We start from the raw sequence: 65,333 nt of genomic DNA, 5'->3' as shown, positions 1-65,333 counted from the left end.
CCTCCCAGCAAGCCACATTCAGTTCTGAAGACACTGGATAAGCGAAAGCAATTATATGGCGATGGGCTTCATAGAACTTACACCTATCCAGTTCCTAGGGATCTGAAAACACCAGTGTCACGAACAAGGTTACCCTTCCTTAGGTTACCCTTCCTTAGGTTACCCTTCCTTAGGTTACCCTTCCTTAGGTTACCCTTCCTTAGGTTACCCTTCCTTAGGTTACCCTTCCTTAGGTTACCCTTCCTTAGGTTACCCTTCCTTAGGTTACCCTTCCTTAGGTTACCCTTCCTTAGGTTACCCTTCCTTAGGTTACCCTTCCTTAGGTTACCCTTCCTTAGGTTACCCTTCCTTAGGTTACCCTCTTGTCTATGTTGTAAAACTCTAGGTTTGTTCATAAACAATGTACAATATAGACATGTATGTTAGTACAAAGCATTGTTTAATTGCAGGCTTGAGGTACGTTTTAAACGCACTGGCATGAAGAAAGAAAACGGTGCTTGATATGTTGGTGTTCAGACACTAGATGGCAGCAAAGATTAGATAGACAGCCAGAGATGGACATTTCAAGCCAACTCCACAGCATGTTCAGGGTTGTCGGCGGCCGAGCAAATGACTGTCTACACAGACTGACCACTGCAACATATAATTGAGGGAAGTTACTGTTGTTTGTTGTCGAGTGCGTTCCTTGCTTGTGACCGTAAAACAGGTCTATGAAGGATGAGTAAAGGATTAAATCAGCTGATTCTTATCTTAATAACCTTCAGAAGATTCCCCTGTCCCTCTGAAATTCTGTAAAGTTTCAATTCTCACCAAGTTATCCCAGAGAGTAAATTGTAGGTAGTTTACTGTAGGTTATTGTAGTAGATTAAATTGGGATTTTTTTTTTTATAGCGGAACAGTCCTTCATACAGAGATATGATTAATTTCCACCATATACTGTCTGGAAATACATTGTACTTGATTTTTAATAGATATGTTCAATTAAGCCTCTGTTCAATCCTACAAAGTAATAGCCTGATAGCACTGTTAATGTTTGATAGACGGTCACCTCCAAAATGGTTGGCACCCTTGATAAAGATGAGCAAAAAAGACTATAAATAAATAACACAAATACTGAGCTATTTTTTATGCTGAATTTTATTTTACACTAATACAATTGATAGGTGTAAAAAGTATTGGCACCCCTGTTTTCAATACTCTAGCATCCTCCCCTTTCAAGGATAAAGGCAATGAACCTTTTTCTAAACGTTTTTTTTTTCTAGATTGGAGAGGGATCTTAGTCAAGTCGTTGGTACAGAAGCTTCCCAGATCCTTGATATCCTTCAGTCTGCGTTCATGAACTGCTCTCTTCAATTCAAACCACTGGTTTTCATCGTGTTACTGTTGTTTGTGAGATAGCGTTGCAAAATGTTGATTTTGTGGTCAATGAACCATTTATTTGTGGATTTTGATGTGTGTTTGGGGTTATTGTCTTGCTGAAAGAGCCACTTGGGCCAAGTTCAGCCTCTTTTAGTTTCAGGAAATATTATAAACGTGTGCAAAGCAGCTTTTGTGCTACCATTCCATGAGGGTGGGGATAGTAGTGATCTTGATCATTATTGACGCATTTCCAGGCTCCCTTGTCTTAATACTATAATCATTGGTAAACAAACAGCTACGTTATTTTCTATGTGTAAATTGTAGGTTTACTGTTAATCCATCCGGATTCAGACTTTAACATAGTACGGCTACGGTGCTTGTTGTAAATCACCCGTCAAACTCATTCCACTGAGGGTCGAGTGGGCGGGTTTTCGCTTAATTTACTAATTAAGGTCACTAATAGTAAGGAACTACCCTCACCTGGTCATCTAGGTCTTAATTGAAAGGAAAAACTAAAACCAGCAGACACTAGGCCCTCCATGGAATGAGTTTGACACGTGCCTTAGACGATTGAAATAATTATGCTGCCATGTTTATAGACTTGTCAAACGCTTCTGAAACTGTACACCATGTTATTCTGCTGAATAAACTGTCCTCGACAGGGTTGGGTACTGTTGCTTGCCAATGGTTTCATAATTATGGCAATGACAGAAATCAGGCCGTCAAGGTAGCTGTGGTCAAATCTGAGGTCATTGAGTTACATAAAGGGCTGTCCCAAGGTTCGATACTTGGCCAACTACTGTTTGCAATCTATATAAATAACATTGGTAATGCTGTAAAAAAATATCTATATTCATTTGTATGCAGATGATGCAGTGTTGTAGTCCATTGCGCCATCGTTAATCTGATCCCAGATCAGTGGTTGGCTGGGCACACCTTCTCCCTCGGTCCAGGTCAAACCTTACCCGTCACGATCTCCTGTACCGCACAGCTGAGGGAATGAACGGCAAACACTCCTCACAAACGTTATTAGGAAAGAACCGACCACGGGTACTTCCAGTGTCATGGGGAGGAGTGTTTCAGTAGCTGGTGTATTGGATATTGAAACTCGTGTAGATACCAACATTCAGACAGGTTTTACATGAGCACACAAAGGACCACATGTGAGCTAGTGCTGATTCCCTCATGTAAAACACGTTCATGTATAAATAAATACAATTATACAATTATTTGACCCAACATTGGGTCAGCAAAGAGGAAATGTTCAACTATCTCATTTGTTAATCATTTACCCTTACAGACCACCCAATTTATTTATTTGCTTATTTGGATCCCCGTTAGCTTTTGCAGAAGCAGCAGCTACTCTTCCTGGGTTCCACAAAACAAAACAAAAAACATGACAAGTAAAAAAAACACTGAAAGACAAGGACAGTCACACAAAATTAAGTAGAGACGGGTCCAAATAGTCGGCCCCTAAAGACTTCTTGGTCTCAATAGCTAATAAGGCAGCAAGAGCTTCTGTTTCTGTGAATTGCCAAAAATAAAAACCCTGACTACCATTTCCCCTGTCACGTGAGGTTACTGGAGGCTGTGTGTGGGAAGAACAGTCAACTGAATGGCCAAGACCAGTATGACCACCACTTCTTTCAAATAGGAAACGAGGCAGATTTAAAGCATCACAAACCTTAACTGATCAGGGTGACCTATGTTGTATCGAATGCAAATGTAATCGTGACGTCATCTTGAGTCTTACTCCTGCCACAGAATTTGACTGTACAATGAAGCTTCAGCATCACAGAGATTCATAACATATCCTAGAGGCTGTGTGTGGGTTGCTCTACCAATTTGGTGCCTTTTCAGAAGTGTAACTTGGTAAAAAATAAAAAATAAAACGTTTGATGTCATCTAATTTAAACCATCTGTCATAAAGAGCACATGGTCAACTTCATAAAAAACTAGTTTTCCCATTTCAAGAGGTTACCTTTAAAAAATGACTTGAATAAGTGCCAATTAAGTGCCAAATAAAGTAACAGGTTGCCCATAACAGGGTTGCAATTTCAAATTAGCCATGAGTCCTCTTGTGACAGAGGAAATGGAAGCGTCTTGTGTGCAACAAGGAGGGGCATTTGAATGCAGCTTCAATTGTTTTTATTTTATTGTTAAAGGTCCAGTGCAGTCAACACTTTATTTCCACAATATGAGGTTGGAATAATACTGTGAAATTGTAAAATGCTGCTAATGCCCTTTTAAGTCCATGGTGACATCACAATGCGGTAAAATAGTTAATAGACCAATAAGAAATAGAGTTCCAAACCCATAGAGACCCAATACAATTATGTCTAAACCTCTCTGCCAATAACAGCAAATCTTCATTTTTTTTTTTTGCTTACCTAGACCTCTCCCTGACAGTCCTAGCAAAATTCTTGCTTGAGAAATTGTCCTTTGCTAAGAAGCTAAAAAAAATGTTTTTTTTTAACGATTTTAATTGAAAACGCACACAGAAAAGTATTTAATGGTTACCCAGAAGTGATTTGATATTGACCTTGTGAAGATACCATTGGACCTTTACAGCATTTCTAGCCTGTCTATCTATGGGTAAGAGGGTTGACTTGTTATGCTGGACCCGGTCGGTTTTCTACCACAAAACAACAGAAAATAGCCCAACAAAAAAAAAGTAGAATGAGCTCACCTGCTTTTACACCAGTTGACTATTAGATTTTCAATGTTCGTTTTGAAAAGAATATTTAAAAATGAATAGTTTCACCATATTAAAATGAGAGTTCAGTTTGCGTAACTGGGTTGACTTTAAAATGAGGGACAGACATAAATGAAACACTAATCACAAATAATACTCTTCAGAAATGACTTTGTCAAAGCAACAAAATAACTCGAGCTTTACAATGATGTTGAAAATGTAAAACATTTGGGGGTTAAGTGGGTTAAAATCTTCCTAGACGTCACAGATGGAGCACGGAGAGACATGTCTAAATGCTGAATTTTGGCACTTTAGCAAGTCTTTATTCATATTGAAAATCAGATTTATTGAATTCTCCATGTGGTCTATATTAATATAACAGATTTCAAAAATGCAGTATTGGTGCACAATTTCTACTTAAAATATCAAAGGGACGCAAAAGGCAGTCATTTCGTGGAACTACCCAGTTACATTGACGGACATATCCTCTGCACTTTTACATTAAATGTTGGCAAATGTTATCTTTCTGGGTTGTTGTATGTGTACAAGCAAAACAGACTTCCCTTACAGGGACAATAACATTGTATATTATTGTCTTGTTGTATGATTACTGTGAAATGAAGAGATCTATAATGTATGAGGTTGTGCAAGTCATGAGAAGTACATTGCATTTGGTGGATGTTTTCTGGTGTGTTATTATTTTCTAGCTATGACCGAACTCTGTTTATACTGTCAACCATCTGTGGGAAGTAGAACAAATACACTTGCCTAACCCTTTTTTCTCTCTCTCTCTGTGTTGCCATGGATACAAATGGTTTTCACTAGCACTTAAAGAACCTATTAATCTTGGTGCCACTGATAGCTACAGTGCCTGATCTAACAGCATGCACACATAAACATAGAGGACACTGTGAGAGAAATTACATTTTATTATGCAAATGTCTATATCTTATTTACACATTGTCAGGACAGCTCTAGGTGGCCCGCAACCGACCAATGATTGGTGTCTTTGAGTCGACTAACTCTCAGATCATCCTTCACTGACTGGGCCCTGTTTACGCCTCCAAGGTGCTCCCTCACACAGGAATACACACTCAGAGCCTACGTAACAGAGGCTTTTCTTAAAAACTCCACTTTGCGTGTTTCACTCAACTCTTTCTTTGAAAAAGAAAAACTAAGTTTGAGATGTGGCATCCACTCGCCTCTCAGAACATGGGTGGGTCCATCTGCTCCGTTCCCAAAGTGTGGTCTCCCTGTGATCCCAAGTTTGAAGGATCCTTCGTCTACAATTTACCCAGGTCATCAGGAGCGTTCACCAAGTGAAGATTCACATCAAATTAAATCAACCTTTATTTGCCACATGCACCGAATACAACAAGTCTAGACTTTACCTTGAAATGCTGACTTACAAGCCCTTAACCAACAGTGCAGTTCAAGAAGAAGAAACTATTTACCAACTAGGCTAAAATAAAAAAGTTATAATAAAAAGTAACACAATAAGAATAACGAGGCTATATACAGGGGGCACCGGTACCGATATCCCCGTCGCCAAATGTGGTGATTCATTTCTTTATTATCAAATGAGGAGAGACAAACTTATCACACAAGTCAGTTATACTTAAACTAAATATTTATTCACTTGTTAATAAGGGAGCAGGTCAATACAACACATCAAGTGAATCGATTGAGCTCTCTACGTTAATGATGGCTGGTCGACGAATTGAGAGGCCCAAGACAAAAGTACAAAGGTCTTTTATAGCCAAGATGCACCCCCTTCAGGCTACATGACAAACAACAGATGTATGGAGTGGGTCACAAGGTTAAGATTAGTATGAAAGATACTGTCTGCTGTGAATGATAAGTATCTCATTGTGTAGAGACCAGGGTCTGGCCCTGGGGTCATCTCTCCCTGGTACCTTATAGAAAATAAACATTAACTCATGCTCTGGAATGCGGTATCACCCAAAGACATCGTAAATCTTCCAGAGGCCCATCCTCAGTAGAACACACACAGATGAGCGTTTTAACAACCCCTTATTCCGTTGCATAAAACAACCATTTGATGCAATAACAGCATTGTAACATCATCTTGTAATTTCTCTCACAACACTGGCGTAGGTAGCTCGTTGCAGCTGCAACATTTTCTCTCAGCCTCATGGCAAAATGTGTAGTTAGATAAGCAGGAAATGAGCTCTAAAACAGCAACATTTTCTCTCAGATGAATGGCAAAATAGGTTTCGCCTTGCGAAACTGCTACGCCACTGATAGAGAACAGAACATTCAATGTTGACCAGAGTGAGGGCAGGGCCCTATGGGCAAAGAGCAGGTAGGGCCAGTTATTCCAGTAAGTATCTTGGTGGGGAGACTTGTAAGGCATGTCATAGAAAACAGACACACCAGTGGCCTATCCGGTTCCACTAGCCGGGACCGGGATGTAGATACAGCCATATATAGTACATCCTACTCCAGAACACTTACGTATTACTCAGGAATCACAACCTCTGATGGAATGTGTGAGCCGGATCAGGTGCATTAATTGTTCTATGACACAAGCAATGCACTCAAACCTGTTATTGGTACTCTGACAGCTCACTGAAATAAGTTGAGGACCATTAAGGACAGGAATGCATTCTTGTACTCCCACAGACACAGTAGTAAAATGGTCTGTGGCTAACAAGTGGCATAGTTACTGGGTGAACGAAAATGGGGTAGTAACTTCATGAATTCAACAAGTCGTGTATTTCAGTATCCTCATAAGTGCAGCATGACATAATGATCATAATTATAATCACCAATAGTGTGAATGAATGGCAGTGGAAGTGCTAGATTCATCTGTAGCTCATTTTGTCTGAGGAGCTGAAAAAATTCACCGTTTACCCACTGCCTTTATTTACAAGTGTCTACCTGCACAATGTCTACCTACTATTTTGAAAACATGAAGCCTCGACTTCCTGCTCTGAGAAGCAAACAGCAAGTTCAACCTAGACTGGTTCTGTCGCTGCCGTCACCATCCTGTGACTGTTACACCTCAACCTCGTCATGGGTAGAAAGAAGACCGGGGTAACCTTTAACCTGTCGGTGTTTGACTGCATCACACACCGGCATGAAAAAGGCCAATATTTGGGTCAAACAATAATTCTATTGGGTCACCTGACCAGGAAAAGCTCTAAAAACTCCTATTAACAACAACACTAATGCAGTTATGTGAACAAATATAGAAACACACCATGCAACAATTCCAAAGATGTTCAAAGATCCTAATCTATGGATTTCACATGACTGGGAATACAGATATACATACATCTGTTGGTCACAGATACTTAAAAAAAAAGGTAGGGGCTTGGATCAGAAAACCAGTCCGTATCTGGTGTGACCACCATTTGCCTTATGCTGCAGGACACACCTCCTTCGCATAAAGTTGATCAGACTGTTGACTGTGGCCTGTGGAATGTTGTCCCGCTCCTCAACGGCTGCGAAGCTGCTGGATGTTGGCGGAAACTGGACCACGCTGTCGAGCACACCGATTCAGAGCATCCCAAACATTTTCAAATGGGTGACAGGCCATGGAAGAATGAGGACATTTTCAGCTTCCTGGAATTGTGTACAGGTCCTTGCGACATGGGGCCGTGCATTATCATTCTGAAACATGAGGTGATGGCGGTAGATGATTGGCACGACAATGGGCCTCAGGATTTCGTCATAGTTTCATCAGCTGTCCGATTGGCTGGTCTCAGACCATCCCGCAGGTGATCAAGCCAGATGTGGAGGTCCTGAGTGGTTACATGTGGTCTGCGGTTGCGAGGCCGGGTGGATGTACTGCCAAATTCTCTAAAACTACTTATGGTAGAGAAATTAACATGGCAACAGCTCTGGTGGATATTCCTGCAGTCAGCATGCCAATTGCATGCTCTATCAAAATGTGAGATATCTGTGGCATCTATGTTGTGTGACAAAACTGCACATTTTAGAGTGACCATTTACTGTTCCCAGCACAAGGTGCACCTGTGTAATGATCATGCTGTTTAAAATCAGCTTCTTGATATGCCACACCTGTCAAGTGGATGCATTATCTTGGCAAGGAGAAATGCTCACTGACAGGGATGTAAACATATTTGTGCACATTTTAGAGCAATGAGGAGATTTTTGTGCATATGGAACATTTCTGGGATCTTTTATTTCAGCTCATGGAACCAACACTTTACATGTTGTGTTTATATTTCTGTTCAGTGTAGTTTATACCACAGTCCCAATTATCATTCGCATATGCTTTATTTAAAACATTTTATTCCACTTTATCATTATACAAACTCAATCATACATAGTGTCGACCTTTGCTATACATTCCTTTAACCCTGGGTCCTAGTAACCTGCGGAGCGCATTGAAGTTCTAACTCCTACACATGTCATGTAATCCTGTTGGGGGATTAGGGGCTTGAACTAAGAGGGGCTTTTATACATGAGACCAGTTCATGAGGTGACCCTAATAAGCTGTACACGTTCACCCCCCAAAAAATTATATCAAATTTCTAAAAACAAACAATGCAGAGTAGAGTTTCAGTAATAGTTTCACAAAGCTAAACTATGGGACGTACAGTGGTTGTGTGACTCATACAAACAAGACAGCATGAGCATGGCCATATCGCATTTCAATTCTCATCCAGTCAGGCCTCGCTTTCAACTCTTTATGGTCAGGGGGGACAGTGAGGTACTGTTTACCACACACACACAGAGCAGAATTACTGGGGTTTGAGCTGGGGCTGCGGGGGCCTGTGGTCTGGTCTCCTGCGACCCAGTTGCACAAAGGCAGCATTGTAAACCAGCAGCAGCAGAGCGACCAGCCCAGCAGATGGATCAGCAGGACGGAGTGGTGTGTTATGGGTTGGGAAGACTGGACTCAGTAAGGCCCATAGAAACAAACCCAGCCTGAGCTAGCTGCCCCTCCTCTAGATCCACCTCTCTGGTTCGGTCAGGTCTGTCCATGACAAATCAAAAAAGGCCTAGCATGTCATCTTTTGTGACGGGTTGGTTTGACAGAGGAAGTAAAAGGTTGTTGCATATTAATTCCTTGACATGTGTACTGTAGCATTTGTCTTACTCTCTACCACTCCCTGAACACTGGCTAGTTGCATCATCCACCCAAGTGGCCTTTTTTGACGTCATTCAAACACTGACAGATAAAAAAAAATCTAATAAGGCATGAAGACATTAGGGTATAAATATTTAACAAAAAAACCCCATAGCTAAATATAGCACAGTCTTGTCGACTGGAAGAAAAAAAAGCAAGCATACAAAGTCGTAAGTGAAAGGCTTATGTAAAACACTTCTGTTTCAAAGGCAGATTCTGCCATAGTGGCTGTGAGTGCATCTTGCATCCAATCTCAAAAAGAATCCCTTTGGAAATTGCATAACATCTAAATGATACCACTGATGAATCCTTCAAAAACTATACGTTTCACCAGTAATGGCTTTGGCTTTTAATCCAGCTGGTAACACCAGGTTCGACAGTGTCTTCCGACAGTGTCCCTTGATTGTCTTAGTTCATTTACCCTGAACCTTTGTAGCCGGGTGTTGTTTGACGGTTTCCAGACTGGGTGGAAGTTGCCAGTTCACTTCCTTCGGCAGCGCAGGCAGCAGGCCCGAGAGCGACCCACCTCCTCTTCCTTGTCTTCCTGCACTGTGTAGGAGGACTGGCCGTTGTAGCGCGAGGGGTTTGAGGCGTCACCATCCCCATCCTTGGTAACGTCTGAGGGGGCTTGCGACTCCCCATTGGGTTTGAAGGCACCGTACGGGTTGAGGGAAGAGTTGCGGTTGCTATAGGTACTTTCCAGGGCCATGGGGTTGATGATGATCGCGCTGTCCTCTGCAGAACGTAGCTTGGCCCGAGGGATGGTCACTTCTCCATAAGAGCTGCCCAGAGACAGATTCATGATGGCTGGTTAAAGGCGGCTGAGAGGACGTAACACAGGTAGATAGGGTCTGTGACTGTCAATGTCAGATCTCAGACACGGTATTGAGGCTCTTTTCTGAACATTAAGCTTTGCTGTCACCATTTGTTCTGGTTTCCTCTGGTGACTTGAACTGGCTTTCCAAGAATAGTCCTGTAAAAGACAGATTGAAAAAACTGTACAGTTATAAAGAGAATTCTGAAACTACAAAAGCTCTGGTTTTGTTCTGCTTGACATTTGAGAAATTTGGGGATGAGGAGTATCACAGAATAAAATTAAAATAATTTTCATAATGTTCCTGCATATTCCTGATCCAAACAAAGCTCACTGTAGGATCTTTCTCACGTGAGGGTTTATCCATTAACTCATCTTACTGCTAGAATTGTTCTCGCATTCCCTTTCCAAATCATTTTAATGATCCTATGTCACGTTGACACTGAAACGTCTTTTATACGGAACTTTTAAAACCACTAAACACTTCACCAGTAACAAGCACCGATTGTTCACGCTTACCTCTTCAACTTGTGTAGTTCTGCAGCAGTCAAGTGTTGTATGACTTCCAATGTCAATTCCCCAGGTCTTTAGATGGGTCATACAATCCAGTGAGCACTTAAAGGTTTAATGGTTGTCTCTTGAAGACCCTTCTAGGTGCACTTCCTCTGTGTCTCTTTACAGGAAAAGGGAGCCACACCTGTAGCGGTGTGTGTCAGAGTAAAGACTGAAATGGCCCACACACATGCTCCGGTGAGGTAGAGTGCTGTTGGTGTACCTGGGAACCGCCTGACCCCACCCCTATGAGAACAGAGCAGACGCCCGAAACCCTGAGAGGGTGTGGTGACGACTGGCAAGCCTCAGTCCTGGAATGTCATTCCTCTCGCTGCTCAACACAGGTGCATTTGTCACGGTGACCAGGTCACTCCGCTCCCTTTGTCTCTCACAGTATCTGTAGCCTGCTGCTAAGTTACACCACCCATTGAAATATAATGTAAATGGTAAATGATGTGTGACCACTCAAAGCTATAATCACGCAGGTACAGTGTGTCATATTGACATGACTGTCTTGTTTGTTGTATTTGATACTTTTTGAGTTGCAGAGAGTGGTCTACAGAGACCACTCAAGTTTAAACCATGATACTACAGGATTACTGACATAGCTACCGTACCTGTATGGGTTTAGTTGAATTTAGGTTCAGTCCAGTGTTACATTTACCTGGTTCCATATGAAACACAATTCAAGTGGCTATTTATTCTGCTTTCACCCAGAAACTTTACATTTGTATGCTCAGCATGTTTGTGAAATGAGTCAAAGTGAACAAGCGCATGCAGACAAATGGACACCACAAATGCAAACAAACACATGCACGCACGCACACAGTCTTGTATAACTAACCTTGTGGGGACACACAATTCAGTCCCATTCAAAATCCTATTTTCCCCTAACCCTAGCTCCTGACCCTAATTTGAACCTTAACCATAAATCCCCTAGAAATAGTATTTGACCTTGTGGGGACTGACAAAATGTACCCAGTTGGTCAAAAAAATGTTTTTCATTTACTAGTTGTGGGGACTTATGGTTCTCACAAGTATAGTTAAACACAACCGCAGTCATTCTCTCACACACATACGTACAAGCATGCACACACACGTCATGATTTTGTAAGATAACAATTCTATGGCCCTTTGTTTCCCTCAAGTGGTTTTACTGGTCAATGCGTTTCACTTTACAGCAACTAAGGTTTGTTACTTTTTTTTGTGCATTTATGCTATTGAGTATATTAGTCTACATACAGTTGAAGTCAGAAGTTTCCATACACTTAGGTTGGAGTCATTAAAACTCGTTTTTCAACCACGCCACAAATGTATTGTTAACAAACTATAGTTTTGGCAAGTCAGTTAGGACATCTACTTTGTGCATGACAAGTCATTTTTCCAACAATTGTTTACAGACAAGATTGTTCCAGTAGGTCAGAAGTTTACATACACTGAATTGACTGTGCTTTTAAACAACTTGGAAAATTCCAGAACATGATGTCACGGCTTTAGAAGCTTCTGATAGGCTAATAGACATAATTTGAGTCAATTGGAGGTGCACCTGTGGATGTCTTTCAAGGCCTACCTTCAAATTCAGTGCCTCTTTGCTTGACATCATGGGAAAATCTAAAGAAATCAGCCAAGACCTCAGAAAAAACATTGCAGACCTCAACAAGTCTGGTTCATCCTTGGGAGCAATTTCCAAACACTTGAAGGTACCACGTTCATCTGTACAATAGTACGCAAGTATAAACACCATGGGACCACGCAGCCGTCATACCACTCAGGAAGGAGACGTGTTCTGTCTCCTAGAAATGAACGTACTTTGGTGCGAAAAGTGTAAATCAATCCCAGAACAGCAAAGGGCCTTGGGAAGATGCTGGAGGAAACAGGTACAAAAGTATCTATATCCACAGTAAAACGAGTCCTACATTGTCATAACCTGAAAGGCCGATCAGCAAGGAAGAAGCCACTGCTCCAAAACCACCATAAAAAAAGCCAGACTTCGGTTTGTAACTGCACATGGGGACAAAGATCGTACTTTTTGGAGAAATGTCCTCTGGTCTGATGAAACAAAAATAGAACTGTTTGGCCATAATGACCATCGTTATGTTTGGAGGAAAAAGGGGGAGGCTTGCAAGCCGAAGAACACCATCCGTGAAGCATGGGGGTGGCAGCATCATGTCGTGGGGGTGCTTTGCTGCAGGAGGGACTGGTGCATTTCACAAAATAGATGGCATCATGAGGGAGGAAAATTGTGGATATATTGCAGCAATATCTCAAGACATCAGACAGGAAGCTAAAGCTTGGTCGCAAATGGGTCTTCAAAATGCACAATGACCCCTAGCATACTTCCGAAGTTGTTGCAAAATGGCTTAAGGACAACAGTCAAGGTATTGGAGTGGCCACCACAAAGCCCAGATCTCAATCCTATAGAACATTTGTGGGCAGAACTGAAAAATTGTGTGTGAGGGTCTACAAACCTGACTCAGTTACACCAGCTCTGTCTGGAGGAATGGGCCAAAATTCACCCAACTTATTGTGGGAAGCTTGTGGAAGGCTACCCGTTTGACCCAAGTTGAACCATTTAAAGGCAATGCTACCAAATACTAATTGAGTGCATGTAAACTTCTGACCCACTGGGAATGTGATGAAAGATATCAAATCTGAAATAAATCTCTACTATTATTCTGACATTTCACATTCTTAAAATAAAGTGGTGATCCTAACTGACCTAAGACAGGGAATTTTTACTAGGATTAACTGTCAGGAATTGTGAAAAACTGAGTTGAAATGTATTTGGTTAAGGTGTATGTAAACTTCTGACTTCAACTCTATATTCCAGTTTTTCACTTTCAGAATTAGCCTCAATTCTGGGAGTTACACTACAAGTATGTGGACACCTGCTCGTTGAACATCTCATTCCAAAATCATGGGCATTAATATGGAGTTGGTCCCCCCCTTTGCTGCTATAACAGTCTCCAATTTTCTGGGACGGCTTTCCAGTAGATGTTGGAACATGGCTGCGGGGACTTGCTTCCATTCAGCCACAAGAGCATTAGTGAGGTTGGGCACTGATGTTGGGCGATTAGGCTTGGCTCGCAGTAGGCGTTCCAATTCATCCAAAAGGTGTGCAATGGGGTTGAGGTCAGGGATCTGTGCAGGCCAGTCAAGTTCTTCCACACCAATCTTGACAAACCATTTCTGTAAGGACCTCGCTTTGTGCACAGGAGCAAAGTCATGCTGAAACAGGAAATGGCGTTCCCCAAACTGTTTCCACAAAGTTGGAAGCACAGAATCGTATAGAATGTAATTGTATGCTGTAGCATTAAGATTTCCCTTCACTGGAACTAAGGGGCCTAACCCGAAAGATGAAAAACCTACCCCAGACCATTATTCCTCCTCCAACAAACTTTACAGTTGGCCCTATGAATTTGTGCAGGTAGCGTTCTCCTGGAATCCGCCAAACCCAGATTCGTCTGTCGGACTGCCAGATGGTGAAGCGTGATTGATCACTCCAGAGAACGCGTTTCCAATGCTCCAGCGGTGGCGAGCTTTACACCACTCTAGCCGACACTTGATCTTAGGCTTATGCTCGGCCATAGAAACCCATTTCATGAAGATCCTGACAAACAGTTTCTCTACAGACAACACAAAGATTCCTTGATGTCCTTCCAGACTCCCTCTGTCTACCCAAGGACGCCAGAGGACAAAAATCAGTTAACCACCTAACTGAGGAAATCGATTTAACCTTGCGCAATACCCTAGATGCAGTTGCACCCCTAAAAACGAAAAACGTTTCTCATAAGAAACTAGCTCCCTGGTATACAGAAAATACCAGAGCTCTGAAAATTCCAGAAAATTGGAACGGAAATGGCGCCACACCAAACTGGAAGTCTTTCCGACTAGCTTGGAAAGACAGTACCGTGCAGTATCGAAGACCCCTTACTGCTGCTCGATCATCCTATTTTTCCAACTTAATTGAGGAAAATAATAACAATCCGAAATTCCTTTTTGATACTGTCGCAAACCTAACTAAAAAGCAGCATTCCCCAAGAGAGGTTGGCTTTCACTTCAGCAGTAATAAATTCATGAACTTCTTTGAGGAAAAGATCATGATTATTAGAAAGCAAATTACAGACTCCTCTTTAAATCTGCGTATTCCTTCAAAGCTCAGTTGTCCTGAGTCTGCACAACTCTGCCAGGACCTAGGATCAAGAGAGACACTCAAGTGTTTTAGTACTATATCTCTTGACACAATGATGAAAATAATCATGGCCTCTAAACCTTCAAGCTGCATACTATTCCAACTAAACTACTAAAAGAGCTGCTTCCTGTGCTTGGCCCTCCTATGTTGAACATAATAAACAGCTCTCTATCCACCAGATGTGTACCAAACTCACTAAAAGTGGCAGTAATAAAGCCTCTCTTGAAAAAGCCAAACCTTGACCCAGAAAATATATTTTTTTTAAATTTAAAAATCGATATCGAATCTTCCATTCCTCTCAAAATTTTTAGAAAAGGCTGTTGCGCAGCAACTCACTGCCTTCCTGAAGACAAACAATGTATACGAAATGCTTCAGTCTGGTTTTAGACCCCATCATAGCATTGAGACTGCACTTGTGAAGGTGGTAAATGACCTTTTAATGGCATCAGACCGAGGCTGTGCATCTGTCCTCGTGCTCCTAGACCTTAGTGCTGCTTTTGATAACATCGATCACCACATTCTTTTGGAGAGATTGGAAACCCAAATTGGTCTACACGGACAAGTTCTGGCCTGGTTTAGATCTTATCTGTTGGAAAGATATCAGTTTGTCTCTGTGAATGGTTTGTCCTCTGACAAATCTACTGTAAATTTTGGTTTTCCTCAAGGTTCCATTTTAGGACCACTATTGTTTTCACTATATATTTTACCTCTTGGGGATGTCATTCGAAAGCATAATGTTAACTTTCACTGCTATGCGGATGACACACAGCTGTACATTTCAATTAAACATGGTGAAGCCCCAAAATTGCCCTCGCTAGAAGCATGTGTTTCAGACATAAGGAAGTGGATGGCTGCAAACTTTCTACTTTTAAACAGAGATGCTTGTTCTAGGTCTCAAGAAACAAAGAGATCTTCTGTTGAATCTAACAATTAATCTTAATGGTTGTACAGTCGTCACAAATAAAACTGTGAAGGACCTCGGCGTTACTCTGGACCCTGATCTCTCTTTTGAAGAACATATCAAGACTGTTTCAAGGACAGCTTTTTTCCATCTACGTAACACTGCAAAAATCAGAAACTTTCTGTCCAAAAATGATGCAGAAAAATTAATCCATGCTTTTGTCACTTCTAGGTTAGACTACTGCAATGCTCTACTTTCCGGCTACCCGGATAAAGCACTAAATAAACCTCAGTTAGTGCTAAATACGGCTGCTAGAATCCTGACTAGAACCAAACAATTTAATCATATTACTCCAGTGCTAGCCTCCCTACACTGGCTTCCTGTCAAGGCAAGGGCTGATTTCAAGGTTTTACTGCTAACCTACAAAGCATTACATGGGCTTGCTCCTACCTATCTCTGATTTGGTCCTGCCGTACATACCTACACGTACACTACGGTCACAAGACGCAGGCCTCCTAATTGTCCCTAGAATTTCTAAGCAAACAGCTGGAGGCAGGGCTTTCTCCTATAGAGCTCAATTTTTATGGAATGGTCTGCCTACCCATGTGAGTGACGGAAACTCAGTCTCAACCTTTAAGTCTTTACTGAAGACTCATCTCTTCAGCGGGTCATATGATTGAGTGTAGTCTGGCCCAGGAGTGTGAAGGTGAACGGAAAGGCTCTGGAGCAACGAACCGGCCCTTGCTGTCTCTGCCTGGCCGGTTCCCCTTTCGACTGGGATTCTCTGCCTCTAACCCTATTACAGGGGCTGAGTCACTGGCTTACTGGGGCTCTTTCATACCGTCCCTAGAAGGGGTGCGTCACTTGAGTGGGTTGAGTCACTGATGTGATCTTCCTGTCTGGGTTGGCGCCCCCCCTTGGGTTGTGCCGTGGCGGAGATCTTTGTGGGCTATACTCGGCCTTGTCTCAGGACGGTAAGTTGGTGGTTGAAGATATCCCTCTAGTGGTGTGGGGGCTGTGCTTTGGCAAAGTGGGTGGGGTTATATCCTTCCTGTTTTGGCCCTGTCCGGGGGTGTCAAAGGATGGGGCCACAGTGTCTCCTGACCCCTCCTGTCTCAGCCTCCAGTATTTATGCTGCAGTAGTTTACATGTCGGGGGGCTACGGTCAGTTTGTTATATCTGGAGTACTTCTCCTGTCCTATCCGGTGTCCTGTGTGAATTTAAGTATGCTCTCTCTAATTCTCTCTTTCTTTCTCTCTCTCTCTCGGAGGACCTGAGCCCTAGGACCATGCCTCAGGACTACCTGACATAATGACTCCTTGCTGTCCTCAGTCCACCTGGCCGTGCTGCTGCTCCAGTTTCAACTGTTCTGCCTGTGATTATTATTATTTGACCATGCTGGTCATTTATGAACATCTTGGCCATGTTCTGTTATAATCTCCACCCGGCACAGCCAGAAGAGGACTGGCCACCCCACATAGCCTGGTTCCTCTCTAGGTTTCTTCCTAGGTTTTGGCCTTTCTAGGGAGTTTTTCCTAGCCACCGTGCTTCTACACCTGCATTGCTTGCTGTTTGGGGTTTTAGGCTGGGTTTCTGTACAGCACTTTGAGATATCAGCTGATGTACGAAGGGCTATATAAATACCTTTGATTTGATTTACGTGCTACAGCACTTTGTGTTCCCGTTCTGTGAGCGTGTGTGGCCTACCACTTCACAGCTGAGCCGTTGTTGCTCCTAGATGTTTCCACTTCACAATAACAGCCCTTGCAGTTGACCGGGGCAGTTCTAGCAGGGCAGAAATTTGAAGAACAGACTTGTTGGAAAGGTGCGATCCTATGACGGTGCAATGTTGAAAGTCACTGGAGCTATTCAGTAAGGCCATTCTACTGCCAATGTTTGTCTATGGAAATTGCATGGCTGTGTGCTCGACTATGTGTGGCTGAAAATAGATGAAGCCACTCATTTGAAGGACTTGAACCGGGTGTTTTTACACTTGGTTACTTTTAGCACGTTTGTGAACTTTTTTTGTGCAGTGTGTGTGACCACTCCAAAGGAACTCGGACCCCTTCAAAAGAGCACCCGAAGGGAATCGAAATGAGACCATCTTGAGGTGATCGGAATTCTGGTTCCCTTTATTAGCGCAATGTGAACAAAGCGCCCAATGTTCTCGTCATTATTCCCGCACCATACACTAGACTACTGCAACACCGTTTCCCCTGACATAACCCTCACATTGGTGCCACAAGAGAGAAGATATGCAGGATCGCGGAAAAAACGTGTGCCGTTTTGGGATATGGATTAGTAATTGACGCACAGAAATTAAAGTGGTTTTAATTCAGATGATTTGTTTGCAATATGTGATCTATAGGCTAAGAGTGTCCTAGACAGTTTATTCAATTGTGGGGTTTGAATAGTGTGAGAAGAAAACATTGGGTAAGAATCATATCGTAGCGCTAGAATTGACTTTGTAGCCTTAACGGGGAAGTAGCCTACACTGGGGTGTACAACTTTCAATTAAATCACTTAATCTGCAGTTACTCTGCTATTTATTATTTTACCAATATTATTTACATGTTAACAGTATCTTATTTCAATTATTATGTGTCTCACATTTTAGGTAAATGCAATCAATTAGCTTCCAAACTGTCCAATAACGCAATCTGATGGAATGGCTCATCTTGCACTTTGTAAAAACCCAGAGTGCATTGAGTGAATATTGGAAAAATATCCATCAATATTAGGATAGGAGAATTTGATCCTAAATCTGTGGTTTAGGGTAACTTCTATTTCAAGCTAATTTACATAGCAGACCATTGCTCCCATGAACCAATATGTCCTTTGGGACATTTTCCCTTGTGCTCCAATCAAATCACTCCTCTAACATTAAAATTGAGCAGGGGTTAGCTCCAGAGATCAACACCAATCCTATAATGTGTGAAGTACATCTTTTCTTGTCACACAAATGTTTGTTTTTTTAAAGAATACGGCAAAATTTATTAGACATGTTTTCCTGGATCTAAAAAAAACCAATGTGAGATTAAAGTCTATGCAGTGTTGAATGAGTCACATGATTCAAGTATATTACAATGTACATATGAAAACGTGTGCAGCAGGCAGTGACCTTGGCGTTTGGTTTCTGTATGCGACACTATTTGTGGAACGATGACGTAGCCAAGGGGTTTGTCACCGGCATCTCCCCGGTCCATCACGTCTGTGACCACCGCTCGGCGTACGCTAGATGTCAGAATTCCTTGACCGAAGGGTCAGAGTCAGAAGAGACCGCGACCCCCCTCAAAACAGAGTAATAGTTCAGCAGCAGAAACACAAAAGCACCAGGAAGTCTACATTTGTTCAAAGCATTTTTTGTGTGTGTGTGTGAATACATCAAAAACAACCCCCAAAAAACACTCAGTATTTTTGGCACTACTAGAAAATCTAAAACAAACAGGAAAAAGATAGCTTTAAATAGCTCAGCCCTGGGTATCTGAAGGGTGTCACAATCGTTAGTATCGACATCAGCATAAGTTTTAGTCTTAAAAAAAGGTTTAGCCCAACTTATTTGAATATTATCACTGGCAGATAACTTCCAGTTTAACAACTTATTCCAATTGAACTGAACAGAAGACAAAAAGTAATAGTTACCAGTACCAGCTTGCACATTCTCTCCCATGATCCTACCACCAGTGCTGCACTTCGGCATGGGTTTGTTTTGTAATGATGGTCAGAAGGCTGTATATCAGCATAGAATTAAAATGGCTCCATTCAGAGGAATACATCAGGATTTAGTCCATTGATGAATTGGGTTAGATTAACACACGTCATCGTAAATCATCTTCACAGAAATCACTGAAGTCATCATCACATGTTAATGTCTACTCTAAAATGTGACATGCCCCTTTTAGCAGTCATTTACGGTTAGGGTTACAGGAGAAATAATTGGCAGCAGGCAGCGCTACTAGCTACCTCTAATGATGATGAATAATGCATGGCTGTGATGGCAGAGATCGTACACCATGGGCTTAATACAACAGGGAAGTTTTCATTAGGGCACACCATAGCAAACATTTTTTTCTCTTCATCACACTGAAAATAAGAGGTTCCTATTGGACCAAGTCCAGGTACTCCTGGCTGGTTTCAGACAGTTTACTTCCTGCAGGTGCCTAATTAATACAACCCAGACACATTTGACTGGGAGGAATCGTGCCAGTCTTTACCTACATGACAGGAAGGGGATGAGTCCACATATTCACCCCAACACAAGCACCTTCTCTGGGGATGACAGAAGAGGGAGAGCCAGCAGCGCGGACGGAGAGTGTATGAGAGACAGAAGGAGAGGAGGAAGGCGTTCAGTATCAGAGTGAAGGAGGGAGGGAAAGAGAAGGAGGGTAGCTCTGTATATAGTCTCTGGTACATTCCTTCTTCGTGGTGTGTTTACTGTAGGTGTGTCTACTATATAGAGAAGCCTGCCCACATGATAGTGGCTTAGTGTGACAGGGGTTACCTGTGTGTGTGTGGATGTGTCTCGCTGCTCGCTAGCCTAGTCCCAGATCTGTTTGTGACGTATGGCCAACAGACAAAGGGAGTTGGGCTACACGGCACTAAGCAGATGTTTAAAATCAGGCTAGTGCTGCTCGTGTCTGAAACCTCAGAGGAACTCCCCATTGACGAGGAGACCCCTGACAAAAGGCAATATGGGTCAAATGTATCAAAATAAAATAAAAGATGCTAATAAAATGTAAAAGCTATGTTATTCTTATGGAAGTAAAAAGTAACTAATTGCTGTAAACTATCTTGCTTTTGCTGGTCGTAATCAATTGTCAAAATAAGTAAATAGTTATTTGAACCTAGTCGATGGAATAGACCCCTTGTTAGTAAAGCAAGAGTGGTGGCTTGTGAGTCAGTCAGTGCATCGTATGGTAGCTGAACACCTCTCAATTTCAATGTACAGTACATGTACTGAATGTCAGTGTATGAATGAGTGTGTGCGCACGCAAGTCCACTTGGATCTGTACAAGCACGTTAGCGTGTCCACCAGTTTCTTATAGTTTAGTCCGTTTCCCCCAGAAAGCGTCTCTCGGGTCAGCCATCTTGGCTCACATAGTCCCCAGGGGTTCTCCGTAGCGGATCTTCTGGCCGGCCTTCAGGTTGAAGGTGAAGTCGTGCGGAGCCTCGAAGAGCAGGACGATGGTGGAGCCCAGGTTGAACTCTCCCAGGTGCTCCCCTTTCCTCATGCTCACTCCCTCCTGGTTGTTGTTCGACAAGTAGCTGAAGTCGTTGTATGAGCCTTTGCTGTAGCGCGGGCTGTTGGTCCGAAGCTCCTGGGGGGGAAAAGTGGGGCCAGTTTAGTAAATATATTGGTTATAGAGCATAGCTTTATACCCCCCCATAAACTCAGTATCCATCCATGTGATATGGACAAAAAACAAAAAAATGGGGAATTGGAGGACAATAGCCGAATTGGACTAATTCCCATTAGACGATAAGCAGCACAGCTGAATGAGGTCATATCCTCCTGTTGTGTTGACTACGCCCAGGTGGAAACAGCTTGTATCACTGGCCCCCTCACTCATCTCCCCATAGTCTTTCTCACCTCCTTTATCCTCCCTTCCCACCTGTTGAATTGACAAGGAAAACTGTAGGGGCTAATCTCATGACAACTGAATCTGGAATCCTATGACTGGGACCCAAAAACAAAGGAGTTTTTCATGGTCAGGTCACAATGTCACATGGTGAGGAGAAACTCCTGTATCCATCTACTTCAGATGAAAACAGGAGACAGCAAGCTGCGCCAGCGAGCAGAACGTCCCCTTATTGGTCTGCTCTCTGTTGACTGACCCAGGGAGGCTGCCCAGTGGCGAGCGTTGATCCAGAGGACCAAACGCATTAGCCTGTCTGCCCCCGAAGCCGAGATCCTATTGACCTACAGTAAGGAAGTGAGAGATGGTGGGCTTTTAAAACGTCCACGTCATCCTAAGCCTCTGCTCTAATCAATGGGAGATCAGTCAGTTTGAACACAGTGAGTGTGGAGATTAAATAGGCCTACCAGTGTGTGTGTGTGTGTGTCAGCAGCTTAGGGAAATGGCCTGACGTTCAGGTAAGTGAGACAGGAAGCAGAGGGAGCTTAATGGAGTGATAATAAGTGTAACATGGCTCAGAGAGACAAGGGGTCAGAAACCCTGAGTCAGGCTGGTCCACTCTCAGCTTCGTCACACTGACTTTGTACTGCATGTACTGTTATGTCCTAATAGGTTAAGCAGGTGACCCTTATCTGTCCTCACAATATCAGAGAAAGAGATCGCCATCAGTAACACATCGAACGCCAGTTCAAATGTGTACGTACACTATAATTGAACAGCTTGTCAACAGTATAGAATTGCGGTGTAAATACATGTTTAAGGAACAATAGTGGGAACACTAACTTTGATCCTCCCATTCAGAACCTCCTCCATGTATGGACAATGCCACGGTCTCTAAATACTTTGACGTGGAGAGACATTGATGCTGCACTATGCACCAGCCAGAACAAAATGGATGAATGAGTGGTTATATACTATGACAGCACCAGAACAGGTTCAGACTGGTGAAACATCCAACCTTGTCAAAGTAGATGCGTATGGAGCCCACATTGGTGGCCCCTACAGCGGTGAGGGAGAAGAAGCCGTGTGTCCACTCTCCACTCAGCACCACTCTCTCGTTATGGCAGAACAGTTCTTTGATCCAGCGAGCCACGCCAGGGTTCACTGACATCAGAGAGCCTGGGAGGGACACAAAGGGAGCAGGAAGTAAATACACAGGTACACCGACAGAAACAAAACCTAATACAAACACTGCAAGCAGCACTATACACCAGTTTATTAGGTACACCCTGTTTACGAAAATGGTTCGCGCCTACAGGCCGTGAGTCACGTGGCTGTGGCTTGCTATATAAAGCAGGCAGTCAGGCATCCAGTTACTGTTCGATTGAACATTATAAAACTGGCAAAATTAGTGACCTAAGCGACTCAGGTCGGTATGGTTGTTGGTGTCAGCCGGTTCCAGTGTCTCGGAAATGGCCAGCCTCCTGGGCTTTTCACGCAACACAGTGTCTAGGGTTTACCGAGAATGGTGAGACAAACAAAACATCCTGTCAGCGGCAGTCCTGTGGGCGAAAACGGCTCGTTGATGAGAGGTCGAAGGAGGAGGCCAAGAATCGTGCCAGCTAACAGATGGGCCACAAAGAGGCAAATAACGGCGCAGTACAACAGTTGTTTGCAGAATGGCATCTCTTATTCCAGTAGATGACCACACCGGGTTCCACTCCTATCAGCTAAAAACAAAAAGAAGCGCCTCCAGTGGGCACGCCATCACAAACACTGGAGGACTGGAAAAACACTGCCTGGTCTTGTGAGGCGTCCTAGAACAAAACAACTCATGAGTCGCATCTTTCCACAGGGGGCAAACCATTTGGATGCTACAGAAGTTTTTCGAGAAGACCGATTTTCAGGATGCCTCATGATCTGACAAAACACCACTCTAGCTCGCATCTGCAGAAGGGCGCTATTGGCGGATTGAGACACAGCCCATGCAAAACCTCTACAGGATCAGGGTCCCCCCCCCCACCACCCCACGGGACGGTTGAGCTAACGTAGGCTAATGCATGAGGTTGTAAGAAACAAAAAATATAATTCCCCAGGACAGAAAGATTAACAAGAATTTAACCTAACTACACTGTCCAATTTACAGTAGCTATTACAGTGAAATAATACATTGCTATTGTTTGAGGATAGTGCACAATTATGAACTTGAAAATGTATGAATAAACCAATTATGCACATTTGGGCAGTCTTGATAGAACATTTTGAACGGATACGCAACGGTTCATTGGATCAGTCTTACACTTTGCACATACAAAGCTGTCATCTAGTGGCCAAAGTCTAATTGCACCTGGGCTGGAATAATACATTATGGCCTCTCCTGCATTTCAAAGATGGTACAAAAACATTACAAAAATCTTTTACCAGATCTAATGTGTTATATTCTCCAACATTCATTTCACATTTCCACAAACTTCAAAGTGTTTCCTTTCAAATGGTATCAGAATATGCATATTCTTGCTTCAGGTCCTGAGCTACAGGCAGTTAGATTTGGGTAATTTTAGGCAAAAATCGAAAAAAAAAGGGGCAGATCCTTAGAGGTTTTAAATAGACGGATTCTTATGTTTTTTTTATTATTATGTTAGATTTATGCGTGGCCACGGAAATTGTAGGAGAAGAGTTTAAAAAATAACCACCAGTCAGAAGGATACAGACCGCTCAAGAGGTATGATTAGATATGCAGAAAAACCTACATATATATTTTTTTAAACATAGAATGAAGCATAATGATTATTGCTCTAGATTGCAGGAAGCCGTTTCGGGTTTTTGAAAAATAAAAAAAATAATCCAATTAACCAGCCCCAGCCATCCTCACATACTTTGTGCCTCCACAAGTTTTGGGGTGTATGACGCCCCTGATTATGATGTGTGTGTGTCCTGAACGTCCTGGGATTGTCCTAGCATAGCGGAGTAATTCTGGTGTTTATATAGGGGAATTTCAATGTCAAATGTATGAGCAGGACAGTCCTAACAGCGCACTGACCAGGGAAGTGTCTTCTGTGGGCCACCCTCCAGTCTGTGGGGGAGTGGAAGCAGTGGTAGTCTCCTGGAGCCAGGTACACCACACAGTGGAACAGCTCATTCCCCTCTTTAGTCACCAGCAGGTCCTGGAATGAGCTGGGGTCCTCTTCATCTGGGGAACCCACACATAATTATGGTCAGCAGACAGGGTGGTAAGGTGCGTCATACAAACCAATCCTAAATCCCTAGCCTCTAAACAAAACAGGATTAGATATATCTAATTCTGATAGGATGTATAACAATTATTAGTGGGTATATCAAGTCTACAACTTCAGTTATACTGTATTTACCCGCCCAACCCTTTGAGATCAACAAGTCTCAAGGGGATGAAGGTTTAAATTAGGATTAGATCCCATTAGACCGGGGTGGGGTGAAGGGAAGAGGTACTCACTTGATGGCTTGATGGTGCAGTTGATGGCCTCAGCCCAGGTGTGGGGTCCCAGGAAGGTCTCCAAAGAGTAGGTGACACCTTTGACTTGCTCCACCTCACAGTTCCGCACACGCCCAAAGTGCAGGATCTTCCCGTCTGCTGGGCTGATCTGAATTTTTTATATTTTTTAAAGACCGACATTTACGGCTTAAGCCAGGGATCTACTCCTCTATGTCTAGAATATACAGTACCTTCCTCTGTCTAGAATATACAGTACCTTCAGAAAGTACTCATATCCCTGGACTTATTTCACATTTTGTTGAGTAACCGCTTGAATTCAAAATGGATTAAATATCGCTTCTCACTCATCTACACACACACACACACACCCCCCCACCCATAATGACAAAGTGGAAACATGTTTTGAGAAATGTTCGCAAATGTATTGAAAATGAAATACAGATCTCATTTACATAAGTATTCACACCCTGGCGTCAATACATATTAGAATCACCTTTGGCAGCAATTAATTAAAGCTGTGCATATTTCTGGGTAAGTCTCTAAAAACATTGCACAAATGGAGTGTACAATATTAGCACATTTTAAATTCTTCAACCTCTGCCAAGTTGGTCGTTGATTATTGCGAGACAGCCATTTAAGTCTTGGCATAGATTCTCAAGCCGATTTAAGTCAAAACTGTAACTAGGCCACTCAGGAACATTCAACGTCATCTTGATAGCTCGTCAGCTGTATATTTGGCCTTGTGTTTTAGGTTATAATCCTGCTGAAAAGGTGAATGGGTCTACCAGTGTGTTGGAAAACAGACAACCAGGTTTTCCTCTAGGATTGTGCCTGAGCTTAGCTCTATTCCACTTATTTTTATAAAAATACAAACAGCTTTGTCCTTGCCAATGACAAGCATACCTATAACATGATGCAGACACCACCATACTTGAAAATATGAAGAGCGGTACTCAGTGATGATGTGTTGGATTTGCCCCAAACATAAAGCTTTGTATTCAGGACATGAAGTACATTTCTTTACTACATTGTTTGCAGTTTTACTTTAGTACCTTATTGCAAAAAGGAGGGATGTTTACACTCGGTCATTTAGGTTAGTATTGTGGAGTAACCACAATGTTGTTGAGCCATCAGTTTTCTATCATAGCCATTAAACTAACTGTTTTAAAACCACCATTGGCCTCATGGTGAAATCCCTAAACAGTTTCCTTCCTCTCCGGCAACTGCGTTAGGAAGGACGCCTGTATCTTTGTAGTGACTGGTTGTATTGATACACTATCCAAAGTGTAATGAATAACTTCACCATACTCAAAGGGATATTGAATGTCTGTTGATTTTTTTTACCCATCTACAAAATAGGTGTCCTCCTTCATTGGAAAAACTCCCTGTAAAACTCCATGTAGACAAATCTGTGTTTGAAATGTACTGCTCAACTGAGGGACCTTACAGATGACCTAATCTCTGTACCCCACATATCGGTTAAAAAAATGATACTTATTGCACATACGGAGTCCATGCAACTTGTGACTTAAGCACATTTTTTTACTCCTGAACTTAGACTTTCCATAACAAAGGAGTTGAATATTACTGACAAGACCATTCAGCTTTTAATTTGTTAACATTTCTAAAAACCTAATTCCACTTTCACATTATGGGGTATTGTGTGTAGGCCAGTAACACAAAATAAAAATTTAATCCATTTTAAATTCAGGCTGTAATACAATTTTTTGGGGAGAAAGCCAGGGGGTGTGAATACGGCACCTTTACGCCACCTTTCACACCAAGACGTTTGTCAGTCAACTTTACCAACGCCACCAAATGTTTCTGCATTTTCTTTATATATCTGCCGGTAACACCGCCTGTACTTTGACTTCCACCAACCGACCTAGTCACGATTCTTTATATCTCTGCCGGTAACAACGGTAACAACGCCTGTACTTTGACTTCCACCAACCGACCTAGTCACGATTCTTTATATCTCTGCCGGTAACAACGCCTGTACTTTGACTTCCACCAACCGACCTAGTCACGATTCTTTATATCTCTGCCGGTAACAACGGTAACAACGCCTGTACTTTGACTTCCACCAACCGACCTAGTCACGATTCTTTATATCTCTGCCGGTAACAACGCCTGTACTTTGACTTCCACCAACCGACCTAGTCACGATTGCAGTAGTGTATTTAAAAGTCCTGTTGGGAGTTGGAAAAAGAAAGTGCGAGAATGTGTGATCACGTCCAACGTGGATCAATAAAGAAACTCTGATGTCATCGTACAGAGGTTCATCCAGGGCAGAACATTTTCTAACCTGGATAGAGCAGATAATGCTTCTATAGCAAACAACAAATGTGAAATAAAATGTTATGACAGCGGTTCCACACATTCTAAATATGTTATTCTGTTATATTCCATTATATTAAGTCTTACTATAAAATATAGGCCCTGTGTGTTGACTGATCAGGGCAGGGGAAAGTAGGAAAAGTGTGTCTCTTGTCTGTTTAATTAACAAAATAAGAACTATTGATTTAATTTGCCTTGCACAGCTATGGGTTGAACAGACCAGTAGCCTAACATTACACTCAAAATATGCTGTTCTATTGAAAATAAAATGTTATTAGTCTCGTCTTAGGACCTGCATAAACACATTTCTAGATTTGTCTATCCACCTCATAATTACCAGAACATCTGACAATGTTGTGAGTAGCCAACTTTTTATTCACCGTAAAAATAAATTACAAATCATTATTTACAACTATAAACTGGGTGGTTATATCAGACCGTATACCACAGGTTTGACGAAACGTATTTTTACTGCTCTAATTACATTGGTAACCAGTTTATAACAGCAATAAAGCACCTCGGGGTTTGTGGTATATGGCCAATACACCACGGCTAAGGGTTGTATATAAACACTCATTTTGTACAGCGTCACATCCATAACGGTCAATTTTCCTCTAAAGTACAACCATTTTTATATTTTCATCATTGTTGTTTTTGTGTGTAGCCATGCCTTACTATCAAAGTGGCTATTAATATTTAACCCTAAGACTGAGATTCAGACTTCCGAAAAATGCCTGTCCAAGTCTATACGATGTGTTTACAATACTGCGTCGCTAATAAGACATTATTTGTTCCACCGAATGGGAGCATTTGCAATAAGATCAAGCTCAAACGAGAAGGATAAACATTTTTTTTATATCTTTGATACAGATGTTACTAGCAACTTCTGGGGTAGCTAGCTTTAGCTTGGTACCTAGCTAGCACCAATGCAACCAGCCTGAAAACAATGATAGAAATATAGAAATTCATTCATTATCAATGATTTAGAAATCCATGTAAGTATTTAGCTAGGTAGCCACTTGTTCTCTAATTGAAATCCAACTTCAGTTCATAGAAATAAAGCTAGATAACAAACCCCAGGCTAACCTTATAAGCAGCTAGATAGCTTCATCTGGCTAGTGTGGCTTGACCGGACCGGGTTATGTGTTGTGGAGCCACAATAAGAATTAGCCACAATAGTGGAATCCGCAAAAAAGTGCCTCTATGAAAGTGATGCAAATGGTTACAATTAGAGAAATCATGCCATATTTAGACTAGATAATGTTAAACAACGTTGGAGTGTAGAGCAATGAAATTAGGTATCAGTCTACTTGGTGACACCCACAGAACATAACTGAAGAGTCACACAAATATTAGCATCTTAGCTCCTATTGCGGGAGTTTGACTGTGGGAAATGAAATGGGGTATCAGTCTGCTCAGTACCCAAGTCCTCCACGGAGTTATCAGACTCCAAAACATCCACGTTGTGTTGTTTTTGCTCTGGAATAGTGTTTAAACCAAATAGCAGGTTGACTGGTATAATAAACGTTGCTTATTTCAGAGTCACGCAATAAAGAGCTACAATGCTAATGCTCTGTGGATGTCACGGAGTACACTGATACCCCGTGCCATTGATCCACAACCCATTGGCTGTACAGTGAAATAAGTACGCGCCCCCAATGCAATTCTCAAGTCTAACACATGATTTTGGTCAAATTAACAAAGTCTCTGATGAATTTCCATAACATTCAAACATCGTTTAGCCTGATCTATTACATGATGGCATGATTACACTAATTGTATCACTTTCAATTAGAGACATATTTTGAAGGTCAACCGCAAATTCCACTATTGTGTCTATTCCTTATTGTGGCCAGCTTCACTTAGGTGGGTCTAAAACCTACACTGGAGTTGCTTACCAAGAAGACAGTGAACGTTCCTGAGTGGCTGAGTTACAGTTTTGACTTAAATCTACTTGAAAATCAAATGGCAAGACCTGAAAATGGTTGTCTAGCAATGATCAACAACGACGACATAGCTTGAAGAATTCTGAAATGAACACACGTGCAAATGTTGCACAATCCAGGTGTAGTAAAACTCTTAGAGACTTACCCAGAAAGACGTGCAGCTGTAGTCGCTGCCAAAGGTGCTTCTACAAAGTACTTACTCAGGGGTTGAATACTTATGTAAATTAGACATCTCTGCATTTAATTTTCAATACATTTGCTAACATGTTTTCACACTGTCATTATGGGGTAGTGTGTATAGATGAGTGAGAGAAAAAATATTGAATCCATTTTGAATTCAGGCTGTAACACAAAATGTGGAATAAGTCAAGAGGTATGAATACTTTGAAGGCACAGTACACACACGCATATACACACACTCACCACGCAGTGCGAGTTGCACACGGGCCGGACAGCCGGTTTGAGTTTCCGTCTAAAGAACTCTCCCAGGTTCCTGTACTGAATTAGGTCTTCCACAGCCGCCTCCTGCATGTTGACGCCAAACGTCCAGATATACAGACTGTAGACTGGCTTTCTCAGCCAGGTGGGTAGTTCCACCTGGTTCAGGCGACCCCAGGCCCGAGACAGCAGCCGTGTTGGGATGGTCTTGTACAGAGCAACCTGGGCCAGGGAGGGAGAGATTGGGTTAGCCGACACATGGTTAAACAGCATGTTCTCACATTGGCTGCATCCTGGCTTATCCCAGATCGGTTTGTGCTGTCTGGCCAATTCCCTATGCTCATTGTTACACCAAACAACCATAGGAGTTGGCAAGACTACACAAACAGATGAGACAGGGCTACTACTTCTCTACTGGGTGAACTGTAACAGGAGAAGCTAGAACCATGGCAGAAGAGGCTATAAAGTTGACTAGATCACTAAGCTTAAGGCAAGGCGCCATCTCAACTCTGAAAAGAGCATTTAAAGTCAACTGCATCAAGGCCATATATGCAGGATAGGTAGCAAGCGAGAGTTGACCGTGTTTTAACGTGCCTGAATAGATTTACATTTTGCACTCCTGAAGTACGGTCTTCGTTTACAGGTGCATTGTAGAAGCCAGACGTGAACCATCAGAACTCGCAGAGATCATGTACATTTCCTGATTAAACTTAAACTTTAAGAAGAATACTTTAAGGACAGCTTTTTCCCATCTTCATAACATTGCAAAAATCAGAAACTTTATGTCCAAAAATGATACATTTTTCTGCATCTATGCTTTTGTCACTTCTAGATTAGACTACTGCAATGCTCTACTTTCCGGCTAAAGCACTAAATTAACTTCAGTTAGTGCTAAACACAGTTCGTAGAATCTTGACAAGAACCAACAAAAATGTGATCATATTACTCCAGTGCTAGTCTCGCCACACTGGCTTCCTGTAAAGGCTAGAGCTGATTTCAAGGTTTTACTGCGAACCTACAAAGCATTACATGGGCTTGCTCCTACCCATCTTTCCGATTGGGTCCTGTAGTACGTACCTACACGTACGCGACGGTCACAAGATGCAGGCCTCCTTACTGTCCCTAGAATTTCTAAGCAAACAGCTGGAGGCAGGGCTTTCTCCTATAGAGCAAATTTTTTATGGAATGGTCTGCCTACCCATGTAAGAGACGTAGACTCGGTCTCAACCTTTAAGTCTTTATTGAAGACTCATCTCTTCAGTGGGTCATATGATTGAGTGTAGTCTGGCCCAGGAGTGTGAAGGTGAACGGAAAGGCACCGGAGCGACGAACCGCCCTTGCTGTCTCTGCCTGGCCGGTTCCCCTCACCACTGTGATTCTCTGCCTCTAACCCTATTAAGGGGGCTGAGTCACTGGCTTACTGGTGCCCTCCCATGCCGTCCCTAGGAGTGGTGCGTCACTTGAGTGGGTTGAGTCACTGATGTGATCTTCCTGTCCGGGTTGGCCCCCCCCCCTTGAGTTCGTGCCGCGGGGGAGGTCTTCGTGGGCTTACTCAGCCTTTCTCTCAGGGTATTAGGTTGGTGGTTGAAGATATCCCTCTGGTGGTGTGGGGGCTGTGCCTTGGCAAAGTGGGTGGGGTTATATCCTGCCTCTTTGGCCCTGTCCAGGGGTATCGTCGGACAGGGACACAGTGTCTCCCGACCCCTCCTGTCTCAGCCTATTTATGCTGCAATAGTTTGTGTGTCGGGGGCTATAGTCAGTCTGTTATATCTGGAGTATTTCTCATGATTTATCCTGTGACCTTTGTGAATTTAAGTATGCTCCCTCTCACTCTCTTTCCTCCCTCTCAGAGGACCTGAGCCCTAGGACCATGCCTCAGGACTAACTCTACAACCACTGTGATTACCATTATTATCTGACCCTGATGGTCATCTATGAAGTTTTGAACATCTTGGCCATGTTCTGTTATAATCTCCACCCGGCACAGCCAGAAGAGGACTGGCCACAGCTCATAGCCTGGTTCCTCTCTAGGTTTCTTCCTAGGTTTTAGCCTTTCTAGTGAGTTTTTCCTAGCCACCGTGCTTCTACACCTGCATTGCTTGCTGTTTGGGGTTTTAGGCTGGGTTTCTGTACAGCACTTTGAGATATCAGCTGATGTAAAAAGGGCTTCATAAATAAATTATTGAATTCTAATTGGTTAACTGTGCACTTTAGGGATCAGCTGCCTGGGGATCTTCCCCACCCCTTATCCCTGCCGAACAGCTGAAGCCCTTAATGATATGCCATCTCAAATCCAACGCGGCTACGAATGGACCGCCGGCACAGTAAAAAAAATACATTGAAATAGCCATTTCTTTACGTAGTCTCAGATGTGAGGTCAGGGTAATACACGTAGAAATCAGATTTAAAATAGACCTGCAATAGAATAGGAGTTTAACAGGTAGGTAGGAGGGTCTCAAAAAGCCATGTGACCCCAGGATTAAAAACCTTAAAGCTGATCAGAGTTCAGACTGTAAAACAGAAATACAGTGGAGAAATACTGGAGCTTATTTTGGTGCTTAACATTGCCAATAGAAATATAATGTATAGATCAAACTGACAAACCGATTCAATGTGCACAATAGAGAGAAGCATGTCTGTCTACAACATTTCAATGCAAATTCTCTGGAACTTTGCGCACCCTCCTGAATTTAAGCCAAACCGGTGCTGCATGCGGAGTCTGGACCCGCCCACATAACTCACTAGGCAGTAAGGTCCTGTAGCTCCAGAGATGATCACAGATCTTGTCCAAACTGCAGGAAATAGATCAGCTGAGGATATGGGTGGCAGATAAGTTCTCTCCCCATGATTAAGTATCCACTTTGATTAATAGGTCAAGGGAGGCGGAATAGATCAACATTTCATGAATAACATTAAATGCTTATTGGCTGATGGTAAGGTGGGAAACAGCATCCATTGAAACTTAGGCCACTCACTCGCCCCTTTGCCGCGACAGTGTGAGCGAGCACAGCAGGAGAAGAAAACAAAGCATTCCTCACGTTATTGTGTGGATCACACAAAGGGCCTTTGATAGGCGTTACGATAGAGCCTGGGCCGGGATCAGAGCTCTGCAGGTCCATATGGGTCCGGCCATCTGTGACGGGGGGTGGCGCACCTCACACATCAGTGGCTCTCTAACAGAGCACTTCTAGCCAAGAAAACCTGGTGCCATGACGCAGGGGAAACAAACTGTTTGGTAGGAACTGTAATGAACATAGAGGTTTATTAAAGTGGATTTAAAGTGCTTTTTCAAGTGTTCCAGCTGCCATTTACTTTGTTTGGGAGGAACTGGTGTCCTAACTCAACTAGTATTATAGGACTTGGTACCTCTGGATGCTGAGATTGACATTCAGTCATTCATTCTCTCTCACACCCACAAGAAAAACGCTGTAGTAGCGCGTTAGTAGGGAAGTACTCACCCTGCTTGTTGGTCTCCAGCCAACCTTGGCCAGGGGCTTGAGTGCGCCGAAGGTCAGGAAGTAGTAGAGGAAGCTGAGCGGCCATGAGCGCAGCCGCAAGACGGGCCGGGACATGCAGCTCAACTGGCCAAGACGACGCCGCAAGGCCAACTGAGGGAACTGCAACCTGCGCAACCATACAAAGCCCTGGGTTGGCACAGGTATGGCAGTGTACACACAAACAGAGTCTCCGACTCACAAAACACAGGCAGGGCAGAGACTCACATTCACAGACACCCACAAAGTCTCTCACCCACGCACACCCACAAAGCACATGAAAAATGACAGAATGCACACGCGTGTCCACGCAAAGACGTGGGTAAATACACGTATAACGGAAACTAAAACGACAACAAAGCACAAACAGAAATAGTTGACAGATGATGCCCTCTTACGTTACACTGTTCAAACACAGCACATTCCTATCGGGAAATAGGCTACTGAGCAGTCACACGTTCTGACTGCACAACCTACCCCAAAATCTCCTCAACCACGCAGATGATAGTCTTCCACAGTATCTCATCTAAACCCCCACGTGGTAAGTTTCCTAAAAATTAATATTTCATACAGAATCCACTCTACTCTTCAGGCTGCTTTTAGTCAAGTCAAACATCTCTCCTTAAAAGATCCTCATTCTAACTCCCATCCATCCAGATCTCTCAATATGCCATGTAAAAATATGCATCACTTTATTCGCTTAGCCTTAGGCGATAAACGCGGAGAGGGATTTTAAATGACAAACTCTGTGCTCTCGAAGTGTGTGGGTGGTAAACACACAGCTAAAAATGCATAGAAAACAGCATATCCACCCAACAGTCAAATCCATAATCTGTCCATGACTATGCCTGGCCGCACTGCATACGTCTATTAAAATAGGCTTCAGTGGTGCTCGTGTTGTCCTGACTCTGTACAATAGGAACAACTAGGGCAGCAGTGATGCAGCGGTGGACTGGACTCTAAGGGGGAGACCAATGCTCTCAACAAGGGACATCCAACACACACAAAATGTACAACACCAAAGGCTTTTAGATGGGATATTGGGGGGGGGGTATAGCTAGTTCTCAGCCAAGTGACACATGGAGGTGCTGCAGCCTTAGCTCTGCAAAATCCAGACTTGTGAAAAGAAAGTGAGCGAGTGAGAGAGTCCAGACTTGAGAGAAGAGGTGGTATAACACAGGCTAGCTGTATAGCCTCAGTGGGGCTATCTATAGGCCTAAAGAGGACCTGTCTCCACTAATCAGGATAAAGGCAAAGCGTGAGGCCATGCCATGCATGGTTTAGCCACTGACACCCTAATGGACAGCCGTCAGTCAGCAGCACCTTAACGCCACAATCACTGGCATACAGTAGGTTGCATTGGTCATCTCCTGTGGCGTCTATATTAATCCCTGTGTTATTATAGACCCGTTTGGCCTCTGCGTTGAATCGGATCAATTGAATGGTGCTTCACAGGCTGGTGTTGATGCCCCCTTTGTGAAACTGCTGCCAGTAATGAGTGATCGTCTCCCAGCACAGCCGTTCAGACACAACACTGCCCATATTGTTCCACTATCTGAATACACATGTATCGGAGGATGGCCTATAGATCCGGAGCAGCATGTGGAGCTGTGAGGTTCAGTGGGTCCGCACAGAGAGCCGCACACCCCACCACATTTTACTGTGTAATTTCTCAAGGGTTTGATGACCACAGCACGGCAGTCATGATGATGATCCAATGATCCACAGCGATTTAAGATCGCCCCATTCTGGAAAACTGGAATGAAATTCCTGATTCATCAGGGAAAATCTCATCTCTGATTACTTTGGCTCCATGGTAGCTGGGTACGGGATTACTTCCATTGAGGCACACTGCTGTATAGTGCCTAGTGTACTGGAGATAGGGACTGCTCTCCTCATAGTCACCGCTGGCTGGCCTAGTTTGGACTGCAGAGCGTTAGACTGGGCCACTCATCCTCTCTAAGCTCTAAAAACAGGAAAGCAAGGTTTACTACAGAGCCTGGCCCAGTACACAGCCTATAATTAGATTCCAGCTAATGGCGCTAATATAGATTTAGGGCAATTCCACGATAACGGAATTGCACTGAGACTCAGATTTCTCGCTTTTAAAAAAATGTATGCCAAACAAATACCATTGATTTACAAAAAGCTTCACAAAACCATACAACTCTATGCACAAGGACTACTTTTAACAATTTATACAACATTTTACAAAAACATTTAAAAAAAACTAAAAACAGAATAACTCTGCAGATGCAAAGTTGGATAAAAAAATATATATGTCCATGGTTTCCAATAACTGCTCCAAATTAACATTCAAAAGATAAAATGACAAAAGAATGGGGTGTGAGCTATGACATGACACATTGAATTTAATGAACTACAGTTTATTTTACCTTTATTTAACTAGGCATGTCAGTTAAGAACAAATTCTTATTTTGAACTACAGTAAGTGAAGTGGATTTACCCCCCCCCCCAGACACCAACCTACATGTTTCACAAGTTAAACATCAAAGTACATCAGAGTATAGTTCAGTACAACTCGTGTGCTCTACTGAACTTTTAAATACAGTATTGTACTCTACGCTGCTTTTCTTTACTGTATTGTACTGTCCAAACTTGTGAACCAAACTGTGGTGTGACTATGATTTTCCATTGTAGCCAATTCAATTGCAGAATTTAGAGTTCACTTAATTCATCAACAAAATTGATAAGTAAAAACACCAAGTAATTGACAGAACTTCCTTCACTTGTTACTTCTGTATACTTCTGTAAACGTTCATTATCCTCCCACATGAGGAAGAGAAATTAGAAAATATCTTAAAAGACACACTACACACACACACAAACGTATGTGGACACCCCTTAAAATTTCTGGCTTCAGCTACACCAGTTGCTGCCAGGTGTATAAAAATTGAGCACACCGCCATGCAATCTCCATAAACAAACATTGTCAGTAGAACAGCCTTACTGAAAAGCTCACTGACATTAAAGCGTGGCACTGTAACAGTTCTGCCCCGGTCAACTGTAACTGTTGTTATTGTGAAGTGGAAATGTCTAGGAGTAACAACGGCTCAGCAACGAGGTGGTAGGCCACACAAGTTCACAGAACGGGGCTGCCGAATGCTGAAGCGTATAGAAAAAGTCTGTCCTCGGTTGCAAGAAACTACCGAATTCCAAACTGCCTCTGAAAGCACTGTTCGTCGGGAGCTTCATGAAATGGGTTTCCATGGCCGAGCAGCCGAACAAAAGCCTAAGATCCCCTAAGATCCCAATGCCAAGCGTCGGCTGGGGTGGTGTAAAACTCGCCACCATTGAACTCTCGAACAGTGGAAACACGTTCTCTAGAGTTATGAATCACGCTTCACCATCTGGCTGTCAGACGGACAAATCTGGGTTTGGCGAATGCCAGGTGAACGCTACCTGCCCGAATGCACAGTGCCAACTGTAAAGTTTGGTGGAGGAGGAATAATGGTCTGGGGCTGTTTTTCCACAGTTAGGGTTAGGGCCCTTAGTTCCAGTGAAGGGAAATCTTAATGCTACAGCATACAATGACATTCTGGACAATTTTGTGCTTCCAACTTTGTGGCAACAGTTTGGGGAAGGCCTTTTCTGTTTCAGCATGACAATGCCCCTGTGAACAAAGCGAGGACAAAAATATAAATGGTTTGATGAAATCAGTGTGGAAGAACTAGACTGGCCTGCACAAAGCCCTTACCTCAATCCCATTGAACACCTTTGGGATGAATTGGAACGCCGACTGCGAACCAGGCCTAATCACCTAACATCAGTGCCTCACTAATGCTCGTGGCTGAATGGAAGCAAGTCCCTGCAACAGTGCTCCAACATCTAGTGGACAACCTTCCCAGAAGAGTGGAGGCTGTTCTAGGAGCAAAGGGGGGACCGACTCCATATTAATGCCCATGATTTTGGAATGAGATGTTCGACAAGCAGGTGTCCACATACTTTCGGTCATGTAGTGTGTGTGGGTTTTTGGTAATGGAATTTCAAGGCACTATGAAATGTTTCTTAAAACTTACCGAAGGGAGAAAGATTACTCCTAAACTAAATGTGTTGATATTAATTGGCAGGGGCCTTTACTTCAAAATGATGTATTTCTAATAACATCTACTAAAAAGTAAGGTTTCTACAGACACTTTTCCATCTGTTTGACCAGAAATCAAAGCCTTTACTTAATCCGAATATTTATGGTGGAAAATAGTTAAAAAAATAAATAATAATAATAATAATTTAAAAAAATCTTACATCTGACACCTAATCTGACATGCTCCTATGAACTTTAAATTGGTACTCGTGGGTCCTTTTACATGGAAATCTTACATCTGACACCTAATCTGACATGCTCCTATGAACTTTAAATTGGTACTCTTGGGTCCTTTTACATGGAAATCTTACATCTGACACCTAATCTGACATGCTCCTATGAACTTTAAATTGGTACTTGGGTCCTTTTACATGGAAATCTTACATCTGACACCTAATCTGACATGCTCCTATGAACTTTAAATTGGTACTCGTGGGTCCTTTTACATGGAAATCTTACATCTGACACCTAATCTGACATGCTCCTATGAACTTTAAATTGGTACTCTTGGGTCCTTTTACATGGAAATCTTACATCTGACACCTAATCTGACATGCTCCTATGAACTTTAAATTGGTACTCTTGGGTCCTTTTACATGGAAATCTTACATCTGACACCTAATCTGACATGCTCCTATGAACTTTAAATTGGTACTCGTGGGTCCTTTTCATGGAAATCTTACATCTGACACCTAATCTGACATGCTCCTATGAACTTTAAATTGGTACTCTTGGGTCCTTTTACATGGAAATCTTACATCTGACACCTAATCTGACATGCTCCTATGAACTTTAAATTGGTACTCGTGGGTCCTTTTTCATGGAAATCTTACATCTGACACCTAATCTGACATGCTCCTATGAACTTTAAATTGGTACTGTGGGTCCTTTTACATGGAAATCTTACATCTGACACCTAATCTGACATGCTCCTATGAACTTTAAATTGGTACTCTTGGGTCCTTTTACATGGAAATCTTACATCTGACACCTAATCTGACATGCTCCTATGAACTTTAAATTGGTACTCGTGGGTCCTTTTTCATGGAAATCTTACATCTGACACCTAATCTGACATGCTCCTATGAACTTTAAATTGGTACTCGTGGGTCCTTTTACATGGAAATCTTACATCTGACACCTAATCTGACATGCTCCTATGAACTTTAAATTGGTACTCGTGGGTCCTTTTACATGGAAATCTTACATCTGACACCTAATCTGACATGCTCCTATGAACTTTAAATTGGTACTCGTGGGTCCTTTTACATGGAAATCTTACATCTGACACCTAATCTGACATGCTCCTATGAACTTTAAATTGGTACTCGTGGGTCCTTTTACATGGAAATCTTACATCTGACACCTAATCTGACATGCTCCTATGAACTTTAAATTGGTACTCGTGGGTCCTTTTACATGGAAATCTTACATCTGACACCTAATCTGACATGCTCCTATGAACTTTAAATTGGTACTGTGGGTCCTTTTTCATGGAAATCTTACATCTGACACCTAATCTGACATGCTCCTATGAACTTTAAATTGGTACTCGTGGGTCCTTTTTCATGGAAATCTTACATCTGACACCTAATCTGACATGCTCCTATGAACTTTAAATTGGTACTCGTGGGTCCTTTTTCATGGAAATCTCCCTGAAAGTTGTTCATTTGATGTAATTGAATCTCAATTCTCATACAAGTCAACCAGTGCAGTATCATTTAATTATTATTTACCGTAGCCTGTCACGCACCTTGGTTTCAGCAATCACAAAGTATAGCTTAAATATTCCAGCCAACCACATAAACGTAAAGAATACACTTCTGTAATTGTTTTATTTCCCGGCTATCCAGTCTCCCTCCACCACACAAAACGCAGGCTCCAACAGCACCCCCCCCTCTTCAATGCAGGCACATATTAGCCAATCACTGGCTGCATAGCATTCTCTCTCTCCTGCTTCGCTCTATCTACATCAACAGAGTCTCTCAGCCGCCACACAGATCTCTAAAACTCCATCTATCCGTCACTTCTTTCAGACCCACTTCAGAGGTTGGCTGGGTAAGGCTTGCCTTGGCCTGGCCCAGATACATTGTTCCTCCTTAGACTGGCCTGCCTGGATGGGGCTTAAGGGCATTACGCTGCAATTAGGCCAAACAGAGGCTTTGTGCTGCCTGGAACAGAGAGAGAGAGAGAGAGAGAGAGAGAGCGAGAGAAAGATCGAGAAAGACGGGGCTTTGGGAGAGCGGACCGACTGTGGCCACTCAATATTCAGGCCCTCGGCTCATGGTCGTCGCTCTTCTCATGTAGCAGCTCAACACGAAGTGCACACAACCCCCCACTCACAAACCATAACTGCTAGAGCTTCAATCTCACAGCAGAACATTACATTAATCATCCCCTCTATGCTCGCTCTGGTCATCCCTCTCACTCGCCTTTAATCCATCTCTCACATACTGTAAACAATCACTTTATAGGCTGAAAACCATTCGCTCCTGTCTGTCATGTTATGTCTAACAAGCATGTTATACACATGCTAAGGCATCCTGTGGTCATTCATCTCTTGTTCTCGCTCTCATTCTCTCCCGCTCTCAGCATACCTGAATCGGTTCCTGTGGCTGAGTGCTTGGGCCCCGTGGCCTGAGACGTTGCCGTCGTTGCCTCCCCCCTGCTCCCCGGCAGCTCCTGTGGAGCTGATCGTCCGGAGCCGGCGCACATCAACCCTAACTCTGTGGAGATTGTAGCAAGACGGAGGGCTATGCAAAGACCTGCAGCATCTCACCATTTCCCTGAGCTATGCGCTGCCGCCCGCTGAAGGCTCCTGTTCTGACACATGATCACTGAAGGCGTGGGGGGTGGATTACAGACGCTTCTCTCTCGCGCTCACTGGGGCTGCCGCTCTAGCTCGGTGTGCGCACTTCTGTTCTCTTGCTGGAGCTCGTTCTCTCGCTCTGCTACTCTCTAGCCCAGCCCCCTTCTCTGGTAGGACGGATGTGACGTGGTGGAGGGTAATCCGTTCGCTCCTCTTCTCTCTCAGGGATCCAAGGGCCTCTAGAAGTGATTTTGTACTAGAGAATGGACATCTTCTGGGTGGGCTGACTGTTTCACGGCTGACCTGAGAGGAGCAGACTGGTGACGGTGGGAGACTGGAGGAGGACTGGTCTGCCTGGGGGAGGGGTAGCTTGATGATAGGAGGGAAATGCGACAAGTTTGGTTTGCGATTCCTATGGTTGTTGATGTAAAGAATATTTGCTGGTCCGTGGTGTGTAATGAGGAGCAACCAGACGCTGCACTTGACACATTCATGACATTGCTTATCCCAGTTACTAATAAGCATGCACCCTTTAAGAAAATGACTTGAAACTGTTAAATCCCCAAGGATTGATAAGGAATTGAAAAACTATGGTTGAGAGTAAAGGTCGACCGATTTCAAGTTTTCATAACAAATCGGAAATTCGGTATTTTTGGACACCGATTTGGCCGATAAAAAAAAACATGTATTTTTAAATGTATTTTTTACACCTGTATTTAATCTTTATTTAACTAGGTCATTCAGTTAAGAACATATTCTTATTTTCAATGACGGCCTAGGAACGGTTGGTTAACTGCCTCGTTCAGCGGCAGAAGGACAGACTTTTACATTGTCAGCTCGAGGGATTCAAACTTGCAAACTTTACAGTTAACTAGTGCAAAGCTCTAACCACCTGCCTCTCATTGCACTCCACAAGGAGCCTGCCTGTTACGCAAATGCAGTAAGCCAAGGTAAGTTGCTAGCTAGCATTCAACTTATCTTGTAAAAAACAATCAATCATAATCACTAGTTAACTACACATGGTTGATGATATTACTAGTTTATCTAGCGTGTCCTGCGTTGCATATAATTGATGCGGTGCGTATCGTTGCTCCAATGTGTACATAACCATAGACATCAATGCCTTTCTTAAAATCAATACACAGAAGTATATATTTTTAAACCTGCATATTTAGCTAAAAGAAATCCAGGTTAGCGGGCAATATTAACCAAGTGAAATTGTGTCACTTCTCTTGCGTTCATTGCACGCAGAGTCAGTGTATATGCAACAGTTTGGGCTGCCTAATTTGCCAGAATTTTACATAATTATGACATAACATTGAAGGTTGTGTAGTGTAACAGGAATATTTAGACTTATGGATGCCACCCTTTAGATAAAATACGGCACGGTTCCGTATTTCAATGAAATAATAAACGTCTTGTTTTCGAGATGATAGTTTCCGGATTCTACCATATTAATGACGCAAGGCTCATATTTCTGTGTGTTATCATGTTATAACTAAGTATGATTTGATAGAGCAGTCTGACTGAGCGATGGTAGGCACCAGCAGGCTCGTAAGCATTCATTCAAACAGCACTTTCGTGCATTTGCCAGCAGCTGTTTATAACTTCAAGCCTATCAACTCCCGAGATTAGGCTCGTGTAACCGATGTGAAATGGCTAGCTAGTTAGCGGGGTGTGCGCTAATAGCGTTTCAAACGTCACTCGCTTTGGAGACTTGGAATGGTTGTTTCCCTTTGCTTTGCAAGGGTCGCGGCTTTTGTGGCACGATGGGTAACGCTGCTTCTAGGCAGGCAGTTGTCGTTGTGTTCCTGGTTCGAGCCCAGGTAGGAGCGAGGAGAGGGACGGAAGCTACACTGTTACACTGTCAATACTAAAGTGCCTATAAGAACATTGAATAGTCAAAGGTTAATGAAATACAAATGGTATTGAGATAAATAGTCCTATAATTCCAATAACTACAACCTAAAACTTCTTACCTGGGAATATTGAAGACTCATGTTAAAAGGAACCACCAGTTTTCATATGTTCTCATGTTCTGAGCAAGGAACTGAAACTTTAGCTCTCTTACATGGCACATATTGCACTTTTACTTTCTTCTCCAACACTTTGTTTTTGCGTTATTTAAACCAAATTGAACATGTTTCATTATTTATTTGAGGCTAACTTGATTTTATGGATGTATTATATTAAGTTAAAATAAGTGTTCATTCAGTACTGTTGTAATTGTCATTATTACAAATAAATTAAATCGACCAATTAAATCGTATCAGCTTTTTTTTTTGGCCCTCCAATAAATCGGTATGGAAAAATCATATATCGGTCGACCTCTAGTTGAGAGGAATGTGGCAAAAGAGATGGCAAATAGGTCTGGCTGTACAACCGATTGGCAAACGTACTGCAAATTGAGAAATCATGTGACTAAACTGAAATTTTTAAAAGTAGTTAATACACTATTAAAGACAGATGCATGCATAAGAACAATAGTAAAAATATTTGAAGCACCCCCCAAAAAAACGTTGTCTATCAACAATGACAAGCCACCGGGGTCTAACAACTTGGATGGAAAATTAGTGAGAATATAAGCGGACAATATTGCCACTCCTATTTGCCAAATCTTCAATTTAAGCCTACTGGAAAGTGTGCATCCTCAGGCCTGGAAGGAAGCAAAAGTCATTAACTTACCTAGTAAAGGATAGTAAAGTCCCCTTCACTGGCTCAAATAGCCGACCAATCAGCCTGTTACCAACGCGTAGTAAAGTTTTGGAAAAAAAATAGTGTTTGACCAGATACAATGCTATTTTACAGTAAACAAATTGACAGACTTTCAGAACGCTTATAGGGAAGAACATTCAACAAGCACAGCACTTACACAAATGACTGGCTGAGAGAAATTGATAAAAAGATTGTGGGGGCTGTTTTCTAAGACTTCAGTGTGGCTTTTGACATTATCGATCATAGTCTGCTGCTGGAAAAACTTGTGATATGGCTTTACACCCCCTGCTATATTGTAGATAAAGAGTTACCTGCCTAACAGAACACAGAGGGTGTTCTTTAGTGGAAGACTCTCCAACATAATCCAGGTAGAATCAGGAATTTCCCAGGGAAGCTGTTTAGGTCCTTTACATTTTTTCAATCTTTACCAATGACCTGCCACTGGCTTTGAGTAAAGCCAGAGTGTCTATGTATGCGGATGACTCAACACTATACACGTCAGCTACCACAGCAACTGAAATGACTGCAACACTTAACAAAGAGCTGCAGTTAGTTTCAGAGTGGGTGGCAAGGAATACATTTATCCTAAATATTTCAAAAACACAAAATGTGTATTTGGGACAAATCCTTCACTAAACGCTAAACTACAACTAAATCTTGTAATGAATAAGGTGAAATTGAGCAAGTTGAGGAGACTAAATTGCTTGAAGTAACCCTGGATTGTAAACTGTCATGGTCAACACATTGATTAAACCGTAGCTAGGATGGGGAGAAGTCTGTCCATAAAGTGCTACTCCAACTTCTGAACAACATTATGAACAGGGCAGGTCCTACAGGCTCTAGTTTCAACGCACCTGGACTACTGTTCAGTCGTTTGATCAGGTGCCACAAAGAGGGACTTTGCCATTGGCTCAGAACAGGGCAGCATGGCTGGCCCTTGGATGTACACCGATAGCGAACATTAATATTCATGTCAATCTCTCCTGGCTCAAAGTGGAGGAGAGATTGACTTCATCACTACTTGTATTTGTGTGAGGTATTGACATGTTGAATGCACCGAGCTGTCTGTTTGAACTCCTGGCACACAGACACCCATGCATACCCCACAAGACATGCCACCAGAGGTCTCTTCACAGTCCCCAAGTCCAGAACAGACTATGGAAGGCGCACAGCACCACATAGAGCCATGACTACGTGGAACTCCGTTCCACATCAAGTAAATCACGCAAGCAGTAAAATTAGATTTAAAAAAAATAATTCCACCTTATGGAACAGCGGGGAATGTGAAGCAACACAGCCACATGCATAAAAACACAATAACATGCGTACTATACACACACACACACACACACACACACACACACACTAGTACACATGGATTTTGTGTTGTGAATAAGTGGTAGTAGATTAGGGGCCTGAGGGCACACAGTGTGCTGTGAATAAGTGGTAGTAGATTAGGGGCCTGAGGGCACACAGTGTGTTGTGAATAAGTGGTAGTAGATTATGGGCCTGAGGGCACACAGTGTGTTGCGAATAAGTGGTAGTAGATTATGGGCCTGAGGGCACACAGTGTGTTGTGAATAAGTGGTAGTAGATTATGGGCCTGAGGGCACACTGTGTTGTGAATAAGTGGTAGTAGATTAGGGGCCTGAGGGCACACAGTGTGTTGTGAATAAGTGGTAGTAGATTAGGGGCCTGAGGGCACACAGTGTGTTGTGAATAAGTGGTAGTAGATTAGGGGCCTGAGGGCACACAGTGTGTTGTGAATAAATGGTAGTAGATTAATTTTGCTGGACCACAGCAACAAGCTGTGGCCTTGGCAGCAGCTAATGGGTTCCATAATAAATACAAACAACCCCATCAGCTATAGTGTTCACGGACCCTGTTATAGACTCCTGGCAGCTCCCCTATACTGCTGATCTATATGGTATTTGGCCTGATTTAGGGAGCCTGGAGTCCACTGCTTCCTACCTTATCCTACCATTAGCTCAGCAAAGCTCAGTGTGTGTGGGGGTTAATCAATTCACTATCTTCTGTTTTGTCAGTTAATCATTTCAGAAAGTTAAGAGTCATAATTAGACATTGTTGCCTGACTGGTAATTTTTCAAGTAAAGATTTTAAAAGACTACTCAAGATGCAGTTCCAGTGTTTCCCCTATATTCCCTTAGCCCACCGCTGCTAAATTGTTGCCACTGCTGCAATTACTGCTGTAATTGAAATAAGATTCAGTACCAGTCGAAAGTTGACAGCTACTCATTCAAGGGTTTCTTTATTTACCATTTTCTACATTGTAGAATGAAAGTGAAGACATCAAAACTATGAAATAACACATGGAGTCATGTAGTAACCAAAAAAGTGTTAAATCAAAATCTATTTTACATTCTTCAAAGTAGTCACCCTTTTCCTTGATGACAGCTTTGCACACTCTTGGCATTCTCTCAACCAGCTTCATGAGGTAGTCACCTGGAATGCATTTCAGTTAACAGTATTTCAACATCTGGATGAGAAGCTTGCCCAAAGTAAACAGCCTGTTACTCAGGCCCAGAAGCTAGGATATGCATATCATTGGTAGATTTGGATAGAAAACTAAAGTTTCCAAAACTGTTAAAATAATGTCTGACTATAACAGAACTGATATGAGGAAAATCCATCCAGGAAGTGGGATTCTTTTGATGTGGGTACTTTTCAATTGAATGCCTATAGAGTTTCTAATGGTTTAGGACCCAGATTAGATTGCAGTTCCTATGGAATCCACTAGATGTAAAACTTTAGACATCATTACAGGCTTGTTTTCTGAAAACTGAAGAAGCATGAGACCTTTCTCTCAGTGGACTGAGGAAGAACGCAGAGCTGATTTGCACGCATGACCGATTGCACTCCCTTCGTTGTTTTTCCTTTCTTTTGAATAAGCCATTGTCCGGTTGAAATATTATCGATTATTTAGATAATTGACAACCTGACGGTTAATTATAAACATTGTTTGACCTGTTTCAACAAACTTTGCCGGTACTATTAGGATGAATTCGTCTGCATGTTGAGACAGCCTTTGAGCCTGTGGATTACTGAACAAAACACGCCAACAAGAGTTTTTGGGATATAAAGAGGGGCTTTATCGAACGAAACCAACATTTATTGTGTAGCTGGTACTCTTTGTGACTGCAACCATATGAAGATCTAAGGTAAGTGATTAATTTTATCACTATTTCTGACTTTTATAATTCCTTTACTTGGTTGTAAAATGTTCGTATGCAGGGCGCAGTCCTCAGATAATCGCATGGTATGCTTTCGCCGTAAAGCCTTTTTGAAATCTGACTAAGCGGCTGGATTAACAAGAAGTTCATCTTTAAGTCGATGAAAAACACTGGTATTTTTTTATGAATGTATATGACTATTTCTGTATTTTAAATATCTTTCCTTAATGTGTTTGAGCCAATCAGTTGTGTATACAGAAGATAACAAATATGGCTAAAATACCATATTATGGCAAGAGCAAATCAAATAAGCAGAGAGAATGACAGTCCATCATTACTTTAAGACATGAAGGTCAGTCAATGCTGAACATTTCAAGAACTTTGAAAGTTATTTAAAGTGCAGTCGCAAAAGCCATCAAGCTCTATGGTGAAGCTGGCTCTCATGAGAACCGCCACAGGAAAGGAAGACCGAGAGTTACCTCTGCTGCAGCTCAAATAAATGCTTCAGAGTTCAAGTAACAGACAACTGTTCAGAGAAGACTGGTGAAATAGCAAAGAAACCACTACTAAAGGACACCAATAAGAGACTTGCTTGGGCCAAGAAACACGAGCAATGGACATTAGACCGTTGGAAATCTATCCTTTGGCCTGAGGAGTCCAAATTTGAGATTTTTGGTTGCAACCGCCGTGTCTTTGTGAGACGCAGAGTAGGTAAACGGATGATCTCTGCATGTGAGGTTCCCACCGTGAAGCATGGAGGTGGTGGTGTGATGGTGTGAGGGGGTTGCTGGTGACACTAAGTGATTTATTTAGAATTCAATGCACACTTAACCAGCATAGCTACCATATCATTCTGCAGCGATACACCATGCCATTTGGTTTGCGCTTAGTAGGACTATAATTTGTTTTTCAACAGGACAACGACTCAACATACCTCCAGGCTGTGTAAGGGCTATTTGACCAAGACTGAGAGTAATGGAGTGTTGCATCAGATGACCTGGCCTCCTCAATCACCGGACCTCAACCCAATTGAGATGGTTTGGGATGAGTTGGACTTTTAGCGTGAAGGAAAAGCAGCCAACAAGTGCTCAGCATATGTGGGAACCCCAAGAATGCTGGAAAAGCATTTCTCATGAAGCCGTTTGAGAGAATTTTGTCAAGGCAAAGGGCGGATACGTGGAAGAATCTTTAATATATTTTGGATTTGTTTAACACTTTCTTGGTTACTACATGATTCCATGTGCCATTTCATAGTTGAGGTCTTCACTATTATTCTACAACGTAGAAAAACCCTTGAATAGGTGTCCAAACTTTTGACTGGTACTGTGTGTGCGTGTATACAGTTGAAGTCGGAAGTTTACATACACTTAGGTTGGAGTCATTAAAACTCGTTTTTCAACCACGCCACAAATTTCTTGTTCACAAACTATAGTTTTGGCAAGTCGGTTAGGACATCTACTTTGTGCATGACAAGTAATTTTTCCAACAATTGTTTACAGACAGATTACAACCTGTGCTTTGCTGCAGGAGGGACTGGTGTACTTCACAAAATAGATGGCTTCATGAGGTAGGAAAATTGTGAATATATTGAAGCAACATCTCAAGACATCAGTCAGGAAGTTAAAGCTTGGTCGCAAATGAGTCTTCCAAATGGTCAATGACCCCAAGCATACTTCCAAAGTTGTGGCAAAATGGCTTAAGGACAACAAAGTCAAGGTATTGGAGTGGCCATCACAAAGCCTGACCTCAATCCTATAGAACATTTGTGGGCAGAAATGAAAAAGCGTGTGCGAGCAAGGAGGCCTACAAACCTGACTCAGTTACACCAGCTCTGTCAGGAGGAATTGGTCAAAATTCACCCAACTTATTGTGGGAAGCTTGTGGAAGGCTACCAGAAATGTTTGACCCAAGTTAAACCCTTTAAAGGCAATGCTACCAAACACTAATTGAGTGAATGTAAACTTCTGACCCACTGGGAATATGAAAGAAATAAAAGCTGAAATAATATCACTATTATTCTGACATTTCACATTCTAAAAATAAAGTGGTGATCCTAACTGACCTAAGACAGGGAATTTTTACTAGGATTAAATGTCAGGAATTGTGAAAAGTTTAAATGTATGTAAACTTCTGACTTCAACTGTATGTATGCATGTATTCTTCCAAGACACGCTTTTAAATGGATAGTCATTGGCTCAATGACAGGAAGTCTATGGGAGCAGCTAGCATGTCATTGCGCTAACACTAGTAGTCGCACACTATAGGCCTATTATACTCCCAACAGTGTGCAACTATTTTCTCACTATCGTTTATCTAGCAGTCTGATGTTGGACTTTAAGGGTCGAGTTCCTACTCTATTAGTCTCTCAACAAACTTTTTCTCAGCCAAACAGGAAGGCGGTCCCTAAAAGCCACAAAAAGCAGGAAACATTACCCACTTCCTTATCTGAAACACTGATGCTACAGACGACCGACGTACCCTGTGAGATGACTCATCTAAAACAGTTACCGTAAGCACAGGAACTGTGCAGATAAAAACTTCAGTACCGATTGTTTATCCCTAAATCCACTTAGGTTTTCGACCACTTTACTGTAGCCGTTCCATATTAAAACACTGTTCGGTTTAACTAGAACTCATTGAACAATTTCCATAAACAGTTATGTATTTCAGCTAATGCATTATACCAAGTTCATCAAACAGTATTGAGCTTATTTAAAAAAAGAAGAAACTCAGACCTTCTCGGTGTTTTGTCTGAAATGTGAATAAAATTGACAAAGGCGAAGTTAGGTCTCTCACTGCGTGCTAGTTAAAAGTGAAGGCTCTACTCTCACAACAAAGTGCTGCATGCTGACTAGACAAGCCCTTTAAGAGACTAGAGGGTGGGTGGGCAGATATCACATTCAAGAGTGTCATTGGTGGATGATGTCATCAGAAAAAGTAGCCCGATGGGCCAGACACACAAATCTACTGTAGCTGTACAATATCTCATCATTCATTGAGTTTACAGCAGAGCTAACTTAAAAGCTAGAATCCTTAATTGATACAATAAAGTGTTCTGCTATGGGTACAAGGACTGACCATCCATGATGTCAAATGTATAGTTTTAAACCATGTTTGTTAACATATGTTGTTTCCAAACATTGACCTAAAACAAGCTTATATTTTGAGTTCTGATGGGGTATGACAGTTGAACTAAGCTCATGAAGCATTTATAAAAGTTATATTCTTCTAGAATCAATGGGTATATCGTTAAATTTACAAGTTTAAAAAATGTAGCAACTAAGGATTCTTTAACGATTTGGGGTGATGGCCGCCATACATCCATGAACAGAGATAGAAAGCGCCACAATTAGCCTATTTAAATATTTGGTCATTTTATTTGGAGTAGTCTGGACTTTCCATCGGTAGATGATTTACAGATAGTACAAACTACAACCAACAACCATCTGTTGATAAGCAACTGCTTGCTAAGGTTACGGTAAAGGTTACCGATGTTACTAGGGATGCACAATATAAACAGTGAAAATATCTGGAATCGGACGATATTAGCTAGAATGACAACATCGGTATCTGCCCAGTCTAGTTTAACGCCGATGTCGGAATGGCCGATTAATTAGGGCCGATTTCAAGTTTTCATAACAATCGGAAAATCAGTATTTTTGGGTGCCGATTTGCACTTTTTTTTTTTTTTTTACACCTTCATTTAATCTTTATTTAACTAGGTAATTCAGTTAAGAACACATTCTTATTTTCAATGACGGCCTAGGAACCGGTGGGTTAACTGCCTCGTTCAGGGGCAGAAAGACAGATTTTCACCTTGTCAGCTCGGGGGATCCAATCTTGCAACCTTACAGTTAACGAGTCCAATGCAATAACGACCTGCCTCTCGTTGCACTCCACAAGGAGACTGCCTGTTACGCAAATGCAGTAAGCCAAGGTAAGTTGCTAGCTAGCATTAAACTTATCTTATAAAAAACAATCAATCATAATCACTAGTTAACTACACATGGTTGATGATATTACTAGATATTATCTATCGTGTCCTGTGTTGCATTTAATCTGACTGAGCGGTGGTAGGCAGAAGCAGGCACGTAAACATTCATTCAAACAGCACTTTCGTGCTTTTTGCCAGCAGCTCTTCGTTGTGCATCAAGCATTGCGCTGTTTATGACTTCAAATCTATCAAGTCCCGAGATGAGGCTGGTGTGACCGAAGTGAAATGGCTGGCTAGTTAGCGCGTGCTAATAGCGTTTCAAACTTCACTCGCTCTGAGCCTTGGGGTGGTTGTTTCCCTTGCTCTGCATGGGTAACGCTGCTTCGATGTGGTGGCTGTTGTCGTTGTGTTGTTGGTTCGAGCCCAGGGAGGAGCGAGGAGAGGGACGGAAGCTATACTGTTACACGGGCAATACTAAAGTGCCTATAAGAACATCCAATAGTCAAAGGTTAATGAAATACAAATGGTATAGGAGGGAAATAGTCCTATAATTACTACAACCTAAAACTTCTTACCTGGGAATATTGAAGACTCATGTTAAAAGGAACCACCAGCTTTCATATGTTCTCATGTTCTGAGCAAGGAACTGAAACGTTAGCTTTCTTACATGGCACATATTGCACGTTCTTCTCCAACACTTGGTTTATGCATTATTTAAACCAAATTTAACATGTTTCATTATCTACTTGAGGCTAAATTGATTTGATTGATATGTATTATATTAAGTTAAAATAAGTGTTAATTCAGTATTGTTATAATTGTCATTATTACAAATACATATATATTTGAAAATCGACCGATTAATTGGTATCGGCGGTTTTGGCCCTCCAATAATCGGTATCGGGGGTGAAAAATCATAATCGGTCGACCTCTAGTGCATACCTATATCTGGTAGGTACGTGACGTAATGACGCAATGTAAAATGTTGCGGTACACGTGCAACACAGCATTTCTAACCTAACCCACAATGTCTGCTGTGTGTATCGAACAATCAACAAGTCGAGCAGTCATTTGAAAGAGTAACAACATTTCAGCAAGACAACTCAACGCCAAGATAACAGAATTCATTGCCCTTGAAAATCAACCGTTCTCTGTCGTGGATGATGTGGGCTTTCGCCGACTGGTCGAGCACCGGTACACGTTGCCCTACCAGAGTTACACAGTAATAGCATCACGACATACTATGAAACGCCATTTGGGTCTTTACGTGTCAAAAGATACATGTCACATAACAGTTCTATTATAGAATGTTGTGTGTTCTGAATTTGCACGTGCAAGCCAAGCACCACCACTTCTATCAGTAGCACGATCAAAGCTGTACAAAAAAAGTCTGCAAACAAGCAAACACCGGCCACGAACGATGTGTTTACAATACGGCCTTGGAAATAACTCATTATTTGTTGGACCGCAACTTCTGTGGTAGCTAGCTTTAGCTTGGTACCTAGCTAGCACCAATAGCCTGAAGTCAATGACCAGTAGAAACGTCAGTCATTTCATTATTCTTAGCTATGAACTAGGAATCCTTGTAAGTATTAGCTAGTTAGCCACTTGTTGTTCGCCTATTGAAATTGAACTTCAGTTCATGAAAATAAATAGCTAGCCAGCTACTTAACCCTGTTGCCCAAAGCTATCGTTATAAGCAGCCAGCTAGCCTTCAAAATAAAAGTACCTCTTTGAAAGCGATGGTTACAATTGGTGGAATCATGCCATATTTAGACTAGATAATGTTAAACAAGGTTGGAATGTGAAGCAATGAAATGGGGTATTAGTCTACTCGGTGACACGCACAGAACACAACTGAAGAGTTTACACAAATATTAGCATTGTACCTATTGCGGGACTGTGAAATCACCTCAGTCAGGCTATTGTGTGTATTGACATTCATATTGCAGTGTACAGGTTTACCTAAGGATTGGGGATCAATGCAATGGGTTATCAATCTACTCAATACCCAAGATATTTTCTCCCAAAGTCCTCCTCAGAGTTATCAGCCTCCAAAACATCCAGGCAGTATTGTTTTCCCTCGGGAAGTGTTCAATACACAAAGGTTGACAATACATGTGGCTCAACTCAGTTGTTTCAGAGTCCAGCAATAAGAGCTACGATGCTAATATTCTCTGGGTGTCACTGAGTAGACCATGTCATTGATACACAATCATAGTTAAGGATGTACAGTGAAATAAGTATGCCCCCAATGCAACTCTAAAGTATAATACATCCAGTGTGATTGCAGATTGTCGTCAAATTATTGTCTTATTGATTTTATATAACATTCCAACCTCGTTTAGCATGATCTATTCAATTATGGCATAATTCTACTATTTGTATTAATTTGCATCACTGTCAATGAGGTACTTTTATTTTGAAAGCTAACCGCAAAGTCCACTATTGTGGCTAGATTCACATAGATGGACTCGCAATCACAGCCGGATGTGATACAGCCTGGATTCAAACCAGGGAGTGTGACACCTCTTGCTAGTGACACCTCTTGCATGGAGATGCAGTGCCTTAGACCACTGCAACCATGTGTGTGTGTGTGTGTAACTATTTGACAGTACTAGAATGCTTAAAAGGCAACAAAAATGTTAAATATCGGTAATGACCAAAAATGTCGTATTGGTGTATCACTAGTTAGAGCTACGGTTAGTAGATATAGTTGAAATCTTAGTCCATCTGTAGATGCTCTACAGACTCCGTATCAAAATAAGGTGTTATGAATATTTAAACGTATCCATCCACACCAATGTAAAATATGTTGCACCAATACCTCAGTGGCACTCTTTGCAGACAGATTTAGCAGTTCCTATTTGGGTAGAGACTAGAGAGTGAGACAAACAGTGAATGCTCCTATCCCTGTAGCTGGCTCTGAATTGTGCATGAGTCTTTGGCTTGTCCGAGGGAAAAGTGAGGGCCCCTCTCCAGTCTGCTCATTACCATTCCAGTCACGTCTCAGCCCAAATTTACCCGGAGAAAAACTCAGGCCATTGTTAGGAGGGCATGTGCATTTGGTTCTTTGAGAAGCGTGGGCCAAACTATGTATTTGTTCCAATGGGTTGTGTGTGTTGACTAGGGCTGAGCGATAAACTGTAAAAACTACAACGGTATTCATTCACGGACCAGTTTGGATTTTTACATTACCTTCTATAAAACGGTATTTTTAAGTTTTATTTGTCACATTAAATATTTCAGAGCTGGGCCAAAGATACATCAAAATGTATCTGGTTACAAATACAAGACACTAAAGACCAACATATATCAAAGCAAAACACTTTTTCAAAGTATTGTATTACGATTAAATACAGATATATTGGAGGTAGTCAGTCATTTCGAAATACATTTGCAACATCAACAGTAAAAAAAAAACATTTCACTTGCTATGTCGGTGATTGTTTATCTACCTTAGTCGAATGCACCGACTCAGTCGCTCTGGTCAAGTGTGTCTAATAAAAGGACCATAACGTAAACAATTCCAAAGCACACTGGTTATTATTTTAGGCCTTGTTTCAGGGGTGGAGCTCATTCAAATAATACCCAGTGTGCTTTGCAAGTGTTCATTTAGCAGACACTTATCACACCATAGTGCCATGAGACTTCTGATACGAATGCAGGGTGAAATGGGGCCAGAAAATTGTGAATCGCACAAACAAAAATTATATAGAAAACTATTTTGAAAACAAATTACAGTTCTCAGAAATATCTTGTTACAAAATACATTGGATTGTAGTTCAGGCTGTAAAAATGTACATTAAAATACTGAAGTAATTTAAATACACATTTCAAAATACAAACACAGTATGAAACTGCCAACAGCTAAGGCCTGCTAGCAAACTTGCCAGCACAACAAGTCAACAACTTCAGGAAGGTGCGCTTGCCAAATAGACACCCTGGAATTCCCTGGTGGCACTGAACAGTTCACAGGTGGTGGAACCGAAAGTCCATCATGTTGTACTGAACAGTTCACAGGTGGTGGAACCGAAAGTCCATCATGTTGTACTGAACAGTTCACAGGTGGTGGAACCGAAAGTCCATCATGTTGTACTGAACAGTTCACAGGTGGTGGAACCGAAAGTCCATCATGTTGTACTGAACAGTTCACAGGGGGTGGAACCGAAAGTCCATCATGTTGTACTGAACAGTTCACAGGTGGTGGAACCGAAAGTCCATCATGTTGTACTGAACAGTTCACAGGTGGTGGAACCGAAAGTCCATCATGTTTGCTGTTCCATCTTTATTTACAATATAGCGAGAACTTCATTTGCAGTCAAGGAAAATCCCCAAAACAATCCCCCATACCAGTCAATGAGCTTGCATTTCCACTGGGAACCTCACCCCACACTCTATTCATTGCAAATTCCTATTGAGCAAGTCTGCTGGCCAGGCCCCCCAAAGAGTACATTTCACAATAAGCAAAAATGTATTACAGTTTTGATGAATAAATAATCACCCTTTTGTAGCTACAGCAAATAAGACCACCAAACTGTCAGTTTACATTTCACTTTTAAAAACGGGATGTTTTGTCAGGTTGAATTTTGTCAAAAGCAAGTCTCTCGCTTAACAGTACAGTAGTAGGAAAGTATAAGAGACTTAAGTCCATAAATAGTGTGAACAAAGGCACTGAATCTACAGAGTGGGAAAGAGAATAGAAAATGTCCTCATACTAAGGAAATAGCATTTTATTTGGTGTATTTAGCATGTCTTGGGGATATGATATTTGTGTGTGGACCCCAGGAAGAGTAGCTGCAGCTTTTGCAACAGCTAATGGGGATCCTAATAAAATACCAAATCTGACAGAGGAGGGAAAAAAAAAAAAGGGACTCCCAAATACAGGCGTGTCAAGCTTGTAGCGTCAAACCCAAGAAGACTTGAGGCTGTAATCGCTGCCAAAGGTGCTTCAACAAAGTACAGAGTAAAGGGTCTGAATACTTACGGAAATGTGATACATTTTTCTATATATATATTTTTTTTAAAGTCTAAAAACCTGTTTATGCTTTGTCATTATGGGGTAATGTGTGTAGATTGATGAGAAAAAAAAAGTAATACATTTTAGAAAAGGCTGTAACTTAACGAGGAAAAAGTCAAGGGGTCTGAATACATTGTGTGGAATCGTGACAAATCGCAATACGTATCGGCACCCAAGTATTGTGATAATATCGTGAGGTTCCTGGCAATTCCCAAACCTACCTTTCAGGCTATCACTTGACCTCAACTGTACACATTGCTTTATGCCTACACACACACACACTTGCAAATACAATACTGCAACCTGGGCTTTACCTGTGATTATTTGTGCAAGAAGTGAGATCTATATTGCTTCATGTATAGGCTACATTATTGCTGCATCTTGTCTCTACAGCGCTGTGATCCTCTTGACATTCATGTTGGTAAATGCCCTGAAGGCTTTAAAATGGACCGTTATAGAAATAGATAGGTGATTTTCAAGTCTGACTTGTACAGTATCTAACGCACTCATGGTAAGATGATAACACTACAGAAAGAGGGGAAAAGTCCCTGAAACGGCATGAAAAACAGGCTTATAACCTATGACCTATCCGATGTTACGGAAGTTATCTGCAATGACATCACCTATGGTGCCACTTGGCGCTCTCCCATGTTAAATAGCCTAAGCAAACAAACAATAAGCTTTGTGAAGCCTGTTGTGATTATTCCTATGGCACACAGACAAAGGGCCTGTTTAGATTACTCCTATAGGACACCAACACTATGGACACTAAGAAAACGGTGACCCTCCTCACTCGTCACTAATCTAACAGTAAAATCTCACAGTATGAGCCTCAGTATCACTTCTGGATCAGGTTCGCTAATCCAGCTGTTCCAAACCAACTTGATTATTAAGTCAAAAACGAGTAGGGCATTAGAGGCCCAAAGTGAGGAACAAATAGGCCTAGTTCTGCACTCAGAAAAAAAGAACTAAGACAGAGAACTTAAACTGATGAAGCCAACATACCTGGCATAATTCCAAGCAATGTTGTTATCTCAGCAAACAACATTTTGCCTACATTGGCTAGAGCATAGGTGCAACAGAACTGAACATGTCTTCATGTGAAAGCAATGCATTTCTCAACAGCTGCTCATCTTCAACATGACGGTAGGTTCTTTCCAACTATTGGGGAAGGAACAGCGTTATGGCAACACAAACATATTCCCTGTGGAGCCACAAAACACAGAGAACGCAAAACAGAGAAACAGACCACAGACAATGCCAGCAAGCAGGAAGAAAAGAAAGAGCAGCATCGAGGAAGAACACAAATGGACAGCATCCGACAGACAAACACGTAGGAGCTCAATCACACATCCTTAGAGTCTTAGCAATGTACACACTTCTCAGCATCCAGAGGTGTCAACTTGAGGTAGAGCGTTGGTCTTACACGGAGGGACTGAAAAACCACGGTGCTCAATCATACCGGGTGTGGATTTTCCTGGCTGGCGAGTTGTAATTCAAGTGAGCTACTCAATTCCAACCAGTAAAAAGTGCGCTGAATTAGTGTTGACAGCAAGCACAAGTGATATTTTTCTGCACAATATCCATCCTGGTACCTGGGACCATGAGCAGGTCCAAAGATACAGTACAATAGATTGACACTTGAATTTACCCTACCTGGGTGTCATTGGCGATGCGTGGAGGCACCTCCACGCCAATCTTCGTTAACTGGCGGTCCTTGTAGCGACCGTACTGGTCGTATCCCACGTAGCCTCCGCCGGTGGCGATGAGGAGGGGAAAGGGCCTGACGCGAGCCTGAAGGCCTAGAGAGGCTGCATTGAACTGCCCTCGCCCTGAATATACACAGAGGTTTATATTAGGAACAGTTTAAGCATTTCCCATAACAAGTATCACATATAAAGTACCAGTCAAAAGTTTGTACACCTACTCATTACAGGTTCATTATTTTTACTATTTTGCACACTGTAGAATAATAGAAGACATCAAAACTATGAAATAACACATATAGAATCATGTAGTAACCAAAAAAGTGGTAAACAAATACAAAATATATTAAAGATTCTTCAAAGTAGCCACCCTTTGCCTTGATGAAAGCTTTTGCACACTCACCTGGCATGCATTTCAATTAACTTCTTATGGCTTGGGGGCGCTAATTGTCATGTCCGGATGAAAAGTGTGCCCAAAGTAAACTGCCTGCTACTCAGGCCCAGAAGCTAAGATATGCATATCATTAGTAGATTTGGATAGAAAAACACTCTAAAGTTTCTAAAACTGTTTGAATCATGTCTGAATATAACAGAACTCACATGGCAGGCAAAAACATGAGAAAAATCCAACCAGGAAGTGGGAAATCTGAGGTTTGTAGTATTTCAAGTGATTGCCTATCCAATATACAGTGTACATTTGGTTTGATTGCACTTCCTAAGACTTCCACGCGATGTTAACAGTCTTTAGAACGTTGTTTCAGGCTTCTACTGTGAAGGGGGAGTGAATAAGAGCTGTTTGAATCAGGGGTCTGGCAGAAAGCCTCGAGTTTAGTCATGCACGCGGCCCTGAGCGCGAGCTCCGTTCCTTTTCATTTCTAAAGACAAAGGAATTGTCCAGTTGAAATATTATTGAAGATTTATGATAAAAACATCCTAAAGATTGATTCTATACATCGTTTGACATGTTTCTATGAACTGTAATAGAACTTTTGACTTTTCGTCTGGACTTAGTGCCCACGCCTTGTGCATTTGGATTACTGGACTAAACGCGCAAACAAAAAGGAAGTATTTGGACATAAATGATGGACTTTGTTGAACAAAAAAACAAACATTTGTGGAACTGGGATTCCTGGGAGTGCATTCCGATGAAGATCTAAGGTAAGTGAATATTTATAATGCTATTTCTGACTTTTGTTGACTCCACAACATGGCGGGTATCTGTATGCTGGCTGAGCGCTGTACTCAGATTATCGCATGGTGTGCCTTTGCCGTAAAGCTTTTTTGAAATCTGACACAGCGGTTGCATTAAGAGAAGTATATCTTTAATTCTATGCATAACACTTGTATCTTTCATCAACATTTATGATGAGTATTCCTGTAAATTGATGTGGCTCTCTGCAAAATCACCGGATGTTTTGGAAGCAAAACATTATGCGCCAATGTAAACAGATTTTTGGATATAAATATGAACTTTATCGAACAAAACATACATGTATTGTGTAACATGAAGTCCTATGAGTGCCATCTGATGAAGATCAAAGGTTAGTGATTCATTCTCTCTCTATTTCTGCTTTTTGTGACTCCTCTCTTTGGCTGGAAAATGACTGTTTTTCTGTGACTAGGCGCTGACCTAACAATCGCATGGTATGCGTGTAGTAAAGCCTTTTGAAATCGGACACTGTGGTGGGATTAACAACAAGTTTCTGTGATTAACAACAAGTTTCTTTAAAATGTTGTATAATACTTGTATGCTTGAGGAATTTTAATTATGACATTTCCGTTTGAATTTGGTGCCCTGCACTTTCACTGGCTGTTATCAAATCGATTCCATTAACGGGATTTCAGCCGTAAGAGGTTAACTTCTTACAGCTGAAATCCCGTTAATGGGATCGATATGACAACAGCCAGTGAAAGTGCAGGGCGCCAAATTCAAACAGAAATCTCATAATTAAAATTCCTCAAGCATACAAGTATTATACACCATTTTAAAGATAAACTTGTTAATCCCAGCAGTGTCTGATTTCAAAAAGGCTTTACAGCGAAAGCACACCATATGATTATGTTAGGTCAGCACCTAGTCACAGAAAAACACAGCCATTTTTCCAGCCAAAGAGAGGAGTCACAAAATGCAGAGAGAGATAAAATGAATCACTAACCTTTGATGTTCTTCATCAGATGACACTCATAGGACTTCATGTTACACAATACATGTATGTTTAGTTCGATAATGTTCCTATTTATATCCACAAATCTCAGTTTACATTGGCACGTTATGTTCAGTAGTGTTTTGCTTCCAAAACATCCGGTGATTTTGCAGAGAGCCACATCAATTTACAGAAACTCATCATAAATGTTAATGAAAATACAAGTGTTATACATGGAATTAAAGACGTACTTTTCCTTAATGCAACTGCTGTGTCAGATTTCAAAAAAGCTTTACGGAAAAAGCACAGCATGCAATAATCTCAGTTACAGCGCTCAGAGACCAAAACAAGCCATACAGATACCCGCCATGTTGGAGTCAACAGAATTCAGAAATAGCATTATAAATATTCACTTACCTTTGATGATCTTCATCGGAATGCACTCCCAGGAATCCCAGTTCCACAATAAATGTTTGTTTTGTTCGATAAAGTCCACCATTTATGTCCAAATACCTCCTTTTTGTTCGCACGTTTAGTTCACAAATCCAAATTCATGAGGCACGATCACTTATTTCAGATGACAGTTCCATTACAGTTCGTAGAAACATGTCCAACGATGTATAGAATCAATCTTTAGGATGTTTTTTTATCATAAATCTTCAATAATATTCCAACCGGACAATTCCTTTGTCTTTAGAATGGAAAAGGAACGCAGCTAACTCACGGGTGCGCGTGAGACTGAGCTCATGGCATTCTGCCAGACACCTGACTCAAACAGCTCTTATTCTCTCCCCCTTCACAGTAGAAACCTGAAACAAGGTTCTAAAGACTGTTGACATCTAATGGAAGTCTTAGGAAGTGCAATCGGACCAAATGTTACACTGTATATTGGATAGGCAAAGACTTAAACTACAAACCTCAGATTTCCCACTTTCTGGGTTGATTTATTTCTCAGGTTTTTGCCTGCCATATGAGTTCTGTTATACTCACATATATAATTCAAACAGTTTTAGAAACTTCAGAGTGTTTTCTATCCAAATCTACTATGCATATGCATATCTTAGCTTCTGGGCCTGAGTAGCAGGCAGTTTACTCTGAGCACCTTATTCACCCAAGCTACTCAATACTGCCCCCCAGCCATAAGAAGTTAACAAGATTTTAAGCTTTCAGCCAATAAAAGACATTTATATGTACCTAAATGTTTAACCACTATAATAACTATTAGAATTTTTGAATTACGCACCCTCCAATTTGACAGGAAATTGTACCGCCAGCGGTACACTGATTCCCAAACAGGTTAAAAGAACGTTTGTAAGCGATACAGCAGGGTAGAGGGTAGTAAAGCTAGTGTGTTCACCGAGTGTGCTCATCTTATTAGCACAGAGACTAATGCGAAGGTAGCCTATGAGTGTGTCAACAGCCTCAGTCATCAATATGTGGGTTGTAAAAACCTGGGTCTGGTCTGGGACTGAGGATGTCAGTGTGAAACCCACCACTGGATAATGAACACCATGGCCACTGCTGAAACTGCCGGGCTCTTTGTGCTCTGAGGAGGAGCCAGTCACTGCACAGACAGACAGAGAAGCAGCACATATTGTAAATGTACCCAATGAGATGGACTCAAATGTAGTTTTTCCTACTTGTCTGCGTCAAACTTATTGGCATTATGATACAATACACAAACCATTGCAAACTATACCAATAACTGAGGAGTGGCTGTTTGACAGCCAGATGAAATCAAAAAGGAACTCACAAAAACAGCAACCCTCTTGTTCGGGTTGGACATGTCTGTAAGGCTATTAATACTAAGGCATGTTCCAGAAACTGTCACTGACAATTTGACAGACAATGCAGAATCATAAAGTAGGTCAGTGTGGTATACATAAGCAATAAGGCACGAGGGGGTGTGCCCGGATACAGCCCTTAGCTGTGGTATACTGGCTATATACTACAAACCTCTGAGGTGCCCCATTGGTGTTATAAAACAGGTTACCAACATAATTATAACGTTTGTCATACCAGTGGAATACGACACATTTTAGCCAATCAGCATTCAGGGTTCGAACCACCTCGTTTATATAAAAGTCTATAATATACTATATTGCTGAAAAGTAGATTTGTTGACACGAGTAACAAGATATTGGCATCATACGGTAAGCGCTTGCTAGTTAGCTTACACTAGCTGGCTAGCTAATGTTAGCTGCAAGAATTTATGAAATTAGCAAACCAGAATTCATTTTCTCCCACCAAGACATCTACGGTGTCTTTGCGACTCTTCCAATAGTGTGTAGCTAGCACACATTGAAATAGCAATTTACCTATTACCTGCCAAATCTCCCTGCATTCAGTGGCAGCTGATAAGAGCACACCTTTCCTAAGGACGCTGCCATCTTGTGAGTGTGTAGAACGCGAGAGTTCTTCTTTAACGTGTTAAGGCAGACATCATGGTGTATTGCCGCCACCTACTGTACGGAGTCTATAAATGTTATTATTTGTAAATATTACTCCCCAAACGAACGCTATATGTGCATGCTGCCACCTACTGTTTTGGTTGTATATCAGCCCAAATAATTAAAATAAAACTAAACAAAATAAACTCAATGTACTCATTTATTCAGATTCAACTGTGGACGCCCATCCCTACAGGAAGAGCATCTTCGGACATGCTTTGCAATGCTTCAACAGTGTCCTGGTCCTTGTGTAAATGTGATATTGTACCCCCTAGCCCAATTGTCCTTTGTATATTATTTATATACACACACACACTTGTGTTCCCATATGTACTTCCTGTATTGATTTGTTGGGAGAAAAAAAAAAGTCCTGGAATCTCTAACTTTTCAGCCGCAGATACTGTATCGTTACAATGTCCAGTTTCTTTGACTTTTTGTTCAGTACAATTTATCATATGTGCAATAAACACCATTAAAAAAAATCAATCTTCACCATATCAGCTCCCCTCAACTGTTGAACAACACTGAATCTACGGTCTAGACAGATGGGTATACAGAGAAGATTTACTTGGGTCCTAACTGTTGAACACTGAATCTACAGTCTACGGCGCATCCACCGACATATTTTCAGCTCTCTTCGCTCCTTCAACTATTTCACGTGCATCAGTGTAGGAGCCCTGCTGTGTAGCCCTGGCCACTTTACACGCGTTTACACCAAACGGGCACTCCGGGGAATTGGGAATGTGTTTTCCGTCACAATTACACCATCGAACACCCTCAGATTCTTCAACATTCCTCCGGCACACACTTGATACATGTCCATACCTTTTACAATTCCGGCAAAACAACGGATTGGACACAAAAGCTCTCGCCGCATATCTAACACATCCCATCTTCACATGTGAATGGGGATACTCTTCGTCAAACATCAATAATACCGACGGGCTTTTTAATTTCTTCAAATCCACTTCAAAATTCCAGCGTGCTTCAACTACTCTTGGTATGCTCTTTGTAAACCACGAGGCCTCCACATCCAACTCGACGCCTAGAAGGCTAGCGTTAACAACCAATCACAATTCGGGTTTGAGGTACGCTGCTGCTTCTTCTTCTTCGGGGTTTATCGGCGGTTGGCATCCACGTATGGTGCTTTACCGAGACATACTGTACTGTATGTGTGGGCCAGAGACAGGGAGAAACTAAATCCTACCTACCAGCCCCATTGTTCTTAAACAAAGATAACAGACTATATCTAATGATGTTCTACTCAGTATACTCACATACTAGATATCAGCCTCTCTCTTTCCCTCTGATAATGCCCTCCACACTGTAGTAATACATGCTCCATGGTCTCTGTTTCCTGGCAATAGTCAGACTTTCCTGTTGGATGCTTTCCCATCACAATTAAAGTCTTATTCAACCGGCCGTGTCCCACCCTTAATCTTGTAAAAATATCCTCTTCTCTTCTGTCCCTTCCTGCTGTCCTCCCCTCCCTGACTTTCCTCTATACTTGCAATAAATGCCTGTCCTTATGTAACAGTATAACTTTAGACCGTCCCCTCGCCCACAACCAGGGAGCGCGAACCAGGGACCCTCTGCACACATCAACAACAGTCACCCACAAAGCATCCCATCGCTCCACAAAAGCCGCGGGCCTTGCAGAGCAAGGGGAACTACTACTTCAAGGTCTCAGAGCAAGTGACGTCACCGATTGAAACGCTATTTAGCACGCACCACCGCTAACTAAGCTAGCCGTTTCACATCCGTTACAGTTAGTATCTCTATTCCACTGCTCCTGCCATCTCTGCACCATCACTGTCCATATCAGGCTTTTAGCCTCTGCCTTGCTTATCACCTCCACATGGGGTAGGACCCAAGTAAATCTTCTCTGTATACCCATCTGTCTAATCCTGCCATGGATTTGTTACACCTCAAAGCAGGTTGTGGCTGCTATGTGAGCTAAAGGACTGGAGACTCAACATGCACATGAATCAGAGCAAATAACTACTCTGTCTGGCTTGACTTCCTCCACCCACTGCAAGGCCAACAGTATGGCCAACAGTAGCTCCACCGTATATACAGCCAGATGATCTGTAATACGTTTCCTGACTGCCACTCCACATTCTTGCACTACAAATGCTGACCCAGTACGTCCTGTCCTTGGATCTTTTGAACCATCTGTGTAAATGGCCACAAAATCCTGATACACATTATCCAGACATCTCTTAAACAAGTCAGATGAATCAACACCGTCCCTATCTTTTTGTAGTCTCTCCAACACTTCTAGATCAACTACAGGAGGTGAGAGTAGCCATGGTGGATTTACAGGAATAGCTACTGTTGGACTAAACTCCCTTCCATACAGTCCCATCTCCTTCGCCTTCTACCTTTTGCCAGATGACACACCCCATGTCCCTGTAGGTTGACCCAATAATTAATTTCCAGCTACTGTCTCCTAATCTGCAATGGCATATCCCCCATCTCAACCTATCGTGCAGCCACTGGGGAAGTCCAAAATGCCCCACTACATATTCTGAGTCCTTTTAGCCTTTCTAATGATGTCCGGGCTGCTGAACCATACGCTATACTGCCATAGTCTATTACAGATGAGGTCTGGGCTGCCGAACCATACTCTATACTGCTATAGTCTATTACAGATCAGATCAATGCAACATACATGGTCCTCAATGAGGAACACCCAGCTCCCCACTCCTTCCTCCTCAGACAGTGCATCACATTTAGCACCTTCTTACACTTTCCCAGCCCTCTCTATCCATCCAATGCTCAGGTCAGCCTAGTGTCAAAGTACACCCCAAGGAACCTGAAGGCCCCCACCCTCTCCAAGTTTCTCCCATATAACCTCATCTCCCACCTTCTTCCTGGTAAAGAACACTGAGTTTTCTCTACAGAGAACCTGAATCCCCACATTAATGCCCACCGCTCTACCTCATCAATTGCTGCTGTGCCTTCCTGACTATGTATGGCACATTTCTTCCCCTCTTCCATAAGGCCCCATCTTCTGTAAATAACGACCTCCCAATATCCGGCTGTACCTGAGAGTGAACATCATTGATCATGATTGATCTTCCTCCTACCCTCATTATATCAGCATGAATAACAACCCCTCCTTCCACATCATATCATAGACCTTCTCCACATCAAAAAAGACAGCTGCAACAGTTTCCTGGTTCACCTGAGCCTTCCTGACCTCTGCTTCTAAGCAGAGCACTGGGTCCATAGTTCCCCCACCATTCCTGAACGCACTCTGATGTGGCGATACTAGCCCCCTGCTCTCCAGGAAGTTAGCCTCTCTGTAATCATATGTTCCATAATCTTACATTCATGTGATGTTAAAGCTATTGGCCGATAGCTTGTTGGCCCTGGCTTCCGGATTGGTACCACAACTGTCTCCTTCCATCCAGTGCCTCATCACTAAGATGGGCCAACATAATATAGCACACCTCATCTTTCCCAGGTGAAGTTAACCCAGCCTTACCTATTGCCCTTTTCACCTCTGCCATGGTAAATGGTGCATTCAACGTATCATTTACATCCTCCCTCCTATCCAGCACTCCAGGATGCTCCTCTCTCATTCTCTCTCTCCCCATCTGCCCCATTTGCCAAGTTATGCACTTGGACAAATGCTTTGGCCATCATCTCTGCCTTCTCTCATCTGTCACTGCCACATCCTTCCCACTCGTCAACACTGGATAATCCCACTCCCTTCTGACCCCACTCATCCTCTTAATTATCCCCCACACTTCTTCCACAGGTGTTGCCCTTCCAATGGTGTCACAGAACTGATGCCACCAACATGACCTCTTTGCCTAACGGATAGTTCTCCGCACCAGGGCCTGGGCCTGCATATACTGAATCAGATGTTGGAAGTTATGCCTCCCTTTCAGTACTTTAAATGCCCTGTTCCTACTCCTCACCATTGCCACACACTCCTCCGTCCATCATTGGACTGCTTTCCTCCTCCCTGAACTGTTAGGTATATCCTCAGTAGCTGCCCCCACTAACGCTGTTCTCACCCAGTTATTCAGACTATCCACATCCCCTCTCATATCCATCCATCACCTGCTCACTCAGCACCTTAAACTGATGCCATTGTCCCTTCCAAACACCCACCTGCCTACTCTATCCATTGACACCTCCTCCTCCCTCTGGCCTACTGTGCATACTATGGGATAATGGTCACTCCCCACTGTCGACTCCTCCCATACCTCCCACTCACAGATTCCTGCCATTGCACTAGATACCAGAGTGAGGTCCAAGGCAGACTCTTCCTGTGGCTACATTAATACATCATTCAGGCACACCAGATCTTTAATTTTTATCAGATGTTCCATCACTTGGCC

At 42.2% G+C, this 65,333-nt stretch overlaps 2 protein-coding genes across 10 annotated transcripts; both read right to left on the bottom strand.

The window, feature by feature from the left end:
• Nucleotides 1-8,304: 8,304 nt before the first annotated feature.
• si:ch211-202f5.3 lies at nucleotides 8,305-10,805 on the bottom strand. The gene is made up of 2 exons (XM_042311525.1): nucleotides 10,513-10,805; nucleotides 8,305-10,152 (listed from the first exon to the last, which is right to left on the bottom strand). The coding sequence occupies exon 2, from the start codon at nucleotides 9,979-9,981 to the stop codon at nucleotides 9,661-9,663; it is 321 nt and encodes a 106-aa protein (XP_042167459.1). The 5' UTR covers nucleotides 9,982-10,152; nucleotides 10,513-10,805; the 3' UTR covers nucleotides 8,305-9,660.
• Nucleotides 10,806-18,603: 7,798 nt separating this feature from the next.
• Nucleotides 18,604-62,009, bottom strand: LOC112230794 (phosphatidylserine decarboxylase proenzyme, mitochondrial). 9 transcript variants are annotated; one of them, XM_024397102.2, is made up of 8 exons: nucleotides 61,801-62,009; nucleotides 59,977-60,089; nucleotides 56,332-56,507; nucleotides 29,393-29,629; nucleotides 24,684-24,831; nucleotides 24,255-24,404; nucleotides 22,233-22,393; nucleotides 18,604-20,956 (listed from the first exon to the last, which is right to left on the bottom strand). In XM_024397102.2, exons 1-8 carry the CDS (start codon nucleotides 61,902-61,904, stop codon nucleotides 20,732-20,734), a joined length of 1,314 nt encoding a protein of 437 aa, XP_024252870.1. In that variant the 5' UTR covers nucleotides 61,905-62,009; the 3' UTR covers nucleotides 18,604-20,731. The 9 variants fall into 9 exon arrangements, with proteins under 9 accessions (XP_024252870.1, XP_024252874.1, XP_024252871.1 ...); XM_024397106.2 differs by having other exon boundaries at nucleotides 60,019-60,089; nucleotides 61,801-62,008; XM_024397103.2 differs by lacking the exon at nucleotides 61,801-62,009 and adding an exon at nucleotides 60,851-60,953.
• Nucleotides 62,010-65,333: the final 3,324 nt, after the last annotated feature.

The sequence above is a fragment of the Oncorhynchus tshawytscha genome, linkage group LG33 (assembly GCF_018296145.1).
Source record: "Oncorhynchus tshawytscha isolate Ot180627B linkage group LG33, Otsh_v2.0, whole genome shotgun sequence".
In the NCBI taxonomy this organism is placed as follows: Eukaryota; Metazoa; Chordata; class Actinopteri; order Salmoniformes; family Salmonidae; genus Oncorhynchus; species Oncorhynchus tshawytscha.
This window is presented reverse-complemented; position numbering and strand designations above follow the sequence as displayed.

Excerpts from the sequence above, each read along its gene's own strand:
- si:ch211-202f5.3 (XM_042311525.1), bottom strand. The coding sequence starts at position 9,981 with ATGAATCTGTCTCTGGGCAGCTCTTATGGAGAAGTGACCATCCCTCGG.
- LOC112230794 (XM_024397102.2), bottom strand. The coding sequence starts at position 61,904 with ATGTTTGACGAAGAGTATCCCCATTCACATGTGAAGATGGGATGTGTT. Across the intron at positions 24,405-24,683 it reads CTGCACCATCAAGCCATCAA|ATGAAGAGGACCCCAGCTCA; the intron begins GTGAGTACCTCT and ends TGGGTTCCCCAG. Across the intron at positions 22,394-24,254 it reads CCACAGAAGACACTTCCCTG|GCTCTCTGATGTCAGTGAAC; the intron begins GTCAGTGCGCTG and ends TGTCCCTCCCAG.